This window comes from Crotalus tigris, unplaced genomic scaffold, assembly GCF_016545835.1.
Source record: "Crotalus tigris isolate CLP2741 ecotype Arizona unplaced genomic scaffold, ASM1654583v1 scf7180000017977.1317863, whole genome shotgun sequence".
Lineage (NCBI taxonomy): Eukaryota > Metazoa > Chordata > Lepidosauria > Squamata > Viperidae > Crotalus > Crotalus tigris.
In genome coordinates this window covers 548,989-612,621 of record NW_024096755.1, presented here as the reverse complement: position 1 = coordinate 612,621, position 63,633 = coordinate 548,989, and the positions used below count along the sequence as shown (strand labels likewise).

Here is a 63,633-nt window from a genome sequence, read left to right as displayed (position 1 = left end):
TCTGTTTGGGTGGGGGCTTTGTTGTGCTCGGGTTAGTCTAAGTTGCCGGTGGGGTTTGAGATGGTGAGCTGCTTTGCTGTTGTTTGGCTTTGTGTTTGTGGTCGTGCCTCATCTTCATGGTGGGTGTCAATTTGCTTCATGTATGGATTGGAGGGGTTTAAAGTGGCTAATGATGCAGTTGTGGTCTGGCTTCTGGTTTGTGGTCGTGCCTCATCATTGGTGTGGATTTGGGTTTGCTTTTTGCATGGATGTGTGGTGGTGACATCCTGTGTGGTTTTGGTGAGTGTGGGTCTGGTGTCATTCTTTGTGTTAGGGACTCGTTTGTCAATAAGGGCGGGTTTCCAAATGGCTGGTAGGTGGGAGGTATCATCTCATTTATTCATGCTGCATGGGCGTTTTTCTATCTCGATGGCTTCTCTGATTATTCTGTTATTAAAGTGTTCAATTTTGGCGATAGTTCTGGACTTTTTAAAGTCAATTTCATGTCCTGTGGCTTTAAGGTGTTGGACCAGGGAAGAAGTTGGTTCCTCTTTTTTTGACTGAGTTCTTATGTTCTTCAATGTGTGCACTTATTCTACTGTTGGTTTGTCCAATGTATGTGGGGGACAAGCGGTGCATGGGATTTCATATATTCCTTGATTTTCTAACTTAATTTTGTCTTTGGGGTTTCTTAGGATGGTGGATATTTTTCTGTTTGTGCAGAATGCTGTCTTGATGTTGTGTTTGTTGAGGATCTTGCTGATTCTGTCTGTGGTGCCTTTTATGTATGGGAGGAGGGCTTTGCCATTTTCTTGTTCTCTGTCTTGGATTTTAGTGGGGGTTTCTTTTTGGATTAGTTTGGTAATCTTATTTCTTTAGAATCCATTGGATGTTAGTACATTAGTGAGAGTGTGTAGTTCGGTTTTTAGGTGTTGTTCATCAGCTAAGCGTTTTGTTCTGGAGATGAGTGTCTTGGCTACAGAGTTGATCTGTGCTGAGTGGTGGTGTGAGAGAGCATGTAGATAGAGGTTTGTGTGTGTTTTCTTCTGGTAGATGGTGTGTCCTAGAGAGCCATTGGATTTCTTGTAGACTAAGACATCCAGGAAAGGAAGTTGGTTATTAGCTTCTATTTCCATGGTGAACTGTATTTTGGGGGTATAGGCTGTTGAGGTGTGTGAGGAGGTTGTCCAGTTTTTTTTCCCATGTGGCCAGATTATGAAGGTGTCATCTACGTATCTGAGCCAGAGTTTGGGTTTGTGATCAGATTTTTCTAGAGCTTGGGTTTCAAAGTGTTCCATGTAGAGGTTTGCAATAACAGGTGAGAGGGGTGATCCCATAGGTGCTTCTATTTGTTTGTATTTTTGTCCATTATAGATGAAGTATGTGTTGGATAGGCAGTGGTTGGTCAGTTGTGGGATGTGTTTGGGGGGTTATATTTATTTTGGATAGCTGTCAAGGCTTCTTTGATTAGCACTTGGGTGAAGAGGGATATGACATCGAAGCTCACGAATAGGTCACTGGGCCGTAAGTTTTGTTTCTTTATGATCTCTATGAAATGGAATGAGTTTTTTACGTATGAGATGATGAATTCTGCATAGGGCTGTAGTTGTTTGGGGAGAAATTTGGCTAGGTTTTGTAGAGGTGAGCCTATGGAGCTGACTATGGATCTAAGTGGGGTTTCTTCTTTGTGTATCTTGGGGAGACCATAGAGTTTAGGACATCTGGATGATTTCTCTCTGGGAATGATTCTTTGCTAGATCTCTTCGCTAATGGGGGAGTCTTTTATTTTGGATCTGGTGGTTTTTTCCAGGTAGGTGGTGGAATCTGTGTTTAGGGGTTTGTATGTGGAGTCTTGGAGTAGGTTGGTTAATTTGGTTTGGTAGTCAGATATGTTCATAATCACCGTGGCGTTGTCCTTGTCTGCTGGTAGGATTATTATGCTGTTGTCTTCTTTCAGGTTAAGTAGTACTGTCTGTTCCTCTTTGGTTAAGTTGCTTTTGGGTGGCTTGCTGGTGCAGAGGATGTTGGTGATTTTGAGTCTGATTCTGTTAGCGTCGTCGGGGTTGATTTTGGTCAGGCTGGTTTCAACTCCGCATATAATGGTTTCAGTGGGGTTGTGTTTGGGAGCGACTGCAAAGTTGAATCCTTTGGAAAGGACTTTGGTTTCAGCTTTGGTGAGGATCCTATCTGAGATGTTATGCACTGTTTGTTTCATGTGTGGCTGTGAGGGAGGAGGGGTTTGTTTCTGGCGTTCTTGTAGTCTTTGGAGTTTGTTGGTGTGTGTCTGTCTTGAGGGTGGTCTGTGTTTCGGCTCTCCAGATGGCGAGTTGTTTGGATTTGTCCCAAAGTGCAGGGTGGATCTTGTTGCTGAGTTTGAGGTGAAGTGTGAGGAGATCTTTGTTGATTCGGTTTAGGAGGAATCTTTTTGTGTGAAGTTCATTTCTGATTAGGGTCAATTCTGTTCTTTTCAGGATGCATTTGGTGGCTGCAGAGTTGGAGTGGAATTTCAATTAGAAACATGTGGGGATTAAATTTTGATCTCAGCAGTTGCGTAGGAATATGAGGTCACATAAAATGGAATCTCTTTGGACTTGAAGTTTTTCAATGGCTCCATAGGACACAGTATCTACCAGAGGAAAACACACACAAACCGCTATCTGCATGCTCTCTCACACCACCACCCAGCACAGATCAACTCTGTAGCCAAGACACTCATCTCCAGAACAAAACGCTTAGCTGATGAACAACACCTAAAAACCGAACTACACACTCTCACTAATATACTAACATCCAATGGATTCTAAAGAAATAAGATTACCAAACTAATCCAAAAAGAAACCCCCACTAAAATCCAAGACAGAGAACAAGAAAACGGCAAAGCCCTCCTCCCATACATAAAAGGCACCACAGACAGAATCAGCAAGATCCTCAACAAACACAACATCAAGACAGCATTCTGCACAAACAGAAAAATATCCACCATCCTAAGAAACCCCAAAGACAAAATTAAGTTAGAAAATCAAGGAATATATGAAATCCCATGCACCGCTTGTCCCCCACATACATTGGACAAACCAACAGTAGAATAAGTGCACACATTGAAGAACATAAGAACTCAGTCAAAAAAAGAGGAACCAACTTCTTCCCTGGTCCAACACCTTAAAGCCACAGGACATGAAATTGACTTTAAAAAGTCCAGAACTATCGCCAAAATTGAACACTTTAATAACAGAATAATCAGAGAAGCCATCGAGATAGAAAAACGCCCATGCAGCATGAATAAATGAGATGATACCTCCCACCTACCAGCCATTTGGAAACCCGCCCTTATTGACAAACGAGTCCCTAACACAAAGAATGACACCAGACCCACACTCACGAAAACCACACAGGATGTCACCACCACACATCCATGCAAAAAGCATGGATGTGTGGTGGTGACATCCTGTGTAAAACTTTTAATTAAAAAAAAGCAAACCCAAACCCACACCGATGAGGAGGCACAACCACAAACCAGAAGCCAGACCACAGCTGCATCATTAGCCACTTTAAACCCCTCCAATCCATACATGAAGCAAACTGACACCCACCATGAAGATGAGGCACGACCACGAACACGAAGCCAAACAACAGCAATGCAGCTCACCCTCTCAACCCCCTGCAACTCAGACTAACCCGAGCACAACAAAGCCCCCACCCAAACAGAACACTCCCCCATCCAATCAGAGCACAGCCAATCCCCCATCCAAACAGAGCACAGCCAAGCCCCTAACCAATCAGAACACACCTCCACCCATCAGAACACAGCCAAACTCCCATCCAACCAGTTCATACCCCCACTAGCAAAAGGAAGAAACAGCTACAATCACACATTGCTCCTAGAAGCAAGAAAATCCGAATAACCAAAGACATGGACATAAACCGTTTCAGCTTCTTCCATCAAGATGACATTAGAGGGCACACCAAAACAACTAGACACAAGAACATGCCATTGCTCTGCTAAACAACTAATTTCCACAACACTGTCAAACTACCTGGTAGGGCTGTATTACTATTAATCTTCTCATCTTTATCTTCTTGTGACTATAACTTTGCTTGTATCATGATTTATATTGATTGTTTTATTTAATATCCTACTATGTTTCTATTCTATTGAGCTGCCTTTCTGTTCTATTGAGCTGCCTTGCTATCAGCCCCCTCTACCACAAAGATCCTGCAGGAGAAGGGTGGGAGATCTTGTAGGGTGAGACCCGTCAACCACAAACACAAAACCTTCGCTGTCTTCCTGCATAACAGATACAGTGCCCTTGCTGACTTTAATAGGGATACTAAGGTGGCAGGTCAAGCTGATTGTGATGACAATGATAACTCAAATGAGCAGGAGATCATGGTCCAAGATGAAGAACTTGTTTTGGATAGGAGAAAGTATGAATCATGTATTACACATCAGTCATGCAAGAAGAGCAAGGTATCTAAAAAGAGAAGCTACCTTCTGGTTATTGATTCAATTGTAAGGGAAGTCAATTTAGGAAAGAATGCAAAGCAGTGGTGGGATTCAGCTGCTTTGCACCAGTTTGGTAGAACTGATGGCTAATTTTTTGTTGCCCAAGCCCAGAATGGACTTCTGGAAGCGGTATCCACAGAGAGAACTGGTTATTTGAATCCCATCACTGATGCAGAGGTTTTGAAAGAGGTCAAATGTCTGCTACTGCCAGCAGGGACAAGAGGCATATTTTTAAGATAGTCAAGAATGCCAGTACGAACCGTGATGTTGATGCTGTTGTACATCTTGGCACAAATGATCAGTCCCAAAAAGATGTACTCTCTGTGCAGAATGATTTCCAGAGCTTGGGGCAGGAATTTAGTAGGATAGGATTGTAGACTTACTTTTTCAGAGGTTTTGCCTGTATATAAAGAACAAAAAGAAAAAGGCCAGCATATACAGTAGAGGAGTTCAATGTATGGCTAAAAAAGTGGGGTATTAATTATATTAGTCACAATGTCTGCATCTGGTCTGATGAAAAACTGTACAAAAGAGATGGTTTGCATCCATCAAAGAAAGGGATTGAGTTACTTGGCATTACATTCACAGATTTTCTGGAGAAACGTTTAAACTAAAGTTCTAAACAATGGGGACAGAGAGTTAATCGATACAGAATATTTCTGTCTCCAGCAATCTAAAACTAATAGGATTATCAGTGCTTATAATATAGATGTTTGTGTGGGTAAGAATATCAACCTTGCTGTCAAGGAAAATCAAGCTTTTGATAGTGTGTGCCAAACCATGGGCACTAATTAAACAGGTGGTAAGGAAGTAGGGGAACTTAGGCACAAAACAGGTTATGTAGAAAATAAACATAGGATCAGTCAAAAAGGACTCAAATGTGTATATATCAATGCATAGAGTATGAAGAATAAACAGGGTGAATTAGAAATTCAAGTAAATGAAGGCAGATATGATATTGTTACTATTACAGAAACTTGGTGGGTTAAACCCACAAATGAAATATACAGCTAGAGGGATTTAAATTATTTAAAAGAAATAGACCAAATAAAAGAGGAAATGGAGTTGCACTATATATAAGAAATAACAATATCTCTATACAACAGAGCACAACAATGATGAAAACTGTCTTGAATGCATTTGGGTCAATATAAAAGTGGGAGGAATGACATTGCCATAGGTATATACTATAGGCCACCCAACCAAACAGAGAAAATAGATGAACTTTTTGCTAGTCAGTTAACTAAGAGTATATAGGAAGCACATCACAATAGTAATATGGGACTTTAACTACCCTGACATCAGCTGAGAGACAAACTCTGCACCAAGTAGAGTATCAAATGGGTTCCTGACAAACCTAGCAGACCACTTTGTGTTCCCCAAAGTAGAGAAGGGAACTAGGGGATCAGCCATATTGGACTTAATTCTCACTAACAGAGATGAAATGATAGAAGGTGTTGAAGCTATAGGAACCTTGGGGGTGGAGAATAATCCTGCAATATTGAGATTCAACATTATGCAAGCACAAGCAATGGAACAAAGTCAAACTAGACTTTAAGAGACCTAATTTCAATTAGCTTAGAGCAGTGGTTCTCAACCTGTGGGTCGGGACCCCCATTTGGGGTCGAACGACCATTTCACGGGGGTCGCCAAACAACGCAGTCTGCCATTTTTTCCCCCTTTTCCTTAGCTGTGCTACTCCCTTTTATTCTATTGGCTTTTGAAAGCCAATAGAATAGACTCTCTTGAATAGAGTCTAATTCTATTGGCTTTCAAAAGCCAATAGGAATTGTCCAGGCTGTCTCTGTCCTGCTGAGCCCGCCAAAAGTCCCATTCTGCAAACGGTGCTGCATAAGTTGAGTAGTCCTCGACTTACGACCGGTTGAGTAGTCCTCGACTTACGACCAGTTGGGGGTCGCGGCATTAAAAAGGTTGAGAACCACTGGCTTAGAGAGAGCTTGGGAAAGATTCCATGGATGAGAATCTTCAAGGGGAAAACAACTCAAGAAGCTTAGGAAACTTTGAAAAATGAGATTATAAAAGCCCAGTCCAGCACAATACTAATGAAGAAAAAAAATAACAGCTCTCAAAAGAAACCAGCATGGCTGCATAAAGAACTCTCTGATAAATTGAAAGACAAAAAAGACAGGTATAAAAAGTGGGAAAAGGGGCACATAACTAAGGCAGAATATCAGCAAATAGCCCAAGCCTGCAAAGATGAAGTGAGGAAAGCTAAGGCTCAAAATGAACTGAGGCTTGCGATCAAAGTCAAAAATAACCAAAAGAAAAAGAAAAAAAGCTTTTTCAATATGTAAAAAACAAAAGAAAGGTCAAGGAAATGACTGATCCATTAATGGGAGAAAGTGGCAAGAAGATGACAAGCAACAGGGACAAAGCAAAACTGCTTAACTTGTTTTTTGCATCCGTTTTCACACAAAAGGAAAAAACAGTCCAACTTATCAAAACAGTACTGTAAAAAACAGATTAGGAATACAAGTTAAAATATGCAAGAAATGGTAAGTGAGCACTTGTCCACCCCAGACAAGTTCAAATCATCAGGACAGATAAATTACACCCCAAGATTCTGAAGAAACTGGCAGACGTAATTTCAGAATTACTGAACTATATTTTTCAAAGATCCTGGAGCATCGGGGAACTACCAGAGGACTGGAAAAGAGCTGATGTAGTTTCCATCTTCAAAGGGGGGGGGGGGGAATAGATCTAGGAAACTACAAACCTATCAACCTGATCTCAATACCTGGGAAGATTCTGGAAAAGATAAACAAACCAGCGAACACCCAGAGGCAAACAAAGTCATAACCAAAAGCCAACATGGGTTTGTCAAAAACAGATCATGCCAGACAAATCTTATTGCATTCTTTGACAAAGTGACAAAATTAGTGGACCAGAGGAATGCTGTGGATATAATTTACTTGGTCTTCAGTAAGGCATTTAATAAAGTAGACCACAACCTACTTCCTGCTAGGATAGAAAAATGTGGGTTAGACAGCACCATGACCAGATGGATTTGCTGACTAACAACATTCAACAGGTAGTCCTCAATAGAACTGCATCTGCATGGAGGGAAGGATGCAGTGGAGTACTCCAAGGCTCTTTTCAGACCCAGTACTCTTCAAGATCTTCATCAATGATTTGGATGAGGAGGTAGGTGGAAAACTCATAAAATTTGCAGATGACACCAAGCTGGCAGGAAAAGCCAACACATAGGCTTAAGATACAGAAGTATCTTGATAGACTTGAACATTGGGTCCTATACGAAAATTCACTGATGAAAAAACTAAGGTACTACATTTAAGCAAGAAAAACCAAATGCACAGATACAGTATAGATGGTACTTGGCTCAATCGTAGTAACTGTGTGAGGGACCTTGGAGTCCTAGAGGACAATAACTTAAATATGAGCCAACAGTGTGCTACAGCTGCCAAAAAAGCCAACACAGTTCTAGGCTGCATTAACAGAGGGATAGAATAAAGATCACATGAAGTATTAACACCACTTTATAATGCCTTGGTAAGACCACATTTGGAATACTGCATCCAGTTTTATTCACAAAACATCATAAAAAGAATGTTACGTCTCTAGAAAGAGTGCAGAGAAGAGCAACAAAGAGGATTAGGGCACTGGAGGCTAAAACTTATAAAAACTGTGTATATCTATTTTAATGAAGAGAAGGACAAGGGGTGATAGCGGTGTTCCAGTATTTCAGGGGTTGCCACAAAAAAGAGTGAGTCAAGCTATTCTCCAAAGCACCTGAGGGCAGGATAAGAAGCAATTGATGGAAACTAATCAGGGAGAGAAGCAACCTAGAACTAAGGAGAAATTTCCTGACAATTAGAACCATTAATCGGTGGAACAACTTGCCTCCAGACATTGTGAATGCTCCAAAACTGGAAGTTTTTAAGAAGAGATTGGACAATCATTAGTCTGAAATGATATAGGGTTACCTGCCTGAGGAGGGGGTTGGACTAGAAGACCTCCAAAGTCCCCTTCCAACTCTGTTATTTTGTTCTGTAGTATGATTTATGTTGATTTTTTTTAGTATCCTATGACTATCACTGAGTGTTGTATCTTATGATTTATGATGAATGTCTTTTATGATTATAATCACAATTTATCACTTGATGCTTGTCTGTACACTGAGAGCTTATGCACCGGAGACAAATTCCTTGTGTGTCCAATCACACTTGGCCAATAATGAATTCTAATTCCAAATAGAAGAGAGAAAAATACATATACACAATTAATATTGTGTGATAAAAATGTCTTCATGCTGAATCTGATCTTTATTTTTACAGAACTCCTAAAGAGGGTACTTTTTATCCTTTCTGATGGATTTGTGATAAGACAAAGAAATATTAGGATTCAATTTTTACTTTAATTCAAAAGATTCCTAAAATAAGTGTAAAACTGAAGCCAGAAGATTTCCTTTTAAATTTGATGGACAAAGAACCTGAAAGAAAATTTGGCACTTTGTTATTATATATGTTGGCAGCAGCTAGAATCTTATATGCATCAGGATGGAAAGATACAACAATTCTCACAATGGAAGAGTGGATGATGAAGGTGGCGGAGTTGGCAGAAATGGCAAAATTGATTGTTTTGATTAAAAAAAAAGAACTTATCTAGTTTTGTTTCTAGTTGGAAATCTCTTCTGAACTTTTTGCTGAAAACAAAAAAATAAAATGTTGATTTTAGGTTTTGATGATTAGAATTACTTTGTAATTATAGAAATACTTGAGCTGCTGTGAAATGTAAAGCAAAAAGTTGAAATTGTGTTATTTTTGTAATCTACTGCACTGAAGAAAAAGTCAGGGGTCATTACTTTTTTCTCTCTGTGTGTACTTTTTTCTCTTCTTTTCCTAATTCTTATTTCTTTTATGTTGTTATCTTATAATGAAACTTAATTTAAAAACCTTATTTTTAAAAACAAAAACAAAAAACTTTTAACTCAACTCTATGCAGTATACAAATCATGTTGATACCTATCTCTAAGTATTGATTGCTTCAGAGCAAGCTTTGTGGAGCTGTGCTGTGAAGCCCAGAAGGGGGCGTGATAGAACAAAAATAGAAGTCTCCGTAGCTTTAAAGGTCTGCCATCCCATAATCTGCACCAATCTCTATGTTGCTTCCAGGCCAGAAAAACAAGAATGATCTCTACATATCCTTCATTGAAATAGGTAATTGTTTCTAGCAGCTATTCCCTTAATGCTTTCAAAAGCAGCCTGAAACCTAGAGTTTAACAGGGTGAAACTTACTTTGCTGGTCCCTTGCTGTGCCAAATTCTGCCAACTTCAGTTCTCAAGTTTCTGGCGTGGGCTCTTCAAGATGTAAACCAGATTAAAGTCTCCCTTAGCGCAGAACTATTTTCTCAGAGAAACCAACCAGATAGTTGCAGAGAACTCTGTATGTCTTAACTATTGCTTCTGAGCAACGTGCATTTTGGTGTGTGCCATCTTTCTGTCTGGCTCTCCTCTTCAATAAACTGCAACCTTCTTTCTAAAACAGTTTCCATTTTGATTATTCCCAGCTTGGACTGGACCCTGATGAAGATTTTTCTTTCAACAGGTGGATGAGTTGGCAGGACTTACACCAAACTATAAACTTACCAAATACAGGTAGTCCTTGACTTAATGAATTGAGCCCCAGATTTCTGTTGCTAAGTGAGACATTTGTTAAGCGGGCTTTGCCCCATTTCGCGACCTTTCTTACCACAGTTTTTACATGAATCACTGCAGTTGTTAAGTTAGTCACAGAGTTGTTAAGTGAATCTGGATTGACAGAAGGTTGCAAAAGGAGATCACGTGAACTCGGGACACTGCAACAGTCATAAATATGAATCAGTTGCCAAGTGTCTGAATTTTGATCACGTGACCATGGAGATGCTGTAATGGGTGTAAGTGTGAAAAACAGTCCTAAGTCACCTTTTTCAATGATGTTGTAAATTTGAATGGTCACTAAATGAACTGTTGTAAGTCGAGGACTATCTGTACCCAATTATTGTGCTTTATCAGCTGGTTTTTCAGTCCCTTTAGTGTGACACTAAAATCTAGGTTGACTAACCCAAGAATGGGAAATTGGTGTTCCCCAAAGTCCTGTTTGTGCCCCTCACCCCCTAGAGTTCCTCAACCACCATTACTAGAAATCAGTGGCATGACTACTCACCGTTCTGAGACAGGGAATGTTTTAAAGCTTAATAACATGTAATTTAGATACTAATGCATACTTGATAAAATAAGAACCCCTACCCTTCCACCAAATCAAACATCTGTGCCATCCCTTTGATATCCAAGCTTCATACTATAGCTCTTGGGGGGGGGCTATCCCCTTTAATCCATGTCCCCCACAGCCAAAGGTTGCCTGCTCCTGGAGTAAACTATTGTTAAATGCTCTGTGAATAGACTTGTCCATGTTACATAGACATGTAATAAAGCGAGTGAGATCTGCCACAAAATCCTGGAACACCAAGTCCGGCTTTTCTAAGTACCTACTAGCTAGCCAGTCAGTCCTGTTTCGTTCAAAGATACAACCTGTTTCATCTTCTTTAATCTGGGGCCTTTGTGCTGGAATTCATCCTCAGTAAACTCCCACTCTGCATAGCCAGTGCTGAACATTCACAAAGGTTGATCAAAGCTGAAGTCCAACATACTAGAATATATGACTTTCGTTGTTTTTTTATTGCTTTATTGTTGTTTTTTACTATTGATATATTTGCCTTTTTTTTTAAAAAAAATTATGCTTTACTTCTAAGTGTAAGCCGTCCAGAGTAGCCCAGGGAGAGATGGTGGCAAATAAATAAATAAATAATGAATTGCGTTGCTTATGCCATTCTCCTGCACTTCCTCTTTATCCAGGTTCTTCACACACACACACATACACACACACACACACACACACACACACACACACACACACCACTTAAGATGGTTTCCCACATTGTTCTAAACCATATTATGGTTTATTCATAGCATGGTGTGAGTGGATCCAGCAATTGAAGGCAGCTAGTCCACAACAGTTTCCACCTTGACAGTGGTGTTGGTCTTTACGGTGCCACAACATCCTTTTGGGTTTTTTTAATCAGGTACAGACTAATAAAATTACTTTTCTGCTGGTGACCACTTTTTAGGAGGAGAATTTTTGTCTATATATCCTCCAAATAAATGATGGAGGAGGAGGAGGGCCAAGCCTCTTGTTCTCTAGTGTCACACCAACAACAGCACTAAGGTATTTTCATAGAACTCACACTGTTTTCTTCATATGAAAAAGGAGAAGAGGGAGTGACAGCTTTATTCCACTGTGTGTGTAGTACTAGCAAGCACTCCTTCTCAGAAGAGATAGATGGGTTCTCACTGGGGCACTCCTCCTGAGAACAGGGGCTGGCTACTCTCTCACCACACACCCAGAAATGCAATGGAAGAAGCCATTGGTGTGAGTAGACTGCGAACACTTGCTTGTCAGCATTGCTGACTAAACACAAAGCCACACAGAGGTTCTCTGAAGGATTCCAGCCAAGGAACAAGCAGTCCCTCGATGTAGATCCCATTCCAAGATAATGTGTCTTAGTGGAAAAATTAGTATAGATCAAACACCCAGGAACACATACAACTGTCTCCCCAGAAAAGTAAATCTCAGCTAAATGACTTAAGGAATTTACTGAGTGCGTAAAGAGGACAAACTACTACTGAATTTCCATATTGTACTAGCCATAATTTATTAAAGGACTGTTGGCTGTTTCACTTAACATACTGTGATATGTTAAACTGTTACGGTATTTACAAGTCACAATAGCTGAATTCACACAGACATGTTATACCTAGAATCTCTTCATTTTCCCTCAAGCTGTGTGTGTGTGTGTGTGTGTGTGTGTGTGTGTGTGTGTGTGTGTGTGTGTGAGAGAGAGAGAGAGAGAGAGAGAGAGAGATTGTATTATGTAAAGCCCTCAAATATGAGATTGTACATATCTGTAACATATATCTTATACAGGTAGATTTATACTTAGCGATGTGTTCAAACTTAACATGGAATCCCTGAAAGATACTTATGACCCAGTTCCAACATCAGCCCATAGTTACATGATGTCAGACATAAACAATCAGATCCACAAGTGAATTCAATTAACTATTTTATTACTCATGCCTATAACACAGGAATGTTCTCAGACTGGTGGTTTGCACTTGGGCTAGACTATATAAGGTTCAATATGATTCAAAGACAGGAATCAGACTCTTGTGCCTACATAAACATTCCAGACTAATTCCCCACTTGACTTCTCCCCCTAGCTTGCCCAGTCTGTCTCTGACACATGACTGCATATTGGGTGCTCAGCAGTCAGCTCACATTTATGGCTGTTGGCAGTTATCATATCCATACAGTAAATGATGGTTTTGCCAGAAACCCCCATGTACTTCTGGTTTTTAGCAAAAAAACAGTATGTACTTCCCATTTGTAGCAAAAAAGAACAACAACCACCCATAATGAGCAATGGGCTTGTTTAACAACCACCAGAAAAAAGTCATAAAATCAGGTCTGGTCATGTAAAGACCCATTTTACAACTGTCATGACTTACAGCTGTAATTGCCAGACCCAATTATGGTTGTAACTTGAGGACTACCTGTATATCTCTTTCTCTGACAGTCTAAGACAAGATGGACTGTACATATGATTCTGCTAAACGCTATTCAGTAGATTCCTTCCTACATGTATATATATGATCATCTAACATGTCATGGTCCATGAGTTCATTTTCCAACATATGTAGTCCTTGCTTAACAACTGTCCTGTTTAGCAACCATCAATGTTACAACAGCACCAGAAAAATAACATTAGGATTAGTTTTCACGCTCAAGACCACCACAGCGCCCTCATGGTCATGTGAACAAAATTCAGGTGCTTCACAACTAACAGGTGTTTGTGTCCATTACAGCATCCCACAGCTGATTGAAATGATTGAAATGTGGGCACTTCACAACTGGTGGGTGTTACCACCATTGCAAAATCCCATAGCCAGATAATCACCAATCACACATTTCACAGCCAGCATCTGGCAAGAACAGTCAATGAAGAAGTCTGCAGTAAAATTCATACTCACATAACATCTCACTTAACAACCATAGGTGATTGCTTAATGACTGTGGCAGAAGTAAGGTTGTAAGTTTGCCTAGCAACAGAATTGATGATCCCAATGTAGTTGTTAAGGGAGGACTAGCTGTGGAGGGCTTGAATCACATTAAATAAGATTGGGCTATGTACATCTTGTGAGTCCTACTTTAGGATTTTTTTATGGCATTATGAATTTTGCGAATACAACCTATTCTTTGCATGCAAAAAAACTGGCAGATTTTGCATCAGCATCCAGCATATGGAATTGCTAGGGCACATTAATTCATGCTTTGGTCCAGGAGTTTGCCTGGGTGCCTGCATTATTGGAATGCAGAGTGTGTCCCATTAGATTTTAATCAGCCAATACTTATACCAGAAGTCTTATAAGCTATGTTATGAAGCTGCAGCTATCTGGTCATCATGCTTATTGCAAGAACTAAAAAGGCATTAAGAAAAATTCTAGCAACTATGAACATGCAGACCCAATCTATAGTAGAAATAAGATTCAGATCTTGTGAACTTCCATTTTGTTTTGGTTTTGTCCACAGCAGATAGACTGGTGTTCTCAATAGGATAGGAGGAGAACCAATGGCCACCTGGACATTGTTCTTGTAAGAGACTCCTCTGCTTTTGGGATACATGGTTCTAACCATGCCAGAAGTAGTCTCCAAATTCCCCCTCTCTCCCAGAGGATTGACTTTGTACAAATATTAATTAATCCTATAGTCCAGGATCAGATGTTAGAATTGCAAGATAAACTATAGCAACTGCTGAAGGCCAACGGATGTTTGGGCAGCTTCTCATTTTACATGTCTGCACTGAGTTCACATGTCACCATATTCTGTGGCCCAGTCACAATTGGCTGGGTTTGCACAACACATTTATAGCTATGTTGTAAAGTATCATGGAGAGGCTTTACAATTTAGAAAGCCACAATCAGGCCCTTTGCAGATCACTGGTGCCCCTCTGCACTCTCTCAACACCACGAATTCTATGTGATGCTCAGTTAGTTGTGCCGATTGCCTGAATTCCTTCTCCCAAGGGATCACACAAAGACAGTTTGACAGCATTTCTTCTACAGTTGCCAGATGAGCAGTTCTCCATATTAGAGCACCCACTTGGTCTTGGTGCTTCCCTTTTCCTGTAGCCAACAATGCCATGGTGCCTTGCCACCTTCCCATCATATCCCCATTACACCAAGCAGTAATTCTGCATAATTTAGTAAGTATGCAAGAATTGATTCTCTATTGAAAAAAGTGAAAGCAGTTTTCTAAGAACAAGACTGAGGTGTTGCCTGGCTGCTAGTTTAGTCCATTCCTACTAGCAGCTCCATGGGAGGAGGGTAAGATGAGTGGATCACATCACTGAAATGCTGCTGAGGACGCCAGTGGCTGTGTGAAAGGGGCCTCAACCACACTACATTGTGATAGAGTGTGCTTTGTGAATCCAGTCAAGATCAACCAGAACATAAAAATACATATCTTAGCATCTTTAGACTAGTATTCTAGTTCCATATTGAATGAACCAAAAATACAAGGGCAAATTGGAAATAAACCTCCCTTTGGTTATCAATGACAGATACTCACAGATACAGAACTTTTATTATACACATTAGAAAACTACATTACATTACTTTTCGACCTAATCATCATTCAAATTGAGGCACTTGTCATAATGTCTTATAATGTTTGATATTCCTTAATAGTAGTCACTCGGTGCTAAATCTGGGCTATAGGAGTGTATGTATGATCAAAAACATCCCAACAGAATTGCTTCAAAAGTTCTTGGGTGCATCTAGCAGTGTGTAGGTGAGCATTATCGTAAACCAACACCACACCAGAAGTGGTGACATAGAAAATCCTGCCAAATGTGAAGATGCCAAAGGAGTACTGCCTGTGAAGTTCACGGAGCATGGTTCGACCACCAATTTAGAAGTCTACTGTGAAACATTACAAAAACTCAGATGAGCCATCCATAACAAGCGTTGGGGCATGCTGACTTCTGCTGTTGGTTCATGATAATGCTCACCCGTACAACATTAGACACACCTAAGAATGTTTGAAGCAGTTCCGTTGGGATGTTTTTGATCATCCCCCCGCAGCCCAGATTTGGCACCGAGCAAATACTATTAAGGAATTTCAAACCTTGTAAGACGTTATGACAAGTGCCTCAGTTTGAATGGTGATTATGTCAAAAAGTAATGTAATGTTGTAATCTTACCTAATGTGTATCTGTGAGTGTCTGTCATTGATAACCAAACAGAGGTTTATTTCTGAATTGCCCTCATATCCAGTGTCATATTGGGAAGAAAAAAATGCCAGAATCAATGGTTTAAGCCAGACATGTCAAACTTGCGATGTCACGTGACGTCACGCAACATATCGGGATGGTTTTGCCATTGCTGGCAATGGAGTGGGCGTGGCTTCTGGAAGATGCATCCGGCCCGTGGGCTAGCAGTTTGACACCCCTGGTTTAAGCAATCTTTTGCCTTCACACATTCTGTTCAAAGGTAACTGAGATGAGGACAATCACTTCTCCTTTTCTTAGTCTACGACTTTCTCAGTTTCTGCTTACATTCCTTGTTGGACAGACAAAATACATATCCACGTAGCTTGATGGTGTATGTAAATCAGTCATTTCCATAGTTTCTCAAGCTTCCGATGACTCTGAGAACAAACATGTTATCATACAAATTTGGTTCCTCAATCCTAAGGTTTGACTCAGCTCCAAATACTGATTCACACGGTGCTCTCAGGTGGTACTGATTCAGCCGAGTTGTATTTTTCTCTTCTTTCAGGTTTAAAAAAAAACATCTTGGAGTAATTACATGGATTTGCCAATGTATTTGTGGTATAGATGTCACCTTTTTGTCAGAAACGGGAGGCAAATGGATTCATTAAAATCTGAATAAATATAAAATCCGTGTCTAAATAAAGAGAAAAATTAAAAATAAATTTTAAATAATAAACACATATCAGTGAAAAGAAACCTAGATCCAATTAAAAAAAAATACTTAGCAACTTTAGTAAAACAAAGAGCTCTGTCAGAACAGAAAAAGATATTTTCCTATGGGCAAAAAGATAAGAGAAAGAAAAAATGCTCACCTTTTCAGCTGCTCAAGTTGTCAAATTTAAGTTATAGAAAGGGGTCTTAGAATATATATAATCCAATGAATGAAACTACAGTATGCCTGACAGATAATCCTTCAGTCTCTAACTCAATATCTTCAGGAAAGAAACTACCCACCAGTTCTTGAGGCTATCTGATCCTCTTTCAAAATAGTGAGAAAGTTTTCAGTAATAATTTTCTCCAAATTCTCTTTCTTGCAGTTTTCAGGAATATGCTTGGTGCTCAGACAAATCAGCCATCAATAGACCCACAGAGATAAACAACATTTATGCCCCATTTGAAAGAGACAATGAAAAAGTTAAGAAGGAAACAAGCAGACCAGAACACATTCTGTCCAGCAGCCTTCACCCAGAGAAGCAATGATTAACACCAGATGAACAATCAAGCAGAAAACAATACCTCAGTCAGGGAACTACCATGGAGGAAACGACATCCCCACCAACACTGGTGGGCAAGCTACTGTACATAACAAGGAGCAAACCCTATACTCACTGTGTTGATGTTGGGTAATGAAATGTTTGCAAGCAAACAACCCAGCTCAGCAAGCAAGCAATGCCTCCACAGTTCACACCTGGGCTATCTACATGCTCTTCTATTAAAATTAGAGTATGGCAAATGTACCCTCCTTTCAGCTGTCAAAATTCGGAATGTGATTTGCAGGATCAAATCCAAACATGACAGAGAAGAAAGTACACACACACACACACACACACACACACACACACGTATGTATATCAGTGGACTTTATTTCTAATTTTTTAGAGTGGCCACTATAACCAGAAAAGGACTGACTTGACTTACTCTTGTGGTTTTAGTAGACATTCTGATATGCAGAAACTAACAGATGCTTTTTATGAAAAGAAGATAAGTAGAATGATCATCTACAAATGCCAAGGACAGACCTAAGTGACAAACTGTGCTCCAAAATTCAAATATTGGGAATCCGATCAGAAATATTCAGGAATAGAGGAGGTAGATCAGCATTTCAAAATTTCCTTCGGACAATTTCCCACAACCTACTGCCCCTCAGTTGTGTTGGATTTCAGCTCCAATCATTTTTCTCAGGACGCATATTAATGGGTGATGCTGGGAATCTGAAGTAAAAATAATCTGGTGTAAAACAGATTAGTAAAAGAATAATGTACTATGTTGTTGTATTATCCACCTTGCTCTGGTGCACACATGCCCATTCATTTCGCTTTCAGTAATCTGATCCAATTCAGAAAAAAACGTAGCTTGTTTAATGTATTAAATAAGCTGAAACTGGTGGGATTTGTACAACTGACTATTAAACGTATTGTGCAAGACTGCTCACGATGTGGGTTCTGTTATGTCCCGAGCCTTGCAAACGGGCTCGGGGCGTTTACAGGCAGTCCCGGGCAGGTGCAAGCTGCCCGGGACCAGACAGGCTGTCGCCAGCGCCTGTGCGCATGCGCGGGTGCTGGCGTGGGAAAAGTAACACATTGACCCGGGAATTGCCTATATAAGAGGCTGGGAGCTTTTGGGCGTTGCTGAAGCCTTCACCTGTAAGCTGAACACAGAATAAAAGAAAACCTGAGAACTACAACTGCTTCTCGTGTCTGCTTTTCGCCAAGGACTCAACACTGGCGACGAGGATGGGATGCCTTACATCGCCTGGAAAGGAAGAGGTGTAAGCTTACCCAAGTGAGTCCTGAGCGGCGGAACGGCGTTGACTCGGCAGCTACCCGCCAATCCAGTGCGCATTCGGGGGTAGGCTGGCTGATAGACCCGTCTCCTGAAAATGGCAAAAGTTGGAAGGCTTTCGGAATTCGACGTCTCACATCCAGAGCGGTGGGAGTCCTACGTAGCCAGGGTGGAAAATTACCTCAAGGTGAACCAAGTGAGGGAAGATAGCTTGAAGGCTGCCACCCTGCTTTGTGTCTGCGGTCAAGATGCCTTCGAAATCGCAGAGAACCTTGCAGCACCTGTCCCATTAGAGTCTGTCAGCTACGCAGATCTAAAGAAGCTATTGAAGGAGCACTTCCAGCCCAAGATGTCCGTCATCGCATGGCGCCACACCTTCGAGCAGAGGGATCAACAATCCAGAGAGTCAGCCAAAGAATACATCGCCGCATTGAGGAAGGCCGCCAAGCACTGCGAGTTCAAGGACCTCAAAGAACGACTGAGGGACCGATTCGTGTGCAGCTTAAGGCATCGAGATCTACAACAGAGGCTTTTCGCCAAAGAAGACTTGACCTTCCAAGATGCCTTAAGAGAGGTCACCGCAGAAGAAGCAGCAGGCGGCGCCGTCAAAAACATGCGGCCGATCAGGAACAGTCCAGATGTTGCATCCGTGCACCAAGAGGATGTTCAAGGGAACTCCGAGGAGGATCCGGACGAGGAAGTCGACCGTCTCCACCCCACAAAGGAAGGGAATCAGAAAGGAAGCTCTGCAGCTCCCCTCAAGTGCATCGGCTGTGGAGGTCGCCACAGGAGAACCGACTGCAAGTTCCGCTCTGCTATCTGCTGGGCGTGCGGGAAACAAGGACATATTGCAGCTGTGTGTCTGGGCTGACGAAAGGTACAACCTCAGGAAGAACTGCGCCTGAAAGGTACCAGGGTCCCCAGCCAGAATAGGGTAGGTTTTTGCGCTTCGTGAAGAAGCATCTTCAGGACAGGCACACACAAGCCCATCAAGAAAAAGCTGTCACTCAAGGTGAAGCTACAAGAGGTTCCATTAACTATGGAACTAGACACGGGGTCTGCCTTTTCAATCATATCCTTACATACATTTAGGAAGATTTGTTCCGGCAGTGGAACTCAGGCTAAATTAAGGCCTTCTGACATTGTGTTAACAGACTTTCAAGATTCGAGAGTGTGTGTTAAGGGGGAGGCCACCCTTAACGTACAGTATAAGAATTTTGAAGGTCGACTAGACCTATTAGTAGTAGGGGGTGAATGAATGAGTCTCATAGGACTCGATTGGTTTGAAGCCTTGGGGATACACGTCACAGGGCTTAACAGCTTACAAACACTCGACCTACAGGAAGTCTGCAAAGAATTTGCAGATGTCTTCTGCCCCCAGCTGGGCACATTCAAGGGACCCCCTGTGTCCTTAAAACTAGACCCCACTGTCACTCCCATTAGAATTAAAGCAAGAAGGGTCCCTTTTGTTTTAAAGAGTAAAATTGACACTGAGTTAGACAAACTGATCCAACAGGGAATCCTAGAACCTGTTGATTCCAGCCCTTGGGAGATCCCCATTGTCACGCCTCTAAAGGCAAATGGGGACATTCGCATTTGTGCTGACTACAAATGCACTCTTAATAAGGCATTGCAGCAACATGCCTATCCTGTTCCTGTGGTCAGTCATATTCTGGCCTCCCTCAAGGGGGGGGCGCGTTTTTGCAAAGCTTGACCTAGCTCAAGCGTATCAACAGCTGCCTGTTGATGATGATGCTGCTATAGCTCAGACTATTGTGACCCACAGGGGAGACTTTAAGGTAAAAAGGCTACAGTTTGGAGTGAATGTCGCTCCTGGGATTTTCCAAAGCGTAATGGAAAACACACTACGGGGCATACCGGGGGTTTGCCCCTACTTTGATGATGTCTTAATTGCAGGAGACTCCACACACATTCTAGCTGAAAGGCTAAGGGCTGTTCTGTTATGGTTCAGGAAAACAGGCCTCAAGCTCAAAAAAGACAAATGCAAAATTGGGGTGCCTTCTACTGAATTTCTGGGGTTCAAAATTGATGCTGCTGGGATTCACCCTGCTGAATCCAAACTAACTGCCATTTTAGAAGCACCTAGGCCAAAGTCTAAGGCCGAACTTCAGGCCTTTCTGGGCCTTCTGAATTTCTACAATTCCTTTCTTCCACATAAAGCTAGTGTAGCTGAGCCTCTTCACAGGCTATTAGACAAACAAGCAGTGTGGCAGTGGTCACAAACACATGAGGCTAGTTTCAATGAAGTCAAGGCCTTACTCACTTCTAACAGTGTACTTGCACACTTCAATGAGTCCCTTCCTGTGTGCATCGCTTGTGATGCTTCCCCTTACGGGGTAGGAGCCGTCCTGAGCCACCTCAGGTCTGATGGAACTCAGGTTCCTGTTGCATATTACTCCAGAACACTGTCTTCTGCTCAGCGCAACTACGCTCAGATAGACAGGGAGGCTCTGGCTGTTGTTGATGGAATTAAAAAATTCCATGATTTCTTGTATGGCAGGCATTTCACGGTCTTCACTGACCATAAGCCTCTGCTGGGACTGTTTACCACACGTAAACAAACTCCCCAAATCCTTTCCCCTAGAATGCTTAGGTGGTCTATTTTTCTGTCTGCATATGATTTTTCCTTACTCCACAAGCCTGGGAAAGAAATGGGCCATGCTGATGGCCTCAGTAGATTGCCCCTGCCAGTAGTAGAAACTGACCCTGCGCCAGCTGTCAACATTCTATCCATCCAAGCCTTGCCCGAGTTCCCTCTGAATGCCAGGGATGTCGCCGCTGAAACAAGCACAGATCACACACTTTCACGTGTCCTTTCTTGGGTTTTGTCTGGATGGCCTGAGCACTGCCCTAGTCCTGAGTTTCAGAGTTTCTGGTCCAAAAGGAACAAGTTGTCCACTTCTCAGGGTTGTCTGCTTTGGGGAAACAGAGTTGTCATTCCCACCTCAATGAGGACTAGGATCTTAGAGTCCCTCCACGAGGGTCATCCTGGCATTGTTCGCATGAAGGCCCTTGCGCGCAGCCACTTGTGGTGGCCTGGTTTAGATAAGGACATTGAGGCTAAGGTGCATGCATGCCACCTGTGCCAACGCTCTCGCCCAGAGATGCCCCAAGCTCCTGTGCATAGATGGGAGGATACACAGTCCCCATGGTCTAGGGTGCACATTGACTACGCTGGGCCCTTTCAGGGCCAGTTCTTCTTGGTCCTCGTTGACAGTCATTCAAAATGGCTTGAGGTTGTACCTGTCTCATCCACCACCACTGCAAAGACTATTCAGGTACTGAGGGGGATTTTTGCTGCACACAGGCTCCCAGATGTCATCGTGTCTGACAACGGCCCTCAATTTACTTCCTCCGAATTCCAAGCTTTCTTACAGGCTAACATGATTCATCATGCCATGTCTGCACCCTTCCACCTGTCCACCAACGGTATGGCTGAACGCATGGTCTGCATCACAAAGGACGCCTTGAAAAGACTCACCTATGGGGACTGGCATCACAGGTTGGCTGACTTTCTCCTTTCTTACCGCACCACACCGTCCACTTCTACAGGGAGAAGCCCAGCTGAACTTCGCTGGGGGCGCAAACTTACTACGAAGCTTGACCGGTTGCATACGGACAGACTGCCTTCATCTACCTCACATCCTAGGGCACCTAGACAACTACTTGTGGGTGCCCCGGTTTGGACTCGCAATTACGGGCCTGGTCATACATGGGTCCCCGCTTCTATTTCCAGGGTCACAGGTCCTCTATCCTACGAGGTAGCCCTGGACAAGAGTCGTGTCCTGCATTGGCACATCGACCAACTCCGCCCTAGGCGGGATCTTTCAGATGAGACTCCTGGGTCTTTTCCGGGGGGGAGGGGGACCCTTTAGAGCAAAGGGAGGGGCACAAGCTGCTGCCCACCTCCAATGATGGAGTCACAAATGACCCATTCCAAGATTCCGCGAGTGCCCCAAATAGGAATTCTAAGAGCCTATCCAACTACCAGCATTCACGCCTACTCCAGCCAGGGAGTCACCCCGGCGGTACAATCACTATTCACCTGCACGGCACAGTACTCCAGTCAGGGAGGATACCCGGGAGCATCCCAATAAATCATACCCCGCAAGAGAGCTGGCACATAATCCCCAGAGTTGGCCTGACCTTACCCCAAGTCCTACAGGGGGTCAAACATACAGGGAGGTGGTCGAGGAACCAAGTCCCGACCGCAACACCTCTAGCCCAAATCAGGGAGTAACTGAGTTTTGGGAAGGTACAGAAACCCACACGAGCCCGGACACAGAACGGGGTTTAGGGAATGGACAGCCTCCTGACAGGTCTTGGACGGACCTAGGAGGTTCTACAGAGACGCCCAGCAGTGGCTATCACTTCAAGGGGCCCGAGGGCCTACAGCTAGGCAGGTCAACCAGGTCACAAAGTGACAGAAGCCCTGGCCTGACGAGCCCGGTGGGCGAGCAAGCAGGCCAGGCATTGGGGCACAGTCCTTGGAAGGCACCAAGGCATGATAAGGAGAACAGGCTCACGTCTCCCCTCAGTCAGGGAACACCTGTCAGAAACCCAGAGCTGAGAAGGTCACAGAGAGCAAGGAAATCTCCTAAATACTTAGAGGATTACATAACATTGCTGGCCAAACAAAAGCCAGTAAACAGTAGAAGCACTGGGGAGTAGAACATTGCATCAAGAAATAATTGTATGTTGGTAGTAGTCTTAGCCCGGGGGAAAGGGGTGTTATGTCCCGAGCCTTGCAAACGGGCTCGGGGCGTTTGCAGGCAGTCCCGGGCAGGTGCAAGCTGCCCGGGACCAGACAGGCTGTCGCCAGCACCTGTGCGCATGCGCGGGTGCTGACGCGGGAAAAGTAACACATTGACCCGGGAATTACCTATATAAGAGGCTGGGAGCTTTTGGGCGTTGCTGAAGCTTCACCTGTAAGCTGAACACAGAATAAAAGAAAACCTGAGAACTACAACTGCTTCTCGTGTCTGCTTTTTGCCAAGGACTCAACAGGTTCCTTAGAAGATCTGCATGAAGCAACACCAGAGGCAACAGCCTGGACAGCTGAATTGGACATCCAGTGATGAGACCACTGCTGTATCCTCATAGAAGTTACATATATATAATTACGTGGATTGTGTGTATACGTTTACTTCTTTGTCAAAATCTCACCATAAGCTAAAAAAATAAAACAACTTATATGGTTGCTTACATCTGGTTTAGCATATTGTGCAATAGCCACCACAATGATTTGTACTTGATTTAATTGCAGGTGTGGTACCAGATCATAAAGAGCAAGTTTGCCACCAACCATAATTAATGAATGAGATAAGCAGTATGTGTGTTCATGTTAACCAGCCAGAGTGTTTACTGTGATGTCAAACCTTGAGGAACCAAATCCATGAAGGGCAACTGGAGATAATATCTAGAGGCTCATCTAGAGAGAGTATAAGAGAGACTGTAACTTGAAATAACCAAGATAAAGAAATACAGATATTCTTGGATTTCCAGAATTGCCCAATTAGTATGATCTACTATCCAGTTCTTGGTTGAAAATTTGTATTTCTCAAAAGACTGGATTTACTCTGGAGCAGACACAGATTTCTCATCTCTGCTGTTCTTCTCAAGTGGTCTTCTATAGGACTCTGTTACAGGTAGTCCTCGACTTACGACCAAAATTGAGCCCAACATTTTGGTGAGACATTTGTTGTGAGTTTTGCCCCATTTTACAACCTTTCTTGCCACAGTTGTTAAGTGAATCACTGCAATTGTTAAGTTAGTAACATAGTTGTGAAGTGATTCTGGTTTCCCCATTAACTTTGTTTGACAAAAGGTGGCAAAAGGTGATCCCATGACCCTGGGACACAGCAACCATCCTAAATGAGTCAGTTGCCAAGTGTCTGAATTTTGATCACTGTCAGTTCCAGTTCTGCTTTAGGCACAAAACCAGGTGGGTGATCTTGGGTTAGCTACTCTCTCTCTCTCTCTCTCTCTCTCTCTCTCTCTCTCTCTCTCAACCTTAGCAAGGAGGCAATGGCAAACTATTTCTGAAATCTCACCAAGATAACTTCAGGGACTTGCCTGACTTCAAAATACAAGAGTAATTCACTCAAAAGAAACAAAAAAAAAAAATGAGAATCTGTTTTATTTTGGACCTGAAACCAGCACATTGTTTTCTGGAAATTCTGACAAACCATTCCAGATAGATTGCAGTTCAGCAGAAAGGAGACAAATCTCTGTCCCAATTAATGAAATGGCTCAATTACTTTGTGATATGCATACCCATCAAATAAATGTATTTAATGTTTAGGCATCATGGTATCACCTCTGGCTTATGGAATCGTTACATGTCTTATTTGTTTCTTTGTTTTAATCATATTTATATATAGTAGCTACCCATCTCAAAATACGACTCTCATTTAAATACATATGCAAACATTGCTACCTGACAACTGAAGGAATGCCATCATTGTTACCTTAAGCAAAGGAAAAGATAGTACAAATGAATATAAAATCTACAAAGGAATCAGATTGTTAAATATGCCTGGAAAGATCTGTGACAGAATGCTGATTGAAAAGATATGAGAGGAAACAGTGAAGAAATTTGAAGAGTGTAATATAGTGGTACCTTGATACTCATCATTAGTTGGTTAATTGCTTTCGGGAGGTGTGATGAGTACCAAAAACAATGAGTACGAAACAATTTTTCCCCACAAGGAATAATATAGTGAGTCATAAGGCAGCTAACACTGACAAGTTCTAGCTTGTGCATTGAATACCAAACAAAGGATGAGTACTGGGGCAAAATTTTCACTTCAGAATGCATTGAGTACCAAATTCAACGAGTTTCAAACCAGTTAAGTACCAAGGTACCACTGTATGTATTTATATCAGGCAGGCTTTGCAGAACAAAACTGGCCTTCAGCAGGTTATGGAGAAATGTATAGAAGTAAAAATGTGTGGGTTTTTTGAGTCATAGAAATCATACAATACAGGTAGCCCTCACTTAATGACCATAATTGGGATCAGAAACTTGATTTGTAAGCAAAACAGTTACTAAGTGAAACCACAACTGTGCTTATGATCTTACTTCACCTTTTCTTTGCTTTACAGACCTGCAAAGGTTGAAGATGCAAGGATTAGTTGCAAAGCTGCTCTATCATTACTGATGAAATACAAATAGTGGCTAAATGATGGAGTTGCTAATTGAGGTGTATCTATAAAAAATACAGTAGAGCTTAAAATTATGCAACATTTTGTACCATTATGGAGTTAAAAGTTGGTTTCCAAATGAGATAACGAAGTATTTGATGGAGCTAGAAAATAGTTCGATATTGAACTGGAACTAAGGCAGTACGTGCAAGTGCTGGCTTTCTTTCTTTATTTTCTTTATGGACAAATGAATAAGAACCAAATCACAACATAAGTGTCCATGGGATAGTCAAATTTTCAGGATGATAGGCTCAGCACGATATTTCAAGCACTGCCTCCTTTATATGTCTATGAATGCTACCAAGCCCTGAACTCCAGGTATTGCCCAAAACCTGGAGTTCAATCCTGACAGGGCTCAAGGTTGACTCATCCTTCCATCCTTCCAAGGTCATGAGAACAGTATTCCAGTATTTAAGGGGCTGCCACAAAGAAGAGAGGATCAACTTATTTTCCAAAGCACCAGAAAGCAAGACAAGAAACAATGGATGGAAACTAATCAAGGAGAGAAGCAATCTGGAATTACGGAGAAACGTCTTAACAGCGGGAACAATTAACCAGTGGAACAGAAGTTGTGAATGCTTCATCACTGGAGGCTTTTAAGAAAAGAGTGGACAACCACCTGTCTGAAATGGTGTAGGATCTCCTGCTTGAGTAGGGATTTGGACTGGAAGACTTTCAAGGTCCCTTCCAGCTCTATTCTGATTGAGGTCAGTAAAATGAGGACCCAGATTGTTGGGGGCGATATACAAACAATGCTTACATTATAAACCACCCAGATATTGCTATAAAGCTCTATGGGGCAATATATAAGTCTAAATGCTATTGTTATAGAGAAAAAGGTGGAGCTTAAATGGTGAAGCCATACCCAGCATCTTGCAGATTTGGATCCCCACCTGAAGATGCCACTTAATCACAAAGCAAAGATACAAATAGCTTGGGATGAAGGGGAAGACTAGAAAGAACACTTTCTGAGGGAGTTTAAAGAATAAAAGACAGCCTATGAAGAGCATATAGATGGGAGGAAAGCAAACATGATTTGCAAGAATAGAAAGGCCTGATGAGATACAATAGTGCTACTGTTTACTCTGTTTCCCTTTCTTTTACTTGTCTCATGCCTCTAGTTCCTTAGGCATACTTTTTATTACTATTTCTGCTTATTACTACTTTTGCTTATCCCTACAAAACAGTGCATTGTACGTGGAACCTCGGTACTCATCGTCAATTCGTTCAAGCAGACACAATGAGTATCAAAAACAATGAGTGAAAAACAATTTTTCCCTTAAGGAATAATGTAGTTTACCTTGTGCATCAAGTACCAAACAAATGATGACTACCAGGACAAAATTTTGGTGTCAAAATGCATTGAACACTAAATTCAATGAGTTTCAAAGCAGGTGAGTACCAAGGTACCTCTGTATTTATGTTGTGTGTTTGTATAATTTAAATAGCACTTGTATTAGTTTATTTATTTAATTCTGATTACCAGTTATACAAATTACTTTAAGTTTGCTGTGTTTGTAAGTGCTTAATTAGGATGGAAATACATTACCTAAATGATAATGAGAACTTAGTATTACAATATTATAGTACTCTTTAACTGTATGGTGCCAATATTTTTAATTAACATTCCAATTAAAAACAAAATGGTGACATTATAATAACACATCCATCACAGAATGTTTTGAATAGTATTCAACTCATCTGCCCCATATGTTTAGGACTATATACTTTTAAAAACTGAGAACAGCTTTCAGGATATCTGCACTTAAAGAAATTGCACTGTTTTGAGAGGTTTGCAAGCAAGAGTTCATCTGGATGAAAAAAAAACCACACAGAGAAAAATGACAGATATGCAAATTGTGGGTAAAGGTAAATAATCCAGGTAAACCAATTCCATATTTTAAAATATAATAGCATAGAACAGGGGTTTCAGGCTGCTGAATCTGATACAGATAGTACTTGACTTATGTCCATAATGGAGCCTGTCAATTACAATCATGAGTCATGAAGGTCCTCAAGCAGGTCAATATACAACACAAACTAAATGCCAATTTTCAGCAAAAATGACATAAATTGTAATCACATGACTGTGAGTACTGCAAATGGCCATAAATGCTGGCCAGTTTCTAAGCAGCCGAAATGCAGCCATATGACTGCGGGGGATGGGGGGTGACATTGGAACTTCGGAACTGGATCTTAAGTAGTTTTTTGGGGTCTGTTGTAATTTCTAAAGATTGCTAAGCAACTTTAGACTACCTATAGCAGCGGTTCTCAACCTGTGGGTCATGACCCCATTTGGGGTCGAGCGACCATTTCACAGAGGTCACCAAACAACGCAGTCCGCCATTTTTTCCCCCTTTTCCTTAGCTGTGCTACTCCCTTTTATTCTATTGGCTTTTGAAAGCCAATAGAATAGACTCTCTTGAATAGAGTCTAATTCTATTGGCTTTCAAAAGCCAATAGGAATTGTCCAGGCTGTCTCTGCCCTGCTGAGCCCACCAAAATCCCATTCTGCAAACGGTGCTGCAAGTTGTCTGCAGCGAAGGCAAGCTGTCTGGAAGTTTCCACCCCTCCCTGCTGAGCAACTACTAAAAATGTAAGTAAAAGAGGGCCAGGGGTGGGAGGTGGGAGGCCGGCGGACACAGGGAAGGTTCCTGGCGCACGTGGGGCCCAGCGGGTGCCTTACCTCCCCTGGGCTGGGCCAGCTGGTGGCCCAGCCAGTGGTCACCCTGCGCCGTCGCTGCCCCTTGCCAGCTACGCCTCGGCCAGCGCAGGGAGCGGCACCACGCATGTGCGGCGCTCCTGGGCATGGAAAGTCCTCGACTTACGACCGGTTGGGTAGTCCTCAACTTATGACCGGTTGGGTAGTCCTCAACTTACGACCGGTTGGGGTCGCGGCATTAAAAAAGGTTGAGAACCACTGACCTATAATTTTTTAAAAAACAAAAAACACAGATCTCCTGATCAAGAGGCAAACCTCTAGGGCAGTTTTTCTCAACTTTGGCAACTTGAAGGTGTGTGGACTTTCAACTTCATGCTGGCTGAGGGATTCTGGGAGCTGAGGTCCACCCATCTTCAAGTTGCCAAGGTTAAAAAATACCACCTCTCTAGGGATAAAAAAATTGTTTGCCTTTGAGTGAACTTTTTTTTTTTTTTTGCCCTTATTCTCTCACAGAACCCATCAAATTTGTTTTCAGTTTTGTGAAAACCAGTTTGAAAAACCCTGGGGTAGAAAGCCATTGTGAAGAAAGGATTTTGGTCAGCATTTCATGACCACCAACCTGGTCAGTTTTCCGGGGAACCCCTCCGGAGGGATCATGCTGGCTTTGTTTGTGATGTAAATTCAGGAGTATTATTTTTGTTATGGCAATTAATATGGCCACATTCCACATGACCTTTTCTTCACAAACAAAATTTGATGTTCTTAAAATCTTGCTACAAAACAAAAAATAAAACTTGGTCTCAGGAAAAATATAAAAGCTAAAGTTAGCTACAGTATACATGCTCATGAGAAAAACAAAGTATAGAGTTAAGGCAATGAACAGTTTAGGACTAACAAAACATTACAAAAACTTGTGTCACCTTTCATTACCCTTGATGGTGAACTGTGAAAAAATTGCAACTTATTTCACTATTCTATTTAGTGGGTTTTTATCATTGGCCAAACATACTGTGGGTGTTAGGAAATCTCCCTTTGTTCATTTTCTTTAGGATGTTGTTGTTAAACCACCAAACATTCTCCGAACAGCTTCCACTTTTCTGTTCCTCTCCTCCTCCTCCTCCTCCTCCTCCTCCCCCTCCTCCTCCTCCTCCCTTTTCCCATCCCAGAAATGAAAGGGCCGGATCTCTTAGCTGTACCTTTTGCAACATCCATTGTCATGCCCCAAAAGGGGACAGTTTTACACTCACCAGGGGATTATTCAATTCCTCTGTGTGCGTGCATGCTCTTGTATATGTATGTGCACACTTATATGCACCCTTTCTTGTTCTTCAGATATTTAACCTCACGAAACTGACACACTGGCTTGCATCCCAATCAAAGCCACAGTGCTACCTTTAACTAACCTAAGTTTATCACAAATACCAGAAATACATTCATAAATAAAGGATCCAGTGTTGAATCAACATAACACTAAGGCAGGATTTGCACATTCATTCCATGCTAAAGCCAAACCAACCATGTTGTGGTTCAGCTGAATGAGGAAACGCAATCACAATTGGTACCCCTAAAGTCCTTAAGTGCTTCTCAAAGGAGGGATACCTAATGTCACTCCCAAGTCAATAAAAAGCGCTTCACATATGCTTAAAAGCATTTGGGTCATCAAGTGTCTACGTGTGTTTTAACCTGCATATAGCTCTTTGATCTGTTGTATGTTCCTCACGAAAGAAGGATTTGGACTCCCAGCCCTCAACCTTCTTATTCACTTCCTTGTTGTCCCAGAAACTCAGGAATGTGGATCTCCAGTGGTCTCCAGGTTAACTCCTCTTTGTGTTCCTAAGCACACTTGAAGAATGAAGTCCCTTTGCAGTTCAAAAGAGCAAACTGCTGGGGACACATCTTTAGGATTGCTCTCTTATTTTCAGAATCTGCTGCCTCAGATGAAGGCTTTACCTGCTTTGATGCCTTTTAAAGGGAGGGGGGGCTTCCAGCTACTGAAGGTAAAACTCCACGTTTGGAGGTAGCAAACCTTTAAGCACAAGTTTTCTAGGAACTATGGAGCCTTCCAGAAGGGCTTGACTGGCCGTGGATGTTGGGTCAGATGGATTTTTGCCTGGTTTGGCAGAGGTTGTTTTTAGGTTCTTATAAAAGAGAAGAAGGAAGGGAAACTTCCTTCTTTCTAGGGGTTGCATTCCTTTGTGCAAACCCACGGAGAATGTCATACGATGGGAAGGAGGAGATACTGACACTGACCATTTACTTACATCTTCATACTTCAGCACACATACGCTCAAGACCTGCACAAGATATTTTGCTGCTTGAAGCAAAAAACGATGCAGCCACTCACCCAACTCATACATAAAAGCTGATACCAACAGTCAAATCTTACTTTGACATAACAAGTGGGCTGCCCACGAGAAATCAGCCGGCTGCCTTAGGGGACATTTAGAGGGCACATGACAGGCTACCTTGCTTTGTTCCCCAATTTCTTATTCTAGATCCCTGGACCCCATTGCAGGTAGTCCTCAACTTACAACAGTTCATTTACTGACCATTCAAAGTTACGACAGCACTGAAAAAGGTGACTTATGAGCATTTTTCACAGTTATGACATTTGTAGCATCCCCATGGTCATGTGACCAAAATTCAGATGCTTGGCAACTGGCTCATATTTATGACCTATGCTGTATCTCAAGGTCATGGAATCACCTTTTCTGACTGTCTGACAAACAAAGTCAATGGGGAAGCCAGGTTCATTTAACGACCAGGTTTATTAACTTATCAACTGCCGGGATTCACTAACACCTGTGGCAAGAAAAATTGTAAAACTGGGCAAAACTCACTTAACAAATGTCTCACTTAACAACAGAAATGTTGGGCTCTGTTGTGGTCTTAAGTTGAGGACCACCTATATCGGTCAGTAAAAATAACTGGTAAGGCTGGCCCTGATGATTTTCATACGAACATTGTTATTATAGAGAGTTAACTTGAAACACAAATCCGTACAGTTGGACCCCCCCAAACTCTTATAGATACCTCTGTTCAGTCCGACCATGTCTGAATAACAGTTCCTCTGAGCACATGAAGAAAACAGGAAGCATTAGAACTGCTGAATTTCAAATCTTTTCTGTGCCATGTTAACCTGAGATATGGCAGTAGCAATAATATAGTGCCATTTCTGGACAGGAGTTGGTGGAGCCTTCAGATTAATTTTTGAGTCCGGGCAACTGCTTGGACAAGTTCCTGCAGTTTTTCTTGGCAAGGCTTTTTGGAAGGGTTTCCCACTGGTTCCTTCATAAATCTGAGAGAGATTGACTGGTCTAATGTCATCTCACTGGTTTTATACTTAAGGCAGGACTTGAACTCACAGTCTCCCAGTTTCTATATCCTGATGTCTTAACTGCTACGTGAAACTAGCTCTCTCCTTTTCTATAGTACTTCTTTCTAAATGTTCTATCTGCATTATCAAGGGTTTTTTTTCCCCACAACCAACCAGTAAAACAGGCCAATACTAGTACACTCAGACCGCAGACTGGAGAAACTGAGGCTGGAACAGTGACTTCCTTGTCTGTATATTTAGGAACCTAATTTGAAGCCTTGGATGAGGGGGCAGAAGTCCTTCTCTAGTCAGGTGTAGAAAGCAGTTTACCAAAACTCAATCCAAGGTCCTCTGGCTGAAGGTCTCTTTGTAGCTTTGTAAAAAGATAGAAAGCTTTGCAAATAAATCAATGAAATAACAGGACAAAGTCCTGGGTGCCCTTTATGGAATGAGTAGGAGGAGAGGCATGTTAGTCTACGGTGACAAAAATAAAAAAAATTCAAGAGGTGCCAGTAGTACTTTTTCCAGCCAATAAACTTTATTAAGAGGTATAAGGAATTATGAGCTGCAATTCATGAAAACCTATACCTTTTATTAACATTTGCTAGTTGGAAAAGGTGCTGCCGGATTTCTGATTTTATCGAGAGAAATACCCCGTCTGATTTAATGGATGGATGATTGGATGGAGAGAGAGAGAGAGAGAGAGAGAGAGGTGGGTGGAGGGATGGCATGGCATGGCATGGCATGGCATGGCATGGACTGATGGCTGGGTGGATGGACAGACAGACAAATAAAGAACAGAGGTCATCTCAAAGGAAGAGGAGCACACCAAACCATTTTAAAATGAGGACCATCAGAACTCTGGATTTTCAGAGTGGCCATATTAACCTAGTGCGTCCAGTCGTGTTTGCTTAACCTCGGCTTATAAATAAAGGGAACTCGTTGTGTTCCTACAAAGAAAACAGAGTAAATTCTGATTCAGGTGAGGACCCAGTTCCTAGAAACGTCCCTGCTGACTATTCACTTCTCCCTTTTAATCTCCTCCTGCAAGGTTTTGACAAGCCTCACTGAAGCCCGGGATCTCGTCCTTCGACCCCAATCAACATGTGGAACCGCAATACCAGTCAAAGCATGTTGGATCTGGTTTCTCTCCAAACTGCCGATCCTCCCCCGCTCGCTTTGGGGTCTTTTTTCTCCTCCCGCGTCCTGTCCCAAGTCGCCAGTTTCACCTGTCGGTGACGTCATCACGGGATGGGAGGGGTGTGGCCTGGGGAGGGATGAGGGGGACGAGAGGGATATATAGCCGGTCCCATATGGAAAACTGCATGCCTTTGTCCTTTGTAGCGTCGTATCCGGCTGTGGAAGCGAACTTGAAAGTTTACCTCTAACTGGACAGGTAAGAATCGGGTCTTGATGAAGGAGACGGAATACTTGGCTTTTATTGTATAAACGGATGTATATGTACACACACACACACACACACACACACACACATATATATATGTATACATATATATATTGCAGCGGTGAGGATCATCTAGCGATACAAAAGTTGAGTTTTATCAGTCTCGAAAACTTGTGGATCGGGGCGATGTGTGTGTACGTGTGTAGAAGTGGCGCCAAGACGCCTCTATCGTGCCCCCAAACTTAAGGGGCTTTAGAGGAGACGGGGGAAGACTCGAACCCGACACCTGTTTTCTGTTCTAGCTCAGACGAGCCTCGTGTTACTAGCGGAGCGTTTAGAACAACCTGCTGTTTTGAGAGCCTGGGAGCGCTCAGGCGCACCAGTTCCTAATGGACCTGGGTTGGTTTCTACGGATCCCAAATTTACTTTGCGGGAGGGGGATTCAGCCGCAAGTTCTAACCAGCTGTACTGAATACAATGACCATTGATCTGCATTTATTTATTTCCTTCATTGTCTATTGGATGTATATGGCCTCCCATCTCTAATTCATGACTTTGGGCGGCTAGCAATATTCAAGATAATAAATTTTTATGCCGTAAAAAACATGCAGCCGCTGAGATTCGGGAATTGAAATTCAAGTGCTCTTCCTTCTATAGGGGAAAAAAAAACCCGGCTTTAATCCCACCTACTGGATTTCGGACAACAGATCCCGATTATTTTTTTCCCGTTTCTGGGTTTCTTTTCTTTCCTCTTTTCTTTTAAGCGGATCCTGCCATAGCGCGGGAATAACGCTAGGAAGAAGAAAACCTTTCCCTTCCTTTCCTTTCCTTTCCTTTCCTACTTCCTTCCCTTCCCGAGTAAGAAACGGCAGGTGTACGATATTTTTTCCCTGGGGAACCATGCGGTGGGCAATTGCGTTACGCCCTGGCTCACCGCTCTCTTCTCTTTCGCCCGTGGAAGAGACAGCCGCCCTTCCCTTTTTTGATCCGGGCGAGGGTTGGTGGCGCCCTGAAGTTTTGATGGCGCGCGCTAGTTTTGCAGGAAGCCCCCCCTCCCCTTTCGCCCTAGAGATGGGGGGGAGGGGGCGAGTTTCGGTTGAAGGGCACGGGGAAAAAAACCCCGCAGGGTGTTCCCGCCCTCTTGTCGTCACCCCCACCTAAGCCCAGCCCGAAATCATGCGTGAATCACAGGGGGAAAACCTTTGTTCTCTGGAGCGTAGCCGCTCGGTGACCGCGTGGTCACTTTTGCCTGAAAAGTTGGGTAGATGAACTGGTGAGATCGGGGTGACGGTTGGCGAAGGTTCCCTTTCCTCTCTGTCAACAATTATTTCCTTCCCGCCCTAAAAAAAATGATGCCTAAAGCTAAGGATGAAATTTGGAGTGTTCTTTAGTTGCCTCCACCACACAAGGCACAAACAGGCACTTGGGATAACTTAACGATGTAAGTAAGTAAGTAAGGCCAGGCTCAATCAACTACCTGCTGTATTTGCACAACCTATTGGGGAAACTATGTCAGGTAGTTTTTTTAAAAAAAGGTTTTAATTGAGTGAATTCTGGCTAAATGCATCTTGCAACTGCCACTGCGTTCCCCGGGGCCTGTTTCAAGTGAACTGTAGACCTGACTTCAGAAAGTGAATATCTTTCTGAGACAAGTTGGGGAGGAATGCAAAATAAAACTTCAGGGAACAAATGCTGTGATTCTTCTGAAATATTTCAGACTCCTAATCAAAGAATCCAGAGGCCTGTTTTGCAGTTATTTATTTAGCGGATGGCATATCCCACATAGACTAGTAATGTATGTTAACATCTCATTTAGATCAGTAAAACTGTTTTGTCAGTTTTGCAGTTTCTCTGGTTCCTAGAAATGGGGTCAGCTGGAACTACAAAAGAGAGGAGGCATAAGCTCTTATATGTTATACAGAAAAATTGCAACAGGTGAATTCCTATACATTTGTAGCTTTAAGCAATGGCACACCTGTCTGAATAGCCATCCTGCCTCTGAACGCTGAGCTAGATGGAAGACTTGGCCCAGTACCTCTGCATAGCAGTACTTCCCATCAGAAATATCATAGCCCCTCCTAACTGAACTAGACTTTCTTCTTGAACAAAGGAGGATGACCATCTCTCTTTGTTACAAGCCATGGCTATGGAAGATGATTCTGACCAGGACTAGTTAAAACCAACTGAAATGGTTTAATCTGTTGAATGAGCTTTAACCAATGAATGACATCCCATTCTATTTTTGAATTTATCTTCTGAATTTTTTAACAATTGACCTTGCTCATAGATACAATGTGGAACTGATCCTGATACCATGATGTAGAATGATATAATCTTGTAGCCTTAATTGAATTTTGCATTGACTATTAGACTTCCTGAACTTGAGAGGCAATATGAAACAGTGATTAAGAGACTGGTCCATGGTTCAAGTCTCCATTTAAACACTAAGCACTGAATAACCAGTATAGCTAAGACAAGGTTGGGTATAAATATAATACAGTGGCAAAAGCAGTGATTGTGTCGACACAACACACTGAGGCACAAGTTAGCCCACCACTTTGTAGCATAGTATGTTGTGCAAATTGAAACCAATGTGATTAGCTTATGGTGCTGTTCATGAATTCAAAATGATATTAATTGCCTAAATCATTGTTCAGTTAATTGTGAGTATAAGCATGTTATGAGAACACAGCCAGTGAGGATGCTGTCATCTTTTGGAAGGACAGTATTCAGTCTCTTCTCAGATTAAAAATGGGAAGCCATTTTGAACTCTATAACTTGATGTCTACTTGCCTTTATACTTCTGTCTCATTTTCCATCTTCTTCGAAGACTACCTGTACATGAGTATACAAATATATAATTACTAGGAGGAACCACTTCAGCATATAAGCAGTCTGAACAGATAGCAGAGCACAGTTAAGCAACAACATTAGCTCTGCTTAGGACTTGGATGGGGCTGTTGAGTAAACAAAAGCTCCTGGAAGAAAACTGAGGCAAATCCGCTTTTGTATCATTGCCCAGAAAACTGCATTTGCATTGCTGTCACAGAGTTGAGCTTGATCAGAGAGAAAACTTGATGATATCTTAATATATAAGAAACTCCTCTCCAGCTTAGATTATTTTACAGATTTTAAGGGCTGTTTATGTGCATGGAAGCCTATAAACACTTTAGATAATGTAATAGCCAGACCGAAGTATGCAGAAATTGGAAGACTCTCACCACCACCACTTTCAATGAGGTGCAAGATACTGTTGAGTACAGTGTGTCTCAACTTTGGTGGCTTGAGGTTGTGTGGACTTCAACTTTTTCAGAATTTCCCAGCCAGCCATGAATTCTGACAGTTGAATTCCATACATATTCAAGCCACCAAGGTTGAGAAATGCTGATCTGGTAAATAAGCAATATCACTGAAACGAAACAGTGATGTTATTGGTCTTTTCACCCAGGGACTAAAAGCTTCAGTGGGAACATGAGCCTTCAAGGAGGCAATCCATTTGTGTTCTTTTCCTTTACCTCATCCCAGTTTAAAAAAGTGATTTGAGGCAACTTGATCTTGGAGTGCTGTTTGTCCTGCCTATGGATTGCAAAGCCTTGGAACAAAGAAAACAATGAGGAAAATCACCCAAACTAAAAAAAAAAAAAAAAAACCAGATGATTTTGCTTTAATAAGACATTACAAATAGCCTGCTATACAGCAATGAAACAAATGGAATTGACAATGTAGACGTTTGTTGCTGATAAAGGAGAATATTTGTAGACAGCTTGTTGGTTTTAACATTTCAGGGTTCAAGGATATCTTATCAGTAGGCATTCTTTAAGTATGCACTGTTTGTCCTCATCCTACAGGATTTTTTTGAATGGTCAGTTTTATAAAAACAAAAAAGATGATAAAAGATGGACATTTTAAGGTGGAGTTATTTTTGTTTTCCACCCTAAATCTCTCTTTTTTTTCTGTTCTCTCCATCTCACCTGATATTAATTTTACTGTCAAATGAACTAGGAGAACTATAGAAAGTGTGCTTCAAGCCAAGGGTTTACTTACTTGGATGGGGATGTGGAGCTTCTAGAAACCAGCCCCATCCTGATACTTTCGCAATTTTATTATTTTAAGCCAGCGGTTCTCAATCTGTGGGTCGCGACCCCATTTGGGGTCGAATGACCATTTCACGGGGGTCGCCAAACAACGCAGTCCGCCATTTTTTTCCCCTTAGCTGTGCTACTCCCTTTTATTCTATTGGCTTTTGAAAGCCAATAGAATAGACTCTCTTGAATAGAGTCTAATTCTATTGGCTTTCAAAAGCCAACAGGAATTGTCCAGGCTGTCTCTGCCCTGCTGAGCCCACCAAAAGTCCCATTCTGCAAACGGTGCTGCAAGTTGTCTGCAGCGAAGGCGAGCTGTCTGGAAGTTTCCACCCCTCCTGCTGAGCAACTACTAAAAATGTAAGTAAAAGAGGGCCAGGGATGGGAGGTGGGAGGCCGGTGGGCGCAGGGAGGGTTGCTGGCGCGTGTGGGGCCCGGTGGGTGCCTTACCTCCCTTGGGCTGGGCCAGCTGGTGGCCCAGCCGGTGGTCACCCTGCGCCGTCGCTGCCCCTTGCCAGCTACGCCTCGGCCTGCGCAGGGGGCGGCACCACGCATGCGCAGCGCTCCCGGGCAGGGAAAGTCCTCGACTTATGACCGGTTGGGCAGTCCTCAACTTACAACCGGTTGAATAGTCCTTGACTTACGACCGGTTGGGGGTCGCGGCATTAAAAAGGTTGAGAACCACTGTTTTAAGCATATGAAGAGTGTACTGTACCAGATACAGTCCAACATGGCAGCTTTAAAGTAAAATAAAAATCTTCAGTGCTTCACTTCTGGGACCCTCTGTTTTTGGATACTTGGACCAATACATTTCTAGGGATGTCATTTGCATAGATTACCAGGAAGAATTTGCTTGTTATCCACTCTTAATCCCAGAAAATTCATCCATGTCTCTGTGTATTGTTTTTATAAAAACTTGGGTGAGTCTTTCTTGCTCAGGGAAGGGCTTTTGACTTGCAGGATCTTTTTTCTTTTCTCTCTATATCCCTGAGCTGTAACAACTTGATACCAATGTCAAAAGCAAAACCAAACTCACAACAGCCAATATGGAGAAGCAGAACAAAAGTGTTCTGAGAACAAGCTCAGCCTTAGTCAGGTTTTCCTTCACTTAGTGTCATCCTGAAATGTTCAGCAACAAATATCACCAGCCCTGATCTTAAGAATTACACCAAACACACCTTGAAGATGCCTGGTTAGAGGAATTATTCCCTGAAAATTCATATTCTATATGAAAAATTAAAACCTGAGACAAATCTAATTCTTTGTCTTCCCCTGTTCTTTGGTTTCGGTTTCAGCAGCTTGCAGTAGGGCAATTTGCCTGGGATTGATGAGGCTGGGTTCACACATTGGGATAAGCCTTGCTTTGTTTAACATTTGTTTTTTAAGAAGCCCCCGCCCCCAGTTGCCTGGGTTCACAGAACATGTTTAGCCAATGGTTGAGTTCACATAGTACACTAAACCCAAACCAAGCCAATTATATATGAGAACATTTGGGTGAGGGAGCTGTTTGGAAGTCAAGGGCCAAACTTAAGCAGGATTGACTATTTTTAGGAAAGGAAATGGAGAAAGCTCCTGGCTGGGTGTGTATCTCTTGTCTAATAGCCAGTTCAACATTTGACAATTACCTGTTATTTTCTCTGCTTAATGTTGCCAAAGCACTCTAGATGACTTTCATACAGCCCTGAGGGCAAGAGATGATGCAGTTTACAATGCAACTATTTTTGAGCTGTTGCATACCAACTGTGTACAGGGAAAGAACCTAATTGCACAAGAGCCATTTACCTGACTAATTGGAGGAAGATTTGAAAAGCTCCTATTTAAGATGAGATAAAGAAAAAAAAGTGACTGGGCTGATCTTGGAACAATTGTTTGAGTGATGAGTTGGGGTAAACCTTGTATTTGAAACCAAGCCACTTTTCACCTCCACCCTTAAGCTGAGTCAGGCTTAGGCTGATTTTCCTGAGTCAAATGTTAACATTATTAAAAAAAAAAAAAAAAAACAGAAACAAATTTTCCTTCTTCAGAAAAAAAAAAAAGATTCAGTCACCTGACTATATTCCCTGCCCATTTAAATAATGTTTGGCTTTTGTTTCCTATCACGTATAACTCTCGCCATGGTGATTTATATCATAAACTTAAAAGAAGTCACAATTTGTGTATAATCCTAGTGATCTCTCCATTTTCTTCTGTTAACAATTGCAGCAAGTGTTAATTACTATTTCCCACTTGATTAGTGATGATAGTAAAATATCCAAATGTCATATCTCAAATATTTAATTCTTCATTTGTAGCAAACTTATGACCTACATAATTTGAGATCCTAATACCATAGTGAAAAAACATTCCTTTCTGAATTATAATTGACCATGGTCTAGAATTTTGAAATTCTTATAGCTAAGGAATTACAATTAATAAAGATGCTGGACCAGGAGCAGGTAAACTGAATCCTAATTCTCCCATAGGAATGAAACTAATTGTGCAACTTTGGGCCAATCACTCTTTGAGCCCTAGGAGAAAGATGATTGGAAACCACTTCTTAGCCAAAAAAACCCATCATCAGACGGTGGGTGGACATGAAAGACTAGTAAAAAACAGCAAAAATAACTACTAATCTCAATCAAAATTAGCAAAAGAAAGTGCATAAGACTTATGAAAAATGTATTTTACTTTTCCAAAAGAATTCATCAAGCAGGATGTTTTGAAGATCAGGATATTCTAAATTCTTGAAAGTATACTTATAGCTATTTGGTAATTTGGACATCATTCTGAGACAGTATGATTCATAGGGAAAGTGTGAGCATAGCCTTGAAGAATTTAACAGATACTTGGCAAAATGACAAAATTAGTTTTTCAAATCATCAGCTGTAGGACATAATGCCAATTCAGAGAAAGGAGAATGATACTGTGATGGAAACCCTTATATTCACATATACCCTAACTCCTTTCATGATCTGACTTTTAAACACATTTTAGTTTGCAATTGCATCTGAAGTAACCGAAGGTGAATTATAAACTTGATTTATAATTACAGATTTACAATTACAGATTCATTTGCAAATTAAAGAGGAGGCGAATTGTTGAATTGGAGCACAGGGTTTGCTCAAAGAATGGTAGAACAATCACTTTGCATGGCATGTGATCAAACCCCCAAATTTTGCAATGTTAGAGTGAAAAGTCTAAGCCTTAATTAGTAATGGTTAAAATTTTGACCTTTTACTGGGAAAACTAAGTTGAAATCCCATTTGACTCAGCCATTAATCTCTGTCATTGTTAGATTTACTTTTGGATCAACTTATGCACTGGAGTCAGCTTACACAGGACCACAGGAGGTGATTGTTAAATTTTCAGGAATTTTGAGAGCAGGAATTCTGAGGCTCAAAGCCTAGAGTGCCAGTCAGCTGTTTGGCGACTTGCAGTCTAGTGGTGGCAATGGAGCCCACTGAGCCAATTGTTATATATTTCTTAGCACACTACTGTTCATATCCTTCCTTTCCTTTGGGAGCACAAGAAGCATTATGCATAGTGTGCCCTCCTCCAATTTCCTCCATAACAACAACCCAATGAGGTAGGCTGGGCTGAGTGATGAAGTGAATTTTCACACTGAGATGGGAGAACTTAAAACTGGGACTTTCTAATCCATGTTTTGCAAATGCCATTGTGGCTTTATGTGGCTAAGACTATTTATTTACAGTTGCTACCCAAGTGGCTCCAGGGGGTATACTGTACACAACTACCCCCAAGCCCCAATAACAAAATTAGCATAAATAAACACCCAGAAACAAGGATAAAACATATGCACACCTAACAACATGGGGGTCGAATGCAGCCGCTGGATATTCCAACATTGTCTTGTCTCACTTAACATCTTTTCTTAAGTTAAAGATGCCAGAAACTGCATCTTGGGATCTTTTACATATAAAATGTACTCCCTGTGAATGAGCAATGGTTCCTCTCTCGAGGGCATATTGTCCGAATGGGACTACTACTACTAATGCTGAGAAAAAATCCTTTAATGGTTTGGTTGCCATAGAAAAGTTGATCAAGTATGTTCTCCAGGCTTGCTAAATGCCTACCAGCTATCCAGCTTTTAACCAGAAGTGACTGGATTTTGAGTTGATCTCCAAAGAGCAAGGCAAGCACTCTCCAGTTCCTTATTTAATTTAGATGTCCTATTTCACGGGAGGAAAAAGCAATCTGAAATTGGTGAATACAGGTAGTCCTCGACTTACAACAGTTCATTTAATGATCATTGTTACAACAGCACTGAAAAAAAGTGACCTATGACCATTTTACATACTTATGACCATTGCAGCATCCCCATGGTCACATGATTTACATTCAGATGCTTGACAACCAGTTCATATTTATGACGGTTGCAATGTCCTGAAGTCATGTGATCATCTTTTGCAGCCTTCTGACAAGCAAAATCAGTGGGGAAGGCCAGATTCACTTCACAATCGTATTACTAATTTAAAACCTGCAGTGGTTCACTCAACAAATGTGGCAAGAAAGATGGTAAAATGGGACAAACTCATTTAACAAATTTGTCACTTAGCAACATAAATTCCGGGCTCAGTTGTGGTTGTAAGTTGAGGGTTGTCTGTAAATACTATTTTTTAAAAAAAAGAGTGCCTCCCCCTCCCCCTAATACTTAAGCCCCTATCAAGGGTAAACAACAGGATGAGTGAGAGACTCTTAGTTTGCTTGGGAAACAGGTTATATAATGCACCCAGCTAAGCCTTACCAACTAGGGGGTGGGGGTTTGGCCAGAGAAAACCGGCTCTGCAAGAGGGAGCCTGTAACTTCAGCACAATGGGCTCTGTAACTTCCACACTGGTTGGCTCTTATGATCTCATCCTTGCCTTTTTGTTTGTCTGAAGTATAGATTAGCTGTCTTCAGTTTTACTATGTTTGTAGAGAGCAGTGTTTTTCAACCTCAGCCACTTTAAAATCGGTGAACTTCAACTCTCAGAATCCCCCCCCCCAGCATACATCCTGGGGAATAGAATAGAGTAGAGCTGGAAGGGGCCCCTGCTCAAGCAGGAGACCCTATACCATTTCAGACAAGTTATTGTCCGTTCCTTTCTTAAAAACCTCTAGTGATGAATCACCCGTACGATCTGAAGGCAAGTTGTTCCATTGGTTAATTATCCTCACTGTCAGCAAGTTTCTCCTTAATTCCAGGTTGCTTCTCTCCTTGATTAGCTTCCATCCATTGTTTCTTGTCTTGCCTTTTGGTACTTTGGAAAGTAAGTTTACCCCCTCCTCTTTGTGGCAGCCCCTCAGATACTGGAATACTGCTATCATGTCAATCCTAGTCTTTTTCTCTAGACTGGCCAAACCCAAATCCTGTAACCATTCTTCATATGTTTTGGTCTCCAGGCCTTTAATCATCATAATTGCTCTTCTTTGCACTTTTTCTAAAGTCTCAACATCTTTTTTATAATGTAGTATAATACTGGATGCAGTATTCCAGATATGGTCTTATTAAGACTTTATAATACAATACAATACAATACAATACAATATATATTGGGAAATGGTCCACCTATCTTAAACCTTCTCAACCTTCACAGTTGAGAAACACTGCTCTAGCGTCTAGCCTCTCAAAGGTTTGCCACAAACATACTTTACTGGATTAGAACAAGGATTTTTTTTTAACCTGGATTTAGGTCTGCCTCCCCAATCTCCTGCCCTCCAGAACTGTTCCAAATATATCTAGAAGCCAAATCCTCATTTCTCTCTAGCAGCAAAAAAGTGGAACTGTCCTCCTGCTGAACACAAAGTTTTGGTCTTACCTCTTGCAGTTCATAGTAATTGTGGACTTGGATCCTCAGATGAGTGCATGCTAACTTGCATTATTTGACCTTTGACCCTGCTGCTGGGAAGTATAGTAATGGGAGTTACTGTATACTCCACTAACATCTGTTACAGGATTACTTGGTCTAATCCCCCTCCAAAACTCTTGCTAAATTAGCATCCATCAGCAAATCTGGGATTTTTTTTTACTAAATCAGGTAATATATAGAGAAATCTGTGAGTGCCAAAGGAAACATGACTTGGTCTCTACAGCAGAACTGAATGATTTTTTATGGGGGTTAACACTTAACAAACTACAAGAGGCAATGATTACAAATAACAGCATTTGTAGGCTGGGAAAGTCAGTGATATCAAAATTACAGATTTGACTGCCACTGAAATGCACAACCCTTTCACTAGATGCAAAATAGGTGGTTACATTCTGAAAATAAATTTGAACAAATTTCCCTGTGTGGTTTTTTTTTTTTACCCTTTGTTTGCCAAATATTATTTTGGATTCCTGTTAAGGGCTTTATGTGTTTCCTGTTTCAAAGTGGTGGGAAATCAACTGATAGCTCTGGCTGCATCCTTGGCAAATATCAAATGTAGTGATCTGATGCACTGTTACATTAGAGTAACTTTTCACAAAATTCTAATGGCACACTGTTATTTCTCTCTAGGACTGCCTACCCTGAAGCATGGTGTCCGTTGCTTTTCAAACCATGGGCATGGCCCTGTCTATCGTGGGCTGGATTGGGGCCATCATCACGTGTGCCATGCCTTTGTGGAAAGTGACGGCTTTCATTGGTAACAACATTGTGACAGCCCAGACCACCTGGGAGGGGCTGTGGATGAACTGTGTGGTGCAGAGCACTGGCCAGATGCAATGCAAGGTCTATGACTCCATGCTGGCTCTGCCTCAGGATATACAAACCGCCCGGGCTCTCATGGTCATCTCCGTGCTTCTGGCTCTCTTAGGCCTGATGGTTGGCATCATGGGTGCCAAATGCACCAACTGTGTGGAGGAGGAAGATGTCAAGGCACGTATTGTCATTGTCGCCGGGGCCATGTTTGTGGTATCAGGAATTCTTTGCCTCATCCCAGTCTGTTGGTCAGCCAATACTATAATCCGGGAGTTCTACAGCCCATTAGTTATGGAGGCTCAGAAGAGAGAGCTGGGCCCGTCCCTCTACCTTGGTTGGGCAGCAGCTGCTTTGATGATCCTTGGAGGAGGATTGCTGTGCTGCAGTTGCCCCAAGAAAGAGAGCAACAACTACAGTGCTCGATACACAGCTGCTGTCTCTCAACCCCGCAGCGATTACCCCAGCAAGAACTATGTTTAAGAGAATCACCGTCGTGATGATGCTGTTGTCATCCTGAAAGCTCATTACTGGTAAATTCCCTGAGAGCATCAGAACTGCATAATGAACATCCCCAAGGAGAGCAGAGCATCCTGCTCCACAACTTCTCAACATTTCTGGCCCATCAGTATTTTTTTCTCACTGTTACCACTAGATAGTTTTATTCCCACCTGTTTCAGCTCCTCTTTTGAAGAGAATCCTTGATTTTTAATAGAAGAATTCAGTATAGGTAGATAGGTATTGAATCAATGTCCTATTTTCGAGTGGTTTGTGATAAATGCCTTTGTGTGTTCTTGCCTTCTCCTCTCCATTACACAATCCCAAATAGCCCATAATGGCTCAGAGATCACATCCTGTTCAATGGGATGAGGTGGGGTGGGGTGGAGGTGGAAATAGTTACTCTATATCTATGTTTTTTGAAGCTGTGATATGTTGTACAGTATTTTATGAAGAAAGGGGATGTGGCTTTTTAGACCTGTTGTTGTTTTTAATTATTTTGCAACTGCTCTTGCATGCATTTCATACTGGAAGCCAGTTTTTTCCTCTTTTTTAAAAAAAATATAACCTGAATAAAATTAATGCTTTTATATATAGCAGCTTGCCTTAGTCGTTTGTATACGTGTGTCTGTAACTCTGGTGTTAACCTGAGAATCTACTACTGGGGAAAAAGTCTTTCTTTCTTGGGGTCATGGATTCAAAGCTTTTATCATGTGGTTCTTTCTATTTTATTGAAGCTGAATGCAAGGGTGGATAGTTTTTCACAATAAGGCATTCCCAAAGTAGCAAAACGTGCATGGCAAAAGGGCAGAATGGAAAGAATGATCCGTGTGGGAGGATTATTCTCATAATAACTACATTTCTTTGTCTCATAGAAGGCAGGAAACCATGATGGTGAATGGTTGAATGGGGACACCCCCACACATAAACTTTGTTGTGATGGTTATTATTGCTGGGCTAAGTCATAATGTAATTTACAGGGTTTCAATTTAGAACAATATTCCTCAACCGTGACAACTTAGGTTGCCATGGCTGACTACGGAATTCTGCAAGTTGAAATCCACATATCTAAGTTGCCAAGGTTGAGAAACACTGATATAGAGGCTGTAGGAACTTAAATAGCTGAAGCTTATTCACTAACCATCCTAGCAAGAGAAATGGGCTGAGCAAAAATCTGTTCTAAACTGTTATAACATGGGTTTCCCACCTTTTGGCTTGCCTGGGCTGCATTGAGCGAAGAGCTAATTATGGAAATATCTCTAAAAATCACATAGCAATGTTAAAAGTTTACAATCTTGTAAAGGATTAGAAACTGTCCAGGGCGCATGCAGCCTATGGGCCAGGGGTTGGACATGCCTGCTGTTTAGTTAGGATATCTGAAAATCATGTTGCAGGAAGTTGAATTAAGTATTTTTTTTTTTTAGTTCTGTCCACTAGTTTTAATGGAAGGAGTTTGCAAATTAGTAGAATAGATCCTAGGGCTGGGAATTGTCCAGAATCAATTCCCTAGATAATTGTGGTTTAATTAATTATTTAATAATTAATTATTAATTAATTAACCTTGATTAAACAGTTATATACTAGGATAGGATGTTAACCCAAGAGAGCCAGTTTGGTGTAGTGATTAACTCAGCAGATTAGAAACGGGATTCTGAGTTCTAGTTCTGCCACAGGCACAAAGTCAACTATATGTTTCTGGGACAGTTACTCTCTCTCAACCCTAGGAAGGAGGCAATAGCAAAACCATCTCCGAAAAACCTTGCTGTGGAAGCTGCAGGGAGTAGTCCAGGCAGTCAGCAGGAATCAACACTGCCTTGTAGGCACAATTAAAAAAAAAATAACCCAATCATTGTGTACAAGCTTTGGGCAACAAGGAGTCATGGACGATTGCTTACTTGAAAAGAAGATCTTTATCTTTAGGCTTGAAACATTCAAGTTTAGGGTAATGATTCCATTTCTCCTCCCATCTGCCCCAGGCTAAGAATTTGGAAAGCAATTTTTTGAAACAGTAAATAAGGTCTTCACACAAGGGGAAAAGAGAAGGACAAATTTGGAAAAGCATACATAACAGTTACATTTGCATGCTCAGTCAACATGAAATCACCTGGCTCAATATTTTATTTTCCATCCTGTAACTTCTAAACTTTTTCTCTCAGATCCATAGACAAATCCCCAAGTTACAGGTCTTTCCTTTATCTTGCAAAACAGTCCCATAGCATTAATACTAGACTCCCCAAGGAGATAGCCTTACTTCTGTAGAAAGCTTATTCTTTAAATTCTCAGCAATCAATATCCCAAGGAGATATTGTTCTACAGAAGATTAGAATATTGTTCTATTCTCAGCATGTGATGATGGAGATAGTAAAGCCCTCTACACATATTCAGAAGTTCCAAAAGGTTTTGTGGTATGGGTTTGGGTTCAAATGAAGCTGTGCACAGCATCTCACCCAGATGTTTCATTCAACAAGTCTTTCTCAGAGAGATAATTCTACCAATTACGGCTTCAGAACTGTAGTATGGAGGAAGCAGGAGCAAAAGAAGATAAGCAATCCCATTGCCCCAAGGAACTATGTACATTCCTGATGAAGATATTAGAGTACAGTATGTAACAAAACCACAGGAATCCATTGCCTTGAGGCAAGGCTAGTTCTTGGAAAAATTTAGGTTTTCCCCCAACATATCTTCACTGGAGTCATACTACTGACCAAGCAGAGGTACCAGCATAAAGTGATGATATGCAGGAATAGCAATAGAGCTAGCATGCACAAAATAGTTTGATTCTCAGGAAATTGCTGATCCTGTAAGTGCAAAGCAAATTCAAGGAGCAACGTCAAGCTAGAGAACTAGGAATTGGCTAAAGTTGGGGATAGGCAGGTACACCAGAAGTAACTTGAAGGAAAGAAGTTGGCAACAGTGATGGGGTTAAAGCAGGAACTTAAGTGTTGAAGACTGGAGTCCTGCACATAGATATCACAGAACTGGGTGATTGCTGAGAGAAGATGGGAGAAAGATTAAATACCAAGAAAAGGAAATTATAGTACAGAACTGAATAGTTGGGGGCTTGGGGGGAGAGATTTTAAGCCATGCTAAATCTACCACTAATGCAGCAGTTTTAACAACTGATTTTAGGTGCCAAGAAAGGGCAGCACATGGTTAATTGTTTAACTAGCGGTTGTGTTTTTACTGCCAGGGAAGTGAAGCATTTAGAGATTTCTTGCCTCAAATCCCACAAGGCCACAAGTGCTACACACTTGAATTAGTAAAGATTGAATTTTCTAGTCTGCTTCCAGCAATACAATGACTTGGTCTAACCCATGCTTTGGAATTGGAGAAGATAAAGAAAATGGCTTTTAGTTTTGATGTTAACCTTCTCTTCTGCCAAAAAACGTGAGGTTCAGTGCCTCTCGTTTTATCCTCAAGGAAATGTTATAAAGTAGATGAGGCTGAAAGGGAGATCTTGCCAGGTTGCCCAGTAGGTTGGGTGGAGATACAGACTTCGGATGTTCAAATATTTCATTGTTGTTGTGCTTTCGAGTCAGTCTGACTCCTGGCGACCGCCTGGACGGGTCCCTGCAGTTTCCTTGGCAAGATTTCAGAAGCACTTTGCCTTTGCCTCCTTCCTTGGGCTGAGAGAGCGAGCAACTGGCTCAAAGTCATGCCTAAGGTGGGACTAGAACTCGCAATCTCCCAGTTCCTATCCTGATACCTTAACCACTACACCAAACTGGGTCTCACACTAACATTGAGCATTGTTGCCATTGCCCATCATGAGAAAATTGTTTGGGCTTCAGCAGGTAAATTTAGGATGTAAATGTGACAAAAGTCTTAGCCCAGCACCCCCAACCTGAGCACTCTCCAGAATGTGGACTTGAACTCCCAGAATAAGAGCAGCTGGGGATATGCAAGTACAGGTAGTCCTCGACTTAGGACCACAATGGAGCCCAAAATTTCTGTTGCTTAAACATTTGTTAGGTGAATTTTGCCCCATTTTATGGCCTTTCTTGTCACAGTTCTTAAGTGAATCACTGCATTTGTTCAATTAGTAACAAGGTTGTGAAGTGAACCTGACTTCCCCATTGTGAGAAGGTTACAAAAGCTGATCATGTGACCCTGGGACATTGCGACTGTCATAAATATGAGTCAGTTGCCAAGCGTCCCAGTTTTGACTATGATGGTAATAAGTCGCTTGTTTCAATGATGTAACTTTGAATGGTCACTAAATGAACTGTTGTAACTGGAGGTCTACCTGTACTAGTCTTGGGATTTGGCAAGCATAGGAGGTTTTCAACCTGCTACTACGTGCGGGACTTAGCGGAGCAGAAGAAGAAGATGGAATTAGAGGCAGTAATCCAACCATTGGTGTCTTGGGTGTAAACAACTAAGATGATAGGGATTTGCATTCCATCCCTCCCCACCGCCACCCCCCCCCCAATTGTTTCTTGCTAGAGTTCCTCCCTTGGCAGTACCTTGTGCCTCAGAAACCAACGTAGATGGAGGAAGCTGTACTTCATGCCAGGGGGGCTGGCTTGTCCCTGACTGTGGAAAGCTCAGCCTGGCACTGGAATGTACTGGTACTTCTCCAAGAAGCCAGGCAGGGATCTCGTCTTAAAAGGGTCGACCTCTGGGCCCACAGCCAAGAAACCTGAAGTATTCTGGCAGGGAGGAGGGGAGCAAAACTATAGATCTGCACTCCTGCATTTTGCTTAAAGGAAAGAGAAGCCAGTTAGCCAGGTTTTCTCCTCATGGCCCAGATTCCTAGCATTTGAGTTTCTTTGACAAAATGAAATTCAGTGGTGAAAAAAGTAAGGTTCTATATTTAGGCAAGAAAAACCAAATGTATAGGTATAGTATAGGGGGTACCTTGCACAATAGTAGTAACTGTGAGAGGGATCTCGGAATCCTAGTGGACAATCACTTAAATATGAGCCAGCAGTGTGCTGCAGCTGCCAAAAAAGCCAACACAGTGCTGGGCTGCATTAATAGAGGGATAGAATCAAGATCATGTGAAGTGTTAATACCACTTTACAAGGCCTTGGTAAGGCCACACTTGGAATACTGCATCCAGTTTTGGTCACCACAATGTAAAAAAGATGTTGAGACTCTATAAAGGGTACAGAGAAGAGCAACAAAGATGATTAGGGGACTGGAGGCTAAAGCATATAAGGAACGGCTGCTGGACTTGGATATGTCTAGTTTAATGAAGAGAACGATGAGGGGGGACATGATAGCAGTTCCAATATCTCAGGGGCTCTCACAAAAAAGAGGGAGTCAAGATATTTTCCAAAGCGCCTGAATGCAGGACAAGAAGCAACGAGTGGAAACTAATCAAGGAGAGAAGCAACCTAGAACTAAGGAGAAACTTCCTGACAGTTAGAACACTTAACCAATGGAATAACCTGTCTCCAGAAACGGTGAATACTCCAACACTGGAGGTTTTTAAGAAGAGACTGGACAGTATAGGGTTTCCTGCCTGAGCAGGGGGTTGGACTAGATGACCTCCAAGGTCCCTTCCAACATCATCATCATCATCATCATCATTTTTATTATTATTATTATTATTATTATTATTATTATTATTATTAAATATTTCCAACTTTCCATCCTGGGGACAGGTTTGAGCAGAAGAATGTTTGGTAGAAAAGAACCAGTCATATGAACTATGGTATGACTGGATCTGGTTCTTCCTAGTATGTTTCTATTACTTTCTCTACATTAGCTTTTTTCATTTTGCCAACAAAGTGGGGGAGGAAATGGATCATACTTTATAGGTAGCCCGTGACTTAGGGGCTACAACCAAACCTACATTTTTTTGTTGCTAAGCAAAGCAGTTGTTCAGTGAGTTTTGCCCCATTTGATGACTTTTTTTGCCACAGTTGTTAAACAAATCACTGCAGTTGCTACATGAATCATGTGGTCATTAAGCGAATCTGGCTTCCCTCATTGACTTTGTTTGTTGGAAGCCATTTGGGAATGTTACAAATGGTAATCGCACAACCCAGGGACAGTGGAACTGTCATAAATATATCCCAGTTGACAAATGCCAGAATTTTGATCAGGTGACTGTGGGGATGTTGTAATGGTTGCTTGTTGAAAAACAGTCATAAGACACTTTTTTCAATGCCAATTGTAACTTCAAACAGTCACTAAATGAATGGTTATAAGTCAAGGACTACCCATACTTATTTACTTCAGGAACCATAACCTGACTTGCTGTTTGTTTGATTGTCCTATTTGTCCTTTATTACAACAAAAAGGAAAAGGATGAAGTGGAAGGCTAGGGATTTCTGGGAATTGAAGTCTACACATTTTAAAGCTGCTGAAGCTGAGAAACACTGTTTTAAGGGATAAGTCTCATTTCTCAGTGCTGACAATGGAAACTGAAGAAAAATTTCAGTCCTGATTTGTGGGAAATGCAAATGTTCCTATAATTTATCACGCTCTCCCTCCAGTATTTGAGGCTTACAAGATTTAGCTCAGACTCTATTTAGATTCCCATGTTGTGTGCTCTATAATCCAACTTGCTTGGTTTGGTTTAGGCCACATGAACCAGCCCTGTGTAAGTTAATCATCCAACCAGGATTAAACAAACCATGGCTAAGAGTGATGGAAAACCTGGCCACTCCCTATAAAGGAAATATTGCATTCTTTCATGCACATTTAATTTTTGATACTAGATTTAAATTTTTTTTTTTTTTTATGAAGAACACAGGAGTTTGGGTGGATTTTCTCTATAGAAACTATAGATGGATTCTTTTCTCTGTGTCTTATATCAGGAAAATCCTTGGAATCCCCCAGGGTCTGATGCTAAAGAATAGGTGTCATTGATGCTTGTGCCCCAGTTGCTGGATATATGAGAAAGCCATATAAAGACCAAGAGGCTTTGTGCCCCTTGGGAATTTGTGGAAGGAGGAAGAGGTCGCTAATTGTCTACAAGTAATCCTCACTTAATGACTGGTCACTTAGCAACCAGTCAAAGTTACAACGGACCCTGTTATGACCCGGTTCTGGAGTTCTGATGACTGCATTCCCCCACAGTTCCATGAACACACGTTGAGTGCTTGGCAACCAGTTCACTTTTATAGCTGGTTGCATCATTCCACAGTCACATGTCCATAATTTACAACATTTTTTGCCAGTTTATGGCCTTTTCAGACAGTTTTCAGCAAAAAAAAACCTCCCATAGGAATATATCCATTCTCTTAACAGTCACAAAATGTTGTAAAATGGCTGTTTGGTCATGTAGGTGGCTTGACTTACAACTGTCATGAGTTAAAACGGAAATTATAGGCTCCCTTATGGCTGTAAGTTGTGGAGTAGGAAATGGCAAGATAAATGCTTTGATCTTAATTGCTGTGCCTTAGAACCAGCTTCAAATTTGAGCCAAATGCCTTTTGGTGAGCTCTTGCCTCTGTTAACCTGTGCGATCAAATGTGGCAAGCATCAGTTATGGTTTACACAATGCCTTGTGGCTCTTTGGTAAGTACCTGCACACATACACACATATACACTCGATTATAATTTTCTATAATTATAATATAAGAAGATTCTCTTTTTAGTGTTGTGGGGAACTGAAAGAGATGGAAAAGAAAGTGAAACATCCTAGGTAAGTATTAATGGGCAATCTTGTTTGAAGGGGTCATTGACAGCTATTCCAGTGATTATTTATGGTGTATCGTATATCGACTAGCAACATATATTAACATTTCACCTAGATTAGTAAAATATAATAAAATACACATTTTAAAAAGATCTATATTCAAATACCAATGTTTCTAGGTCATCTAACCATTGAACCATAGCAGCATCATTTATGTGAAAACAAAAATCAGATACTGGACCGGTACATGCCCTCAGCTTACAGCCAATTATGATGTGATCTACAATTTGACATAGGAGCCCGCAATCACACTGAGGGGTGGATACTATGCCCCATTTATTCATAGAGTTCCTGCAGACGCCATGTGAGGTGAGAATCCTATTCAGGATTGTCTATTGCTGACGTGGTAGTTCAAAGCCTGGTACCTTCATAAGTCCTCGTATGTCTGGGCATTCAGAAACCCATTTGGCTTTCCATTGGAAATCGATGTTAAAGTTGCTGGGGAGATGTTATGCACGTGTCATTAGGGGCTTCCTGGATTTGAGTCTATCTGAGCTATTCCAGTATGGCCATGCTGATGCCAACCATGACTTATTGAGGTGCTCTTGTGAAGGACCAACTGGGAACATCACACACTTCACACTGTATATCTTTTGCCTGTGTTTTACACCTTGAACATACATGTAATTTGAGCTGGGGCTCAATCTCAAAAGCTTGATATTTGATTAGCTCTACCACCCTTTTCCTTTGATAGCAGGGCTTTGGGCCAAAATATGCAAAGAATCAAAAGGAATGAAGTGTGCCTAAGTATGCTTGAAGTGTATACCAGCATTTCTCCCAAATTACCAGCCTCACTTTGTGGAGTATAATATTTATGTCTCCCTTTACACCTGGGACCTTAGTCCCCCCCTCAAAGCATATGATGGGAAGAAATGTGTTAGTTTTCAGGTGCCAAGGTTCTTCAGGTGCCTCACACTACCTGCTCTGTACTTTCCCTCCTATATGCCAACTGACAAGTATACTGTTCTCTGCATCTGCACACTTTGGTTTGGACAAATTGCTTGCATATTTTTCTATATCACAGAGTGCAATCAATAGTCTTGGCAATTTGATATCCTCTCATTACGGGTGCTTAAGTTGAGGCCTCTCTCTCTCTCTCTCTCTCTCTCTCTCTCTCTCTCTCTCTCTCTCTCTCTCTCTCTCTCTCAGCGTTTTTCTCCCTTTTTTAACACTTTCAATTCAGCTGAAAAGAAGAGTGCTTCTGAGTATCTCCAGACTGCATCCAATACTACTGAACAGTTTCAACAGATTCAGGATTAAGAATAGAGCCAGTTTCAAAACCAGCCACAAACTCCTGTATCTCTGTTGTTTTTAAAACACTTAAATGATTTTTACTTCCAATTACAAATATGCAATTGCATTAGTGCATTAGCCTTACTGTACATCTCTGTTTTGATTCCAAACATTTGAGGTTGAAACTGTAGAGGGCTTAACTGTAGATCCATTGTAGATACTCAAGATCAGGAACTACTGAGTCAAACAAGATTTGCCATGAAATATTATTGTATTCTTATCAGTTGCACAACATCAGTTGTGTGTAAATGGAACACTGGAGGAAATTCTTAATATTGGATGATGCACTGCATTCTCATGATATACCTACATCAAATATAGCCTTAAGGAGTTGCGTTTGCCCAACATGTAATACTTGGCTAAATTTAATCTTGTTTTATTTTGTTTTGCTGTAGCTATCTTGTGCAGACTGGCCCATTTGATTCAATGTCCTATGTGACTCTTAAACATGAGCTGATATAAGTTAGCAAAATTAAGTGTATTCTGCAAAGACTGCCCTCCCCCCCACAACCTTTGACAGTTAGACATTTCCATTGATACTGCTTTTCAGAAAGTCTTTACTCTCCTTCCTCACTTCAAAAAAAAAGTCAGGCACAATTAGGTTACAGTTTTTAAAAATTTATCTGAATAATATAGTTGTCAATTAACACTATACAAAACTCTGAGTGGGGGACCATGAAAAGGATCCCCATGATGTCTTCCAGCTTAAGGGAATTACAATATTTCAGAACATCTTTGAAAAACAAAACACATAGAGCAAAACAAAAGAGAAATAAGAATCTTTTTCCAGGGAAAAGTCAAATAGATTTACAAGCAGAATATCTCTGTAAAAGGAATGGGGCTTAATGCATTTGTTCAAAGTCCTGTTTCTTTCTGATGAATCTATCCATGTCTGAGGCAGGTGGTTGTAATAGGTAAAGATCAATGGTCAGGGAAGAAATAGACCCCTTTGTTTACCCAGGCCCCTGAGAATAGCCAAAACCTCCACTAATTATTAACCAGAGAGCAAATATCTCCAGTCCAAGGCAATTGTAGGGTCAGGGTTCTTTCCCACCCCCCACCCTCCATCCACTCCAAACAACTTTTTTTTACTAAATCCAAACTAGCTTCTTTGCTCCCTTCAGACTTTTTTTCCCCTGCATTATCTTTGCAGGTAATTCTGGCCTTTGTCCAATATTCACATCTTTCATAAATCATGTGTTATTTATGCAGGTTTGGGTTGGTTATCTTTTCTCTTCCCAAGTCTCCTTCATTAAGTCCCCGATTGATTCTTTCAGTCAGACATGCATTCCATTCCTCTTGTGTCCGTTTCAGAATGAAATTTACTGTTTTTCTTCAACTCTGTCTCTCTCCTTATTCTGTAAGTTCAGATTTTGACCAAAAAATAGCTTTCGTTTCAGAGCAGCCAAAAGGAGTTATACAACAGCCAGTTCTCTGTGCCATTTTCTGTTCCTCTCATTATTTAATTTGTCTGCTTCTTGGTCTATTCTCATAGCCTCCTGCTCTTGGTACATTTGCCTGAGCAGACCGAAAGCAATTTGCTGATTGAGACAAAGGATATTTGTTTGTTTGTTTATATAAGGGGGACATCCAGGTGACTCTGAGCAGCTTGCATTTAAAAAAAAAATAAGAAAACCATATAACAAAAAATAACCATGTACGTTCAGAAAACAAATACCAAGGAAACAACTGTTGGGACTCTACACCCATCCTGCCCCAAAGACTTCGAAATATTTTGGAACATCATCAAAATGAGAGCCTTATCCCAAAGGTGCTTTTTTCACGAGGCAACTGGGCTTTGTGGTTTTTCTTGCAAATCACCAACTGTCTTCAAGAAGTATAAATCCTGCCATCCAGTCAGAGCTGACGAAGCTTCTTGGATGGGAAGTGAACCGTCTTCAAAGAAAAACAAGAAAGTCCAGTTGCCTCATGAAAAAAAGCACCTTTGGGACAACCGTGACCTGGATGACTGAGAATTTCCATAGACAATGAGACCCTTAGAGATTTCTGGATAGGATGCTGTTCCACCAGACAGATACTGCAATAGAGAAAACATACTTCCTAGTTTTCCATACTGCTTATTTAAAGGGATTTAGAATGCATCCTCTTTGTCTAATCTTACCAGATGGATAGAAACTATTAGAACAGGCAATTCTCAAATAAACAGGCCAATGAAGGGCTTCATAGGTAATAATCAGCATCTTAAATTACACCTGGAAACAGACAGGAACTCAGTGCAGCTCCCGCAGCAGCAATGATAAATGAGCAAACTAGAACATCATTGCCTGCACTGCTGCATTCTGGAACATAACTTCCAAGAGGTCTTCAAAGGCAGACCCATCTGCATCATATTGCAGTAGTCCATTCATGAGCTCTCTAGAGCATAGGTGAGTATCTAAAAGGCCTCCCAATCTAGGTACAGGAACAACTTGTGCAACGGACAAATCTGTGGAAAGACCTTCCTGGCCACAGCTTGCCACCTGCTCTTTGAATAAGAGCTATGTATCCAGAATGATCCTCAGGCTGCCTACAGCCTAAAGTGGGGGAGTACTGTCTCATATAAAACTAAACATGGAAAGTCTCCAGATCAAGGGTGTGGGGGGGGGATATACATATAGTCCATTTTGTCTTGTCAGGATTGAATCAATTTGTTCCTCCTCATCGAGACCTGAACAACCTCTAGACACTGTGACAGGACATTGACAGCATCATCTGGACAGTCTGGGCTCAAGATGGGTATCATCTGTTACTGGTGATACTGACAGATGACCTTATCTAACAGTTTCATGTAGTTGCTGAATAAGAGGGGAAAGCATCAAGCCCTGATGCACCTCATAAACTAAGATCTCTGGGTACAACATCCCCTCCCAAACACTGACTGGAATTGACCATTGGAGCAAGAGGAGAACCACTATAAAATGAGGACTCCCACCCCCAAACTTTGCAGCTGGTATAGAAGGATACTATGATCATTGGTACTGAAAGCCACTGAAAGATCAAGAGTACCACTCCTATCCCAGCTTCACCAAAGATCATCAGCAAGTACAACCAATGCTGTCTCTGAATTGTTCTGTACTATACTATACTGTACAGCCTGAAACCTGACTTAAATGGATCCAGATAATCTCTTTCCTCCAAGATCCTCTGCAGCAGTTGCCTGACCACTTTTCATTATGGCAACATTCTCTACAAAAGTCAACTGGTTGGAAACTTAACTCATACTTCATCATCACTGACAGGGCTGCTTATGAGGACATCCAGCTGGTTTAAAAACCTAAGGCACACCTTGTGCCTCACACTCAGTCTTCCAAGAGAAGGTACAGCCTGAAGTCTTTGAAGGGACAACAGGAAAAAGGAGAAGACCACTACTTTGGCCCGAGATCGCTACAATACTTCATTTTCCATATGGCAAGGCCATTGCTATCATGCTGTTTCTATTCTTCATCTATCTTATTTTTCACCTCCATGCACATGTTATGCACTGTTAACCTATCCATAGACTTGTCCTAAACCTGCCTTTGTTTGTTCAGCTGCCCCATTTGTTCCTGCATTCCACTTTTGTTTGCTGATGTATTCATCTCATTGAAAAAGATTTGTTCATTCTCTCACACATCCTTTTATTTGTTCACATTTCCTCAGTCACTCCACATCATTCATTATGCTTGTATAGTCACACATACACATACTATATACATGCACCAACATTCCAGTATTGCCAGATATCATAGCTGAACCCAAACTGATAAGGTTGTCCTATCTTCTGGTTCCAGAGGTCCTTGGGCCAATAATGCCTGTCCTAGTTTGGGTCTTCCAATATCTGGCAAATTTCATCACAACTGCTCATACATAGTCCCTCTTGTCAATTGTACTGCCTGGTGGAGCAGTAGATCTGGCTGGAACAGAATAGGCAATACGGCCTGGGTAGCGGTTGTCCCGTGGTGGGCAGGAGCAGCACAGGAGTGATCCTCCAAGGAGCAGTAAGGCAGAAGCTGCCCAACCAACATAGAGAGCAGCCCCCAGTTCCCTTTTGAGGGGTTCAGCCACAATTGGATTGTAAAAGTCACGGATGATGGAATTGGCAGACCAGCAGACAGGAATAAGTGAGAGAAGTCCTGAGACAATAAAGAAGGCACCTGAGGTAATGACAATACGTGCCTTGGCACCTTCTTCCTCCACGCAGTTGGTACACTTGGCTCCAACAATACTCACCAACAACGCCAGGACAGCAAGCACCACTGAGATAACCATGAGGGCCCGGGCAGCTTGGACATCTTGAGGCAGGGCTAGCATGGAATCATAGATCTTGCACTGCATCTGGCCAGTACTCTGTACCACACAATTCATCCACAGTCCCTCCCAGATTGTCTGTGCTACAACAATGTTGTTTCCAATGAACGCTGTAACCTTCCACATGGGCAATGCACACGAAAGGATAGTCCCCAACCAGCCAAAGATGCACAGAGCCATAGCCATGATCTCTAGCCCCACAGATGCCATTATGGCTATCCTTCAATTTGGCTATAAAATGCACACCTCTTTTTTTTTCTTTCTTCTGCTGCCCTCTGGGAAGGCCAAGGATGATGGATTATGGACAGAAACACCAGGAGACAAGTTGTTTTTGGTAGAAATCAATGAAGATGAGAATTCAGAAATTACTCCCTCTCAATGGTGGTACACAACATCAGAATCTATGTTTTCACCTGAAAGCAAACTCCTAATAAATAAATCCTAAAAGAATATTGCGCTCATGTGGCTGTCCAAGACAAAGAAACGTACGGAGCTTTTCTTTAAAATTAACTCTCTTTAGTAGATTAGCGAGCAGAACTGTTATAGAAGAGGCCTTCTTGGGTTACCTGCGTATGGAAAGCAGCTTCGAAGATGGCAATCTATAGCTTCCGAGAGTCGATTTTTGATGTAGGGTCATCCAGAAATAGCATTCTGTGAGGTGTCACTTTAGGAGCTGGGTTGGAGAAGGATAGACCAAAGTCTGAAAGGTGAAGAACCCCTAAAGGGGAAATAAGGATAAATCCAGTGCTATCTTTTCTTGGTGGCTCCGACAACCTGTTTGTTATTGCATTGTTCTCCTTCACAGGTACCTGTTGTCTAGAAAGTTCCCAAGGGAGCCTGAGCTTAGGGACAGCAAGGGGCGGGTTATATGAACCCCCGACAGGTGGCTGGGAGGGGCAGAAGACCAATCTGAGAAGGGCATTGGGGGATCCATGGTAACCAAGGCCTGGGTGGTGGTGTTATGGAGAGAGTTTGAATATTTCTTTATTTTCTGCTAGCTAGTTGGGAAGCTGCCCATTCCAGAGGAAAAAGAGGGGGGGAGAGGAAGAGGCCGAGAAAAACAAGCAAGGGTGGAAAGGGAGGGAGGGAGGATGAAAGACAGAAAAACATAGAGGGAGTTATTGTGGTCAAATTCTTCTAGAAGAGAAATTTAAAAAATGGAAACTATTAGATATTCATTATGCTAACCAGGCATAACTCCAAAATTACATAGAAGGGGGTCACATCTACTATTTAAATTAACTGAATGCTTAGCACAGGGGTCCACATGCATACATGTCCACACAAGCGCATGCACAAACATCCCTTTATTTTCATTACACAAATGCAACTCTCTCTAATAAATGCATAACAACAGAAGCTTTTGTGAAGTTCACTTTGATAAGATAAAATATTTTCCTGAGTTGAATTTAAAGAATAGACAGCACAACTATTGTTAAGGGTGGTTGATCACAAAACATTTGTTGTGAGCAGCATAATCTGACATTAGTATTTTACATTAATGTGCGTAATATGATTAAAAACACTCAACTTTCTCCCAGTTCAACCAAAGAAGACAGAATTAAATTTTGTTCTGATTTTCTGTATTTTAGTGGATTCAGTCCTGTTGTTAACTGTATGTTAGACTAAGGCACTTTTGGCTCAGTGTATTGGGAGAACCCAGTCAATTTTGGTTAACTTAATAAGACATTATAAAGCATAGGGTACTGTGGCTTAATGTTATGTGCTAATCCAGTCATTGGGACTTAATTTACAGATGTGCCTATAGGTGTTGTGATTAGGGTTATTTTAACACCCAAATCCAGTTAAAGAACTGTGATTCTGGATGAGTTCCTCAACTGCAGTGTGAAACCCAGGATTACAACTGATTTAAACCTTGATCTGGCATAGTGTTTCTCAATTTTACCCATTTTAGGATGTCTGGGTTTCACTTCCCACAATTCCCCTGTCAGAATTCTGAGAGTTGTGAAGTTCAAGTGTTTGTTTATGCTAAGGTGACCAACTTTTTTACAATGAAAAGGATGACACAAATAAATTGAAGAAAAAAATATTGTAAATAAAAGAAACATTTTATTCATTGCAACAATAATACAGAATACACTATTATATGATAAATGCATAATAAAAACATCTGTAACAATAACATTTTATATTGTAATTATGCTTACATGCCATGCCCCCGCCCGCAGCCACTCCGCCAGCACTGCTGCCCCGCCGTGTAGAGCAGGCCCCGCGACTCCCAAAGCACCAGCTGCGCCGGCTCCGGCCCCGGGGGGCAGCCTGCCATCAACACACCCCGCCTGCTGCCACCCCACCAGCACCACCACCCACCCTGCGCAGCCCCGTGTAGAGGGGCCCCGCGGCTCCCACAGCATGGGGGGCAGCTGGCCACTGCCGCCCCTCACACCCCCGCCCGCAGCAGCCCCGCTGCCTCTGCCTCTTGCGCCCGCAGCCATTATTGCCCTAGTAGGGCCGAAGATCAAGAGAAAGTTACCGTGGCGTCGCCGCTCCAATCTCCTCCAGGTATCTTCGGAACTAACTAGGTCTAGGAGATGGTGTAGTTGGGTAGCAGGGAGGGGTGCAAAGTTCCTGCCAATTCGCCTTCACTGTAGACAACTTGCATGTGCAAAGTTTGCCAGCCGGGGTTTTGGTGTGCTCAGCAACAATTCCTATTGGCTTTTAAAAGCCAATAGGGGGAGTAGCACAGCTCATGCAAAAGTTAAAAAAAAAACCATCAAAAAAAGGTGCCGGAACGCTGTGATGAGCATTCTATGAGGAAAAAAAAGCCCTGCAGATTAGTCTTCAAATATCAAAAAGGAGGACATGTAGGAGGACACTTTTCGAGGGAGGACAGAACTCATAAAAGGAGGACTGTCCTCCTAAAGGAGGACGGTTGGTCACCTTATGCACATGTGTGTCTGCATGCATGTGAGAGAGAGGGAAGATGGACCAAGTATCAATTTTAACTCCTTTTTCCAGCCTCAGGATGCAAAGCTAAGACACTAGAGTGGTCTCAAAAGAATGCCATTCCACCCATTCCATCTCTGTTGCTTCTGCCTCTTTTTTTCTTCCCCACAAATATGCAGAGAGGAGAAAGAGGGGCACCAATAGGATAAATGGAGATTAACTAGTTTAAAAGTCCATTTCTAGATGTCAACCCCCTTTCTTCTCTTTGGCCTTGTATTGTACACCTACTAAGAGGTTCTTTACCTCTTCTACTTGTTCTGGGAAAACAAGTGTTAATTGCTTTCCTTTTTGTGGGTAGATCTCTCAGGACATGTAGACTTTAATCCACATCTCCCTCTATTGACTTTCTCTCATACATCACTCTTTTCTATCCAGTGAATCTATTGGTTAAAAAAAGAAATCAGATTAGACTAGAGCACTATTTTTCTATTCTTTCTGTCCCTTGGGCTTTAAGAAACTAGCAATATTCTTGAGCTTTGGCTACAAGAAATTGGCAATATTCTTTCTGACCAACACATTTTATTGAGAGGCACTAACTTTCAAGAGCTGCAACTCATTTTATCAGATGCGCTGAGCGCTAGACTGATTTTAAATTGGGATAGAGAGGGGGTGGGAGTGAGGGGACAAAAAGTTAGCTACGCAGAGGCAGGTTGTTTGTGAGACAAAGTATACATATCTTATCAACTAACACTTATAATGTGTTAAAAACGCTTTTAGTTTGTTGAAATCTTCTGAGATTGTCTGAAACCTTTGAATCTTTTGCTAACTGGTGCTATTAGTTTCTTTTTTCCCCTAAGATGGTCATTGTAAGGTCTGGCACAGAGATTGAAATGCTGTGATATAACTTTGTCATTGTTCTGACTCCTGATGTCAAACTTGTGTCCATTCATTTTTTTGCAAAAAGTGTGTCCCATTTGTTCTACGTAGAATCCGTATTACATGATGTATCACATGTATCACATAAGAAGTGCATGTGAAGGCATGTCTCATCTTATGTGTATGTGTAGGAGCCTGCATAGTGCTGCTGAAATTGATGTGGGGACAAAATAAACATCTGGGTCAGTGGCAAATTCTGTTTTCCATGTTAGCATCACTATTCTGCTGTTTCTTGTTCTTTGTGAGAATCTGAATGCCAACTGCCACCTGAGAAAATGTAGTGTTGTTGTCTAATGTTCTGATGTGAATGCTCCAGCACTGGAAGTTTTTAAGAAGAGACTGAACAGCCATTTGTGTGAAATGGTATAGGGCTTCCTACCTGCGCATGGGGCTGGACTAGATGACCTCAAGGTCCCTTCCAACTCTGTTATTCTGTATTCTGTAATATGGATTGTAGCTTTTTAATAATGCATTCGAATATTTTCAGCTGTGAGCTGTAAGAACCTGCAGTAGTCTGGCAGAACTCTTGTCCATTCCACCTTTTAAAACCCACCATTTCATCAATGAATCTGGCAAGGGAGAGAGGGAAGGGAAGAATGCCTGCTAGGGAACATTAAAAATGCCTGCATTTCACTGATCAAAATACCTTCAGAAGAGGGCTGAGCCTAACAACCCAGGATAAGGAGGAAAACAACAACAACCAGTGACCAGAGGGAGGAGTTATCCTTGCCATAGCACACAATAGTGGATAGGAAGGGAGAAAATGAAATGTAGTGCAGCAGGCAATGTGGGAAATGCCACTTGTCTTGGAACAAGCAGATAAAATTTTTCATATGTAGCAAAAAAAAGTTGACAGAGGTTGCCTCCCCAGTGGGTGGATTGGGGGGGGGAGAAGAGGTGAAACCAGGCATTCCTGTCCTTGCAGGGCAATTGGTCACCCAGATCAACCCTAATCCTAAATCTCATTGAACACAAAGGGCTTATTTCTGAGTTAAGCGTGTACCAGACTGTGTGGTATGTAAACTGTCACATCCCCAGATATGACTCTCTTATGGCAAGCCTAAGACAGTCAAATAAAGTAATCAGGTAGTCTAAAGGAAGTTTTCTATCTCCTGTTCAAAATGAGTCATGTTGCCCAAGACTGATAAGACACTGACCACACATAACTCTGAAAAGAGTTGATAAGGTGGCAGCAGCAGTTGATAAACAAGAGATTAATTTTTGCCAAGCATAGCTGTAGAAGGAGTTGCCTTCTAACCCACAGATAGCCTTTTATTTTTTCCTTGTGGAACAACTGGGAAAAAAAATGGGGCTCCCTGCAGTTAACCCATAGTCTGTACTATACAAAGAGGCATCTGGATTTTTGCACTGGAAAATTCAAGAGCCATAGATAGATAGATAGATAGATAGATAGATAGATAGATAGATAGATAGATAGATAGATAGATAGATAGATAGATAGATAGATAGATAGATAGATAGATAGATAGATAGATAGACAGACAGACAGACAGACAGACAGACAGACAAGACAGACAGATAGCCTTTATTGTCATTTTTTTTACTGTGAGCACGATGGCACACATTAAAAATGAAATTTAGTTGCTTGCTCTCAAGTGTACATATACATAACACACATTTAAACATACTATAAACAACATACGTATAGACCTACACCCTTACATGTAAATAACATATAAATATTAATCACTGTCCAATTTGAATACATAATGGAAGGAGGAAGCTTTAGAGTTCGCAAGGTTAATACTGTATGGAACAAAACTGTGACTGAATCTGGATGTTCTGCTTCAGATACCACGAAGCCTCCTCCCAGAAGGTAACAAGGAAAACAGATCGTGAAGAGGATGTGTAGTGTCCCAGACAATCTTATGGACCCTGCTCAAGCAACGCTTATGTGCTATGTCATGAATGGAAGGGAGGGAACTGCCAATGATGTTTTCAGCCATCCTCACCACTCTCTGCACCGCCTTCCTGTCTGAAGCAGTGATGCTTCCAAACCAGACTGCAATGCTGTATGACAGGATGCTCTCGATTGTCTCTCTGTAGAAAGTGGTGAGGATGGGGGAAGGAAGACGTGTTTTTCTCATGCGACACAGAAAATGCAGGCACTGCATTTTGTCGGGGTTATGGAGGAGAATGAGCGATCAAAGTAACGGAGGAAATCTCAAGGGAAGAGATCAATATTTCAAGCATGAAAGCAATAAATATTTTTGTAACATTTTAAAACCTAAAATCCTTAATTATTTTCACTCTCGTTGTTATTCATATTAGTAGTTTCTTTGTTCACT

General features: G+C 41.7%; 2 protein-coding genes and 1 long non-coding RNA gene across 4 annotated transcripts; 1 reads left to right on the top strand and 2 right to left on the bottom strand.

Moving 5' to 3' along the window:
• The first annotated feature begins 32,851 nt into the window (after positions 1-32,851).
• On the top strand, positions 32,852-44,840 carry LOC120309035 (claudin-4-like). Of its 2 annotated transcripts, none has more exons than XM_039345826.1 (2): positions 32,852-32,996; positions 43,567-44,840. In XM_039345826.1, the coding sequence occupies exon 2, from the start codon at positions 43,585-43,587 to the stop codon at positions 44,227-44,229; it is 645 nt and encodes a 214-aa protein (XP_039201760.1). In that variant the 5' UTR covers positions 32,852-32,996; positions 43,567-43,584; the 3' UTR covers positions 44,230-44,840. The 2 variants fall into 2 exon arrangements, with proteins under 2 accessions (XP_039201760.1, XP_039201761.1); XM_039345827.1 differs by lacking the exon at positions 32,852-32,996 and adding an exon at positions 37,388-37,447.
• LOC120309036 lies at positions 34,040-58,331 on the bottom strand. The gene is made up of 2 exons (XR_005556984.1): positions 58,048-58,331; positions 34,040-35,840 (listed from the first exon to the last, which is right to left on the bottom strand). It is a non-coding gene; the product is annotated as an uncharacterized LOC120309036 (long non-coding RNA).
• Positions 54,076-58,054, bottom strand: LOC120309034 (claudin-9-like). The gene has a single exon (XM_039345824.1). The coding sequence runs from the start codon at positions 57,689-57,691 to the stop codon at positions 57,035-57,037; it is 657 nt and encodes a 218-aa protein (XP_039201758.1). The 5' UTR covers positions 57,692-58,054; the 3' UTR covers positions 54,076-57,034.
• Positions 58,332-63,633: the final 5,302 nt, after the last annotated feature.

Bases quoted from the DNA above. Each gene is read 5' to 3' on its own strand.
- LOC120309035 (XM_039345826.1), top strand. From the start codon at position 43,585: ATGGTGTCCGTTGCTTTTCAAACCATGGGCATGGCCCTGTCTATCGTG.
- LOC120309034 (XM_039345824.1), bottom strand. From the start codon at position 57,691: ATGGCATCTGTGGGGCTAGAGATCATGGCTATGGCTCTGTGCATCTTT.